Source organism: Diorhabda carinulata, chromosome 7, assembly GCF_026250575.1.
Source record: "Diorhabda carinulata isolate Delta chromosome 7, icDioCari1.1, whole genome shotgun sequence".
In the NCBI taxonomy this organism is placed as follows: domain Eukaryota; kingdom Metazoa; phylum Arthropoda; class Insecta; order Coleoptera; family Chrysomelidae; genus Diorhabda; species Diorhabda carinulata.
In genome coordinates, this window is record NC_079466.1 from 9,541,108 (window position 1) to 9,610,328 (window position 69,221).

At 32.1% G+C, this 69,221-nt stretch overlaps 1 protein-coding gene across 2 annotated transcripts; it reads left to right on the forward strand.

The window, feature by feature from the left end:
- Positions 1-18,739: 18,739 nt before the first annotated feature.
- Positions 18,740-49,366, forward strand: LOC130896666 (uncharacterized). 2 transcript variants are annotated; one of them, XR_009059598.1, is made up of 11 exons: positions 18,751-19,777; positions 20,070-20,596; positions 22,015-22,087; positions 25,820-25,987; positions 26,907-26,993; positions 41,877-42,221; positions 44,462-44,687; positions 44,848-44,916; positions 45,677-46,298; positions 46,355-46,523; positions 48,965-49,366. XR_009059598.1 is itself a non-coding variant. In XM_057804914.1 (9 exons), the coding sequence occupies exons 1-9, from the start codon at positions 18,836-18,838 to the stop codon at positions 48,988-48,990; spliced, it is 2,463 nt and encodes an 820-aa protein (XP_057660897.1). In that variant the 5' UTR covers positions 18,740-18,835; the 3' UTR covers positions 48,991-49,366. The 2 variants fall into 2 exon arrangements, 1 of the variants encoding a protein (XP_057660897.1); XM_057804914.1 differs by lacking the exons at positions 45,677-46,298; positions 46,355-46,523 and having other exon boundaries at positions 18,740-19,777.
- The last annotated feature ends 19,855 nt before the right edge of the window (positions 49,367-69,221 follow it).

The window sequence follows — 69,221 nt, forward strand, 5'->3', positions numbered from 1 at the left end:
AATCATGTTCTCTTTCGTCTTTACCAGCAATTATTAAGTCATCAAAATATATTGGGATATTTAAATCTCCGAAAATTCTTTCATTTACTCGTTGGAAAACTTCTGGACTACATGATAGACCAAAACATAACCTCTTAAAACGATATTTACCGAATGGTGTTATAAATGTGCATAATTTTTGGCTATCTTTGACCAATCCTATGTGATAGAAGGCATCTGACATATCTATCACACTGTAGATACTTTTCTCTCTTAATTTTAAGCCTATTTCTTCTGTTGTTGGTATAGGATGCCTATCTATACAAATATACTTATTTAAATGTATAGGGTCTAAACAGATTCTTAACTTGTCTGAATTAGGTTTTTCGACACAAACTATATTACTTACCCATTCTGAAGGTTCATCGACCTTCTCAATTATCTCTTTGTCTACTAACTCATCCAAAGTATTTTTTAGCTTTCCTTTAATTTTTTCACCGACTCTTCTGCAATTACTTGCAACTGGTTTGTAACCCTCTTTTAACAAAATCCTATATTTAAACGGAACTTTACCAGTACCTTCAAACAACTTTTTATTCTGATTAATGAAATTTTCTTTAGGATCTCTTTTATTATTTAAGTTAACTTCATCCAGCTTGCATATTATATTTAATTTTACACAGGTTTTTAATCCAAGAATAGGTTTGCCTCGTATATCTACAACCAAGAATTTTACATTTTGAATATTATTTTTAATTAAACATTTTAAGATTATACTTCTTACAACTCTGATTTTATTGTCACCATAGGCTATAATACTTTGCTCTGAATGTATTATGTCATTCTCCCTTTCTAATTTTTTTATATAACTTATTGAAAGTACATTACATTGAGCTCCAGAATCAACCTTAAACTTAATTACACTATTATCAATACATACATTTTCTGTCCAAATTTTTTCAAGTTCTGAACTATCATTCTCATAAATGTTGAATACAGTTAGATTGTTAATAACAAAATCTTCATCACTCGAATCATTTTCATCAACATTTACATGTTGATTACTATTTATATTTCTATTGTCTGTTAAAATATTTACCTTTGTTCTTATTTATCTTACTGTTACTAAAGTTATCTTTTTTATTGTATCCTGTTTTGCATCCTACAGCAAAATGTCCTTCCAGTCCACACTTAGCGCAGTTTTTTCCAAAAGCAAAACACTTGCCTTTGGTGTGTCTTCTGCCACATTTCAAGCAGCTTTACTCTCTTCCGTTATTATTGCCACTGTCGCTAGTACTAGGGTTACCTTGGCTAGTACTAGGGTTACCTTGACTGTATCCTCTTCTTCGAATTAAATTCACTTCTTCCTTGTTTAAATCTTTTGCTTGAAGCTTAGTAGCTTCTGTTGTTCTACAAGTGCTTTCTGCAGTTTCCAGATTTAAATTATTTATTCCCAACAGTTTTTCTTGCAAATTATGATCTTGGACCCCTAAAATTATTCTATCTCTTATAAGACTATCTTCTTGAGTTCCAAAATTGCACGGTTTAGCTAATAATTTCAAGTCTTTTATAAAATGATCCATGCTTTCTCCCTCTACCTGATTTCTTGAGAAAAATTTGAAACAATCAAACGTTTCATTATTGCGTGGTTTACAATAATTATCAAAAGCTGCTATGACTTCTTTGTAATTTCCTTTTTGATCTTCTGATAGACTTAATGTGCTGAATACTTCTATAGCCTCCTCACCAGCGGAGTTTAAAAACAAAGCAATTTTGCGTTCATCTGACTTTCCACTTAAATCGGTTGCTTTTAAGTAAATTTCGAAATGTTGTTTAAACTTCTCATAATTTTTATGAAGGTTTTGATCAAATACAAGATTTGATGGCGGTTTAAATCCGCTTGAATCCATATTAAAATCTTATTCTCAACTAAAGTTCTGTATTTTATATTTATTAAACTCACTCTTCTTATTAATTCACACCTGACACCATGTTTCATGTTAGCTTTGATATTATTATTTAAATAAAACACGATTAGTTTGAGAACACGTTTTACTTCGATCTTCTATATGTTCTAACCTAACTATCTAAGGCCCCCGCTTCCCAACTGTCACTTGCCAGATGACCATAGAACATTCAAGCTAGTACATGGCACTGTGAAGTGTCATATAGGTAACAATGGATGCAATTTTTCCCTCTTCAGTATTCTAAAAATATGTAGATGATTGGCTTATACCTGTTTGCAGACTTAATCGGCGAGTACTGATATCTGGTTTCTCCATAACACAAATTAAAATTTCATCTTCTTCATCGGCAGTGATTTTTTTGTAACACCGTGCTCAGTTTTAGAGAGTAAAGACCCCGTTTCACCTTAGCGGTTGTAAAGATTTCGGAACAGTTTATAATTGGGTTGCCTTCAATTTGGGTGTAATTGTGAATATCTTCGAGCCGCAGCTGGACCACTATAATTTGACTGAGCAAACACACAAATCATATCGCGCATCTCATTATTGGAAAAATCGTTATGCCTAGGCATTATTTGATAAATAACTATTACACTTGTTAATTACTAAATTGTTAATAAATGGTATACTAATGTATTACTTATTCTTATTATTATCCAATTTTTTATGAAAAAATTGAAATTTATTGAACTTTTTAGAAGCAAATAACTCGATAACCGATTGAGTTACACGAATCAAAGAGAGTAACTTTTTTGTAGAATTTAAGGCTTATATATATATATATATATATATATATATATATATATATATATATATATATATATATATATATATATTTATGTTTCTTTAATTTCTTATTTCTTAGACCTTTTGATATATTAATGCATCTAAATATTCTTGATTTTTTTTTTAATAATTTTCGAAGAAAGATAAAAATTGACTTGCGACTTTTTTTTAAGGATTTATCAAAATATGATATTGACACTGACAGTTTGTGTATTAATATCAATTAATAAATCACCTACATCATGAACACCAAAATAAGAATAAAATCAAAATAGAAATTTGTTCTAATAAGAAAAATTAATATTTCCTCAGTCCTTACATCTCAAATATGTAGCAGTACTTAATCAATCTAATTATTTGTAGTTATATTAGAATTTACAAAATAGAGCTTTGAATTTTACTTAAATTATTTAGGTCCTTTTTATAATTTATAGCTTTTTCGTTCTTATGAATGTGAAACATTTCTAAATGCTCTTGAATTTAGGTCTCTTCTAAAATAAGTTTTAAAGCTGATGGTATATTATGTTCATTCTTACCGATAGAAAATACATTAAAAACTCAAATTAGTTCTTGAAAGGACTAATGTTAACAATAAATCCATGTTCAAACTAAAAATGCGTTAATAACAACATAATAAACAAAGCTCACGTAAAATTCAACTTTAAAGTACGGTCATTTATTCACGTTCGTCAATTATGTCAATGCCTCTTTTGACGATTACTACTTACAATTTGAACAAACTCTTACATATGTCTTGTAGTAAGTCTTGTGAATGTAACAATTGATCTTATGTTGTTATGCTTGATTTCTATTGATAGAAGAAATAGTTTGAAGAGAATATATGTGGTCGATAAATTGTAGATTCAGTCACGTGGTGAAAGACATCCAAAGTTTCTACTTTATTGAAATTGGAAAACATTGAAGATATTTTATGTACTCTTTTGTCTCCGATTGAACAAATATTCTAAATAAAATTAATAATGATTATCACAAATATCTTTGATAATAAAAAAAATAAAATTTGCTTATCTCGCCTCGTTATACTGTAAAAGAAACTTTAAAATAATGTTCAGTAGAAACATAGAATAACATTATTTGTTAAAATGGACCAAAAATTATATTATTTAAAGTAGTTGTTCAAACATTAAATGAGCAGTAACATATGTGATCCAATAAGTATTGATCAAGTATTGCAAAATGAATACTTCTCAATATATTCATTGTTCAATTAGTGATAATGTGTAATTTTGAATGTTACTTGAATGGACAAACAAAGATTTTTATTGTGATATTGTTTAGATAAGTGATTAGTTCTTAAGATCTCTTTTGAGTGACTTATCGTTACTAATATATGTATTAATATATTTATTCATTTTATTTTGTTACTTGTGCTAATCTCACATCTATGGGAATAGTCTAAAAAAGGGATGATACTTCCCTCCATATTTATAACTTTAGATGCATTGTCATGTACATTGAAATTTACCAAAGGATCTCTTTCAAACTCTGTTACCTGCATATTTTATATCTGGTATGTTTTCATTCAATATAATTCATTCATTCAACCCTTCTTCTCAGATACTTATCGATTTGTATTGTATATATTATACCAAAAAAATGAAATGTATTCATGAAACAGGTGCAGGATGTTTGTGGAAAATTCATAAATGCTGTTATTACTAATTTATTAGATAACTAATTTAATTTTGGGTAAAACGTTCAAAAATGTACCGAAAAACAAACAACGTGTTGACGCTATTGAATGTGTTTATTAACTACTACTAAAAAGGAAAGAAAACAAAGGAAGACAATACATTCATAAGTTAAATGAACATAGATGTCGCCACAAGGCTCGTGAACTTTTGTTACTATTTCCAACACTCCCACTTAAAGGAAGTTCACAAACTATAATAATCTAATCAAAAAATAAATCATATACAATTTACCAGACCTAAATAATTTACAAATTTGCAATTTTTGTTACTTTGCAATGGTTTAGTTAATATATCAGCCACCATTTCATCACTTGACACATATTTTATATTAATTTTACCTTCTGATAAGGCATCTCTTACGAAATGGTACCTGATATCAATATGTTTTGATCTATCATGAAAAACTGGATTGCATGCCAGTATTTGAGCACTTTGATTGTCATTAAATATATTAATGCAATCCAATTCTCCTATAATCTCAAACAAAAGATTTCTTAAGTATATAGCTTTTTAGCTACCTCGCTTAAGGCCATTTACTCAGCTTCAGTTGTCGATAAAGCATCTGTCCGCTGCTTGCAGCTTTTCCATGAAACGGAACCCCCAGAAAGTTTGAATACATAGCCTGTAAAAGACATCCTGTCCTTCTTGTCCGCCCCCCAGTCAGCACCTGTGAATCCTGTAAATTTTGAATTATTTTTACTAAATTTCATGGAAACATCTGCAGTTCCTTTCAAATACCTAAGTGCACGTTTTGCATATTGCCAATGTAACTTTTATAAGAGTTGTTATACTGACTTAATAGACTAACAGCACGAGATATGTCAGGGCGAGTAATTACAGCTAAGTACATTAAGCTTCCAATAAGTTCCTGGTAAGGAATCTTCGGATCACAAGTCTCACCCTCAACATTACTCAAGTTGTTCAAATTTTGATTTTTTATATCCAACATTTGACAAAACCTCATCAACTTTTTGCACGGCTAGATTGCTTTAATCCATACACAGCCTTTTTTAACAGGTATAATTTATTTTCATTATTTTTTGAAACAAAACCCTCTGGTTGTTGCACGAATACAGTTTCTTTTAAAACCCCATATAAAAAAGCTGTCTTAACATCTAAATGTAGTATATTTAAATCTAACTTAACGGCTAGTGCTATTAACAGTCTAAAAGTTGAGTGTCTCACTACTGGAGCAAAGGTTTCGACATAATTAACACCCTCTTTTTGTGTGTACCCTTCTGCTACCAGTCGAGCCATATACCTATTTTTATTTTCACTGTCACTTTTTACTTTGTACACCCACTTACACTTCACAACTGTCCCCGTTTCTGGTGGATCGACGAGCTCCCATGTATCATTCTTATTGAATGAATTAATCTCTTCTAACATGGCCTGCTCCCATTCCTGCTTATCTGGCCTTGAAAGTGCTTCCTCTATGTTCCTTGGAACATCTTCGCTATCCTGTGCTTTATCACTTGTACTAGCACCATTGAAATATGTTATGTATTCATCAAAGACCCTCTTCTTCGGTTCTCTTTGAGTACAGTTGGCTCATTGGAAGGCTCAGCCAGAACATAGTCACTGTCATCATCAGAGCTGTGCTTGTCACTGTCTCCCACTGAACTGGAATTCTCACTCGGGACTTCTTGAAATGTGTGGCACTCCTTGACAGGTAATTGTGTATGCTGTTTCTCCATAATAGTCACGTCACGACTGACTATCACCTTTCTTGTTGCGGGGTTAAAGCATATATATCCCTTTGTTGTTTCATCGTAGCCAACAAGAATATGTCTGATTGATTTCTGATCCCACTTGTTCCTATTGACCTTAGGAACATGAACCATAGCCACACTGCCATAAATACGAAGGTGATTGACTTTTGGTTTGGTACCTGTCCACATTTCATATGGAGTTTTTGGAAGTTTTGAACATGCTGAACGATTTTTCAGGTAACAGGCTGTATTACAGCCCATAAACATTTGTTCAGACCTTCATCAAATAGCAGACATTTTGCTTTTTCAATTTCTGTGCTATTGAAACGCTCAGCTATTCCATTCTGCTGAGGCGTATGGCTATTTGATGTCTAGTGTATGATGCCAGCATTTTTTAAATATCTATCAAAATCACTCTCCTCCATTATCGGTTCTTAAAATTTTGATTTTAGCATCTTGCTGGTTTTCGGCTAAACATTTAAAGTCTTTAAACTTACCAAAGGTCTCGTCTTTTGTTTTGAGGAAGTAGATAAGGCATATTCTGCTGTAATCGTCTATAAATGTCAAGAAATATTTGGCTCCACTTATAGATGTTGTTTCCATGGGACCGCAGATATCACTATGGATTACTTCCAGTACTTTCTGAACTCGACTACCTTCCTTTGGAAACAGCAAACGGGCTTGCTTACCTTTACAGCACACTTCACAATTTTCTATTCTGGCATGACCATTACATACAAAACCATCTACCATCTTGGCTGTCTTGTTCAGGTAATTTTCATTTATGTGGCTCAAACGTTGATACCAAACATTAGTGCTCGGTGCTTGAAAACATACTGATGTGTCTTTACAAACATCCAGTTTATAAACATTGTTGTTCAGACTAGCTGATGCCACTAAAACATCATCTTGATTGAAAATATCACATCCATTATTATGAAAACATACCTTGTTTCCGTTTCTAATTAATTGACACACAGATAACAAATTTGTGGTCAAACCTAGAACATATTGGACTCCTTTTAACAATATTTTGTGTGCTCTTTGTGTGACTGTGTTAATTTCAACATCACCAGCACATTCCACATTAATTTTAGATTTGTTAGCCACCACAATCTCAGGCAAATCTGGATTCCTTTGATCTTTTAGCCATTGTTTAGATGCTGTTAAATGCACACTGGCGCCACTGTCAACATACCAGTCGGTGTCTCCTGTAGTAAACACAGCACTGAATCCACCTTCAGATCTATTAGTATTGGGGCATTTTGACATAAAATGTCCATTCTTTTTTCATTTGAAACATACAATGTTACTGAAATCCTTTTTGTTGTCACTACAATCAGCTGTTGCTGAATTTGATTGACGTTCTCTATTTGACATTCCAACATGGCTACCTCTGACAGAACCAGCTGATTTACCTGCCGGCGCCCTCTCTGAACTGCTTGCGGAAAACTGGTTTGAAATTTCTGTTCGCCGTAAACGCACCGTTGTTACCATTATTGTAGGTATCTGTTTGCATGTCAAGCAGTTTAGTTTTGATGGAATCTGTAGTGATAGAGATTCCGGAGGGCTCCACAGCCATAATCATAGGGGCGTATTTTTCAGGAAGACCTGCCAACAACAACGACCCCACCCACTCTTCATCTATGCTAAATCCGGTACGACGTAATTTTTGAGACGTTTCGACAATCTGGTTTATATAAGACTCCATACTGTCGTAATTTTCAAGTCTCGCAGAAATCAGAAATGGTTAAAACTAACTTAGCTTTTGCTTTGGCAATGGTGGTGGTATCGGTTTCCTTACCGTCAAGGCATTTGCTTAAGCCTTCGAGCACAAACACATTATCTACTGCAAATACCCATTCGTCATAGTTCTCGCAACCTAAAAGCCTTGGCACACTCGTCAAATAGTTGACGGCTATCTTGCTTTTCCGCGAAACACAAGCGCTCGCGACACGAAAATAAAAAACTGTTTTTCTCCACTTCCCGAACTACTGAGTACTCAAAACTTCGCGTTGGAAAAGATCTGGGCCCATAACCTACTACTAAAAAGGCAAGAAAACAAAGGAAGACAATACATTCATTAGGTTACAATAAATGAACTAATGAACATGGATGTCGCCACATGGATCGTGAACTTTTGTTACTATTTCCAACAATATATACCATTAAATGAAGGTTTTGTAAGATTACATTTAATTTTTCATTATTAGCCTGTAACTTTTTTGAGACCATATTCTAGAAGTTAAGTCCTGATCGATTACTTAGATTGTGGCCAGATCATCAACGCAGACATCTAACTCTTTTCTATTACTCCTTGTTTTATTCCTTAACGAAGCGGATGGAGGGCAATAGAAATGGAATCCTTTGAAAATAAAACATTTCTAGTAGGTTCTCTGTTCATTGAATACTTATTTTTTGAAGATCAGTTAACTAAAATCTCCGGTATATCTTTTCACTTAAAGGAAACTGTGATTAGTTGCAAAAATGACTTATGAATGGTTGCGTTCGAATAGGTTTGGTTTCCTAATTTCTAACACTTTCCATATTGAATAGATCCACCACTCTGTGAATGTGATTCAAAATGAAGAAGATAGAATTGTAATTTTGAAATATTTGTTCAGATTTTAGCTAATTAAATCTCAAATACATCAAATATATGGACGTTGCTGAAGAGTGTCAATGCTCCTATAACATTTACTGCTACAATGAATGACATCCATCTATTGTATATTTTCTACAAATTTGTAGCTGGTATTTTTTATTCTTTCATAATAATTATCATGTATTCAATGAATCAATTTAAAATAAAAATTGTTTATAACAAATTTCATTAAAACAGATAATGCTACATTTATATGTGTAAGGATACTAAATCAAGCGAATAATTTACATAGTTTTAGTTTTTTTGTTAAATTTAAAATGTTAACCATCAAAGTAATAAAATATTCTTTAAACGCATATCTTTGTATTATTGTAGTATAATTCTGTATAACACATCTGAAACTGACTTAAACATTGAACAAATATCATCTTCAAACGTCAATACCGACATTTCTATCTCACCTATTTATACAACACAATATTAAGATAGCGTATAGTCAAACCCTTAATCAATTTATTTTTACTAGAAAAAAAGATAAAAGACCATTCTATGAATTTCCTAACATAGTATATGAAATATCTTGTTTAAATTGGGACAAAAAGTGCATTGGCCATTCGGAGAGGTCACTCATAATTCGGATAACCTCCCACAGGAGTGATAGCAGATTATATCCTGATAGATGTTCAGTAGTAACTCATGTCTATCATGAAGGACACGATATGAATTATGAATCTGCCAAAATTTTGACAACTGAAAAAAACTACGAAAAATATTTATTTTTAGATACAATATATATTGCCCAAAATGATCAATGCATTAATAAGAAAACTGATTTAAATAACTTAGTGTAATTTATGCATATCTTATAGATTTTGAAAAAAAAATTCTCTAAAAATTCGTCATCTACAACCAACTAACCTCTAGTAACTCCTCGAGTAAAACTCATCTACTGTAATCCTTTGAACTTATAGTTAACATCAATTAACGTTCTTTAATATCCAATAAAAAAAGTATCATACATTTATCTTGTTTCATTTGGAACAAAACATCAATAATAGTTAACGAAACGCATCTAAAGAAAAACCTAGTTAAATACAGTCCGCTTATCGAACTAATTATACAGAAACATCTTTGGACCTCCCAAGTGGATTTCAAAGCAGAGTTTTTAAACACTTTCTCATATTCTACAAAAACAGAACAACGACACATAGTTTTAGCTATAAAATAAGATTTTAAGGGAGTGTTTACAAAAAAAAGAAAGGTTTTTATTTTATTATTTTGATCATTAATTTAATATAACTTTGAAATGGATTGAAATCAGCTGAAAATAAAAGCGTGTGTGGCGATAGTAATGGTAGTAATAATTCGGTGAGATCCGACAGTGGCGAAAGTTTGAACGTAACAGTAACGTAAAATTACCAGCGATAGAATTGCCTAAATTTGATGGTCACTATGATAATTGGTTCTAGTTTAGGGACTCATATGATTCTTCAATTCACCAAAATCAATCTATTAGTGATATACAAAAGTTCGTTATCTGCGGGCAAGCTTATTTTGCGGTCCTCTGGAAATTATTGCTAGCCTAGAGCTTTCTGACGCGATGTACGGAACCGCTTGGGATTTAATTTGCAAAATATATAATAATAATCGAATTTTAACATAAAACTATGTAAAAGCTTTGTTCAATTTAATAATAATTAACGAACAGTCATCTCAATCACTTAGACAGACAGACAGACAGACTCAGTGTAACAAAACATTTAAGAGCATTGAAAATTCTCAAAGAACCCACAGAGAAAGGCAGCCTATGACAAACCTGTACAAAATTTACAAGATTTTTAAATGATCGCGCTGACTTTCTAGAATCGATAGAGAAAAGTAGAAACATCAGAAAATTAGCAAGCAAATTAGATGTTAGATCCTATGAAGCCTGTATGAGAAACTGAAAATGCATCGAGTCCAGAAAGCATTGTTTGTTCGCGTATTTGGAAACAACAACAAATCTTAGCCCGAGTACTCTTGGATTTAGGAGTCAAAGTAAATTTATCACTCTCGACTTAGCAAACAAATCAATTTTGGCATTAAACTATCCTGTCTACTTGAGCCTAACTTTCCTGTGAATTGTAATTCTTTACAAATAACAACACATCTGAAACTAGCTGATCCGAATTTTCACTTGCCAGGTAAAGTTGATATTCTTATAGGTGCTGATCATTTTTGACATCTTATATGCATTTTGCAAAAAACTTAGCTTCCCTGAACAGTTATTAGAATGGTCCTGAATGGCTGAATAAATATCGCTGTCCAATTTTGTCCTATGTTCAGACGGAACTTCCAGAACTCCGGAAAAATGTATATTCATAAAGAAACTTCACTCTTGTCCTCTTCCCTCTTCGAAAAATACTCCAATATACCCAAACTAGAATGTATTATAGCGTACTGTTTAAGGTTTACAGATAATTGTTTGAAGAAAGACGTTGCTAAGCTTCGCTTTGGCCTCTTGTTGAATATTGAGATCACAAAGGCTTCATTACTACTCGTAAAAATTTCTCAAACTAAATAATTTCTGTAAATCTATATAAGCTTAAGGGTGCCATATCAAAGCTTTCCCCATTTCTGCACAATATTGGAATGATAGAATTGGTGGTAGGCAAAAACATGCAGCCATGCCTTATCATAAAAAATATCCTTTTCTTCTATCATCCAAACCCAAAACTTCTTTTTAAATAGGAGCAAAATATTGGAAACTTACCAAATAGTTGAGTGAGTCCCGTTCCTCCATTTTACACAATGCATTCATTGGTGTAGTGTATCTCAAGAAAAGATCTATAGATTATTTTACTATTTATTATGGTTAGTTGTAAATTTCACTTGATTTTCTAGAAAGGTGTTCTCTTTCAAAGCCGGGGGTATGTTGTATTGTATATGGGAAATTATTATATTATATTAATAGAAAACGCTCGTTATCATAGCCGACTGGGCACTAGTAATCATTTGACCGTTTAATTAACATCAATCAACGTTCTTTAATATCTAATAAAACGAAATCTTGTACATTTATCATATTTAATTTGGAAACGAAGCATCAATAGTTGAGGAAACGCAATTAAGAAAAAACCCAGGTAAATACAGTACATTATCGAACTAATCATACAAAAACAACAGTAGCTCTGGGGGAAACACTCATTGCAAATGACTGTGATGTGTTCCAAACAAGTACATGTGTTACATTTACAACAGGCAAATGAAGTTTGTTTACTTCCACAATAATCATATATTTTCTGATTAGCATTCTGATTAGGAATTGCTTATTCGGCACGTTTCTTCAAATCTATATATTTATAACACTACTTGGAAGTTTTGTTAGCTACAACCGACTATACAAGCGGGGTTCAAATAGCCGTTTTATAATTTCACAAAGAAAATTTATGTTTTATTAGGATATTATCTAGAGCATTTGAGTTGTTGACTAATTATGAGTATACACTAGTAATATTGAATAATAGATGAAACATCACTACTGCCACCTTCTGGTGTTGCTAGCACAATTGTAGCTAGAGTATAACTGATCTAATGTTTTGACGCCACTTTTCGGTTATAATGTGTGATTATCAAGTTTCTGCAATTCTTTTGTATAAAAATTAATCTCATACTTGATTATAAAAGCATATTCTCGTCTTTTTTGAAATATATGACACCAAAGTATATTCTTTCTCAATTATGCGAACATATTTGTTGTTTACGATTTAGATGATAGTTATGTAATTATAAAAGGAGGTCGCCACTGTTTTTCCACATTCCACCGTTAGTTCATATTCTTCCAGTGATATAGTTAGCAACCGAAACCGAAATGAAGCAGTTATCCATAGGATTACTCTTCTATATTAATGGATCCTAACAGAGCCATGAATATTAATTTGAGAACACTATCTGCTGACGCGTTGTTCATTTTATATGGTCATATTGTAGCGTAGGCACATGAAAAAAATTTTTATTGCGACATGACTTAATGAAAAAATTCATTTCCATAACCTTTCCTGATACAGATAACATCCCTATTAATATGATTAGCATGATACTTATTACATAGGTACAATAAGCCAAAAAAATATCTGTACTTTTGTTAGTTTATTGACCGATTAGAATCTCTTTCACGGCTGTATATTGCACTTGTAGGTAGTTCTAAGTAACAATTACGTTAATAATTCATCATTTATGAAATTGTGCCATGTATTATATCTATGGATCTTTTCAAGACTATGTAGCTAAAGAAAAAGATAGAAGATGTTCTGTCTGGCTTTCTTACCTACTTTTCACTGTTTTCACGCTAGGGAGTGTCTTTCTTCCAGAGGTTAACTTTATCCTCACATAAAAGAAAAAGACTGTATATATGTACCGAGTGGAAAACTAACGAGTGCCGTCGGTCACATCTTAGGAAAGAATTATATTACAGCTTCAGGGAAAAAATGTAACAAAAGGTCTACTACTTTAGGCCGTATCTCAAAATATAGAATTGAAAAAGCCAAAGTTTTAAAAATTTACCCTTTACATACGTTTATCGAATTCTTCAACAAATTGTTCGCATTTTCAAGTTTAAGTCTATCTCTTCAAATAAGAGGTAGAGGGAGTGGAAACTTTGTAATGGAAAAATGCCTATTAGTTTAAATCAAATATTTTACTTTTCCTTGACAAATTTAAATAGAAGCAAAAAGTTCAGTGGAGAAAGATATCTAGAGTGCTTAAAGAAATGAATTGCCACTTCTTTCAGAAGAAGAAGTTCCCCGTTCTATAAATATTGGGAATTTTTTAGATAAAAAATATCCTGATAGGTGAATAGAACGTGGAAGTGTATTTATTTGACAACCTAGATCTTTAGCCCTAGCTTGCTTAGATTTATATACGCGATGCCGATTAAAAGATTTCGTTTACACCAAAATGCCCACGACAAGAGATGATATTGAAAGAATACGACAGGCAATCCGCATTATTTCAATTGCATAAATTGAAACTCCTGTCTTATCCACTTGTTAGCGACTCATATATAGAAAATGATGGACGACATTTTGAATACGTAGGGCGCTACTAATTACGTAGTTAGTTAGTTAGTTATTATTTAGTAAGTAATTAATCTGGCAGCAATAATAAGATTATTATGGGATCAGTACAACAGGTAGATGTAAAACTTTAAAAATTCGTCAAGAACACTCACAATATCTAAAAATATATGAAACAACGCGGCTTAGAATATTTACATTTTGTATTGCCGGACCGAAACCCTTTCAATCAACAAATGTTTTTTATACTAAGGCCCCCAATAGCTGAGTAGCCATAATTATTTAACTTTGAATTTTACACGACAATAGAATTTTGTCATGGAAAACTGTCATTCATTGATAGTTATGACGTTGAGTCAATAATAATAACATTTCTAAAACGTTGTTATTTGTTAATTAGATATTGTTAATGAAAATGTACTCAAATTTTGAATGCACTGACATGTTATTAATATAGTGTTTAGGAAAAAACACTAGTGCAGCTGTTACGCGTTATGCAGAAAAGTTTCCTCGAAAAAGGTTTACTGAGCAAGCCTCACATATTTTTTAGTTTTCTATCTAAAATAGAGACGGGATCACCATTTTTTGAAATATATATATAATTATAAAAATAATCCGTACCTGAGATACGGCCGACGTCCATCTGATGATTAATCATAATTTTCTTATTGATCTGTGACACTATTGGTTGCGTCAGACTCAGTTATTGAATACTTGGAATTTGGTGGAGCCAGTATGAAAGACCGTTTTGTGCGCCTGTATAGCTGCGCTATTAATATTAGAAATCACAACATCTTCTTCAGAGCAAAGTGCAGCCACTGGAGAGTTAATCACATTGATGATAAACACAATCTTGCCAGCGAAATGTTAAGCAGAAGATGTTTAAGAAATTAGCTTTTAAAGCTTCGCGATAATCGACAGAAGAATTGGTTTGCGTAAGGTACAAAATAATTTTTACTTTCCGGAACTTGTTTTCTCTTGAGGACAGCATATAGAACAGTTTTGTGTCGCCAACCGAATCGTACTTGAGCTTCGTCTATTTTACACAAGCACTCCTGTCAATTTTAACGATTTACCGAGACTCTATTATTAGAATTAAATTATCTAACTTCTCATATTTACATTCATGACAAAGCAATAGATACCGCTTGAATGAACCGTTCATATTTATATTCGGGGACATCCTGTCAGTTAACATGGTTTACTTTTAAAATTGATAATAATTTTTTTTCGTTAAACTCGTAAATATTATTCATTTGGTCGTTTTTAAAGAAAGATGAGAAACACTGATCAATTCAATTACTTTAAAAATCGTCGTCTATCTGATTTTTTTCCAATTCGTCGTGATAATCATCAGTAGCATTTATTATTGATTCATTTAACCGCGTCACCAGAACAAAATTTTCCTGAGATAAAATGCGATTTTATAGTAATCAAAAGACTAATTAATTAATAATGTAGTACAGTGCTTTTCAGATAAAAGTATCCACCTTTAATAAGTTTTGTAATACTGGTATTTAGAAAAAATCCAAAAACACGTCAATTTATGTTGGAAGGGGCAAGCATTATGGCTTATTTAAACTTACTGGAAAAGCCACCCCCTCACCCCTAGCAGCATCCCCTTTATTTTTTTAAATTACTTTTCACATTTTTTATGTAAAATTTGGATACTCCTCTTTGAGCTGATTTCAAAAATGTATAATACTTGTAGGTTAAAGTGGTTAGTTTATGAGATAAACAATTTTTCTTTTAAGAGCACAAATTTTACTTATTATTTACTTTCACCTTATTTGCCTGTACTAAAATGGGTTGTACAACAGTTCAAACTCTTTTTAACTGTGCTATTTATTATGAAGTTACAATAAGTGTTCAAAATGAGTACCATTCACTTCCATACAATGGTATAATCTATTTTGAAATGCCTCTCTGACATTGCTTAATACGGCTGGATTTAATTGTCGACATTCATTTTCTATCCTCTCTCGTAAATCATCCAGAGATTCTGGTTGGGTAGCATAAACTTTTGTTTTTAAATACCCCCATAAAAAGAAGTCTAGGGGTGTTAAATCCGGTGACCTAGGTGGCCACTCCATCATTTGCCCCCTTCTACCTATCCAACGAGCGGGGAATGTTTCGTTTAAAAATTGTTGGACAGGCATAGCATAGTGTGGGGGAGCTCCGTCTTGTTGAAATACCAGTAAATCTTCGGAAAGGTTATCATCATTTTCTATTATTGTTGTAATACGTGGGTCAACCCCTTCCCTGAGTAACTCAAGATATGATTCACCATTTAAATTTCCGTTGATGAAGAAAGGTCCGACAATGTGGTCACCTAGGATACCACACCAAACGTTTAACTTTTGGGGATGTTGTGTATGGAATTCACGCATAATATGTGGATCACTTTCAGCCCAATATCTACAATTATGCCTACTTACTAAGCCATTTAATGACCATGAGCATTCATCAGAAAAGCAAATATTGTTTAACAATTGTGGATTGTTATTGATAATTTGCGTCATTGATTCGCAAAACTCTAGACGACGATCAAAATCATCTCCATTCAACTCGTGCACCAACTTAACTTTGTATGGGTGGTACTTGAATTTATGTAGAACTCGGAAAACTGTAGAAGATGAAACACCGATCGCTCTACTTATTGTTGACAACGATTGGGGTTGTTGAGCCTCTAAGCTGACTTGCCCTAAAATTGCCACTTGGATTGCTTCGTTATTTACGAGTCCCTCTCGCTTATGCACTTTATTGCAAACAGACCCTGTTGTGGTAAATTTCTCCATCAGTTGAATTACATACTTATGAGTTGCATGTCTTCCGTCATGTAATTCGTTAAATATTCTAGCAGCAGCTCTTGCACAATTATTATTTTGGTAGTATAAACCTACAATTTCAATTCTTTCTTGCAAAGAGTAAACCATTTCAGAGAAACAAAATAAATAATGTATCAAATTACACTATCAATAGTGACTACAAATTCTAGTTGACAATGTCAAACTTTAATAAAAAGTAGAGTTTTTTGTTGTTTGGATTTTTTAAGTAGAATAAATAGCACAGTTAAAAAGATTAAAGAGTTTGAACTGTTGTACAACCCATTTTAGAACAGGCAAATAAGGTGAAAGTAAATAATAAGTAAAATTTGTGCTCTTAAAAGAAAAATTGTTTATCTCATAAACTAACCACTTTAACCGACAAGTATTAAACATTTTTGAAATCAGCTCAAAGAGGAGTATCCAAATTTTACATAAAAAATATGAAAAGTAATTTAAAAAAATAAAGGGGATGCTGCTAGGGGTGAGGGGGTGGCTTTCCAGTAAGTTTAAATAAGCCATAATGCTTGCCCCTTCCAACATAAATTGACGTGTTTTTGGATTTTTTCTAAATACCAGTATTACAAAAGTTATTAAAGGTGGATACTTTTATCTGAAAAGCACTGTATATAAAACTCACTCGTCATTCAGTGAATAGTTATAAAACCAATCTAGAATTACATCTAAAAAACTCCAGACGACTTTAAAAACTAAAATGTGAAATGATTATATTTCATAACTACTTAATCAGCATTTATTTCAATATAAATAGAAATTATTGTGAATAGTATTTTTAGGTGTTTTATTGTTTAAATCTTTCGAAATTAATGTAATTCATTCAAAAGTTGTGAAATTGTAACGTGTTTTTTGTTGTTTTCAAAAATAAAGTTTTGAAAATGAAGAAGATAAAAACAGTTGTGACATTAATACATCAAAAACAGAGTCATTAGAAGTATGGACGATCTTAATTATAAGAGTTATAATAAAATGAATATAATATCAGATATTCTAATGAAACCAAAATTATCTTGTATGTGATATCGACCTGGTTATCACATAAAAGATAATTTTGGTCTATTCAATCTTCTCTAGAAAATCCAATTATAGAATGACCAATCACACACAGAGGTCTAAATACTAAAAATCAAATATTATTAACATGTGGTGGAGTGAATTGCATAAGAACAAAAAGAGAAAAATATTTCGATAATAAACGTTTATTTGTAGAGATTTAGAATAAAATATAATTCAATTTATGAGAGACATAGAAAATTTTGTAAATAATTGTGAAGTTTGTCAAAAGAACAAATATGATAGAAATTCTCCAGTAAATAAATTTAACTGAACCCCAACAGGCAATAAACCATTCGATCATATACATACTGATGTTTTTAAAATAGCGAATCATTCATATTCAACAATAATAGATGTATTGTCCCATTACGGTTAAGCATATCTTATTTCAAGTATAAATGGTGTTTCTGTTCGATACAGTGAACCGCATAAATAATTAGCAATGTTGGTTGGCGCCATGCAAAATATTCAGATCACTTCGTTCATTGCAATAGCATGTTGCCATCTCTTTAAAATTGTCTTATGTGCAGTAATTCACACCAAGTTGCTCCAATTCATTATTGTTCAAGCAATTTTACTCGCCTTTTTGCTATCTTGTTGAAAATGCATGCCAGTAACAGTTTTACAAGATTTTCCATCTTCCTTTAAATATATTAATACACTATTGCCCACTATAGACTCTGCTTATTGATCCTGCGTATTGATCTTTGTTATTATAGGTTTTATTCAGAAAACAAAATATAAAAAAAACTTTTATTATTCTGTCTATCACTGAGATAAAATTGACACTTTTATTGTTCTGATCTTGTGATTCCTGATAACAACCAGTCGACCAAAAGAAAACTTGAACGACTCACAGCCGCTTATGTTATAATTTATTTTATAAAGGTTTTTACTATGAAGAATTGGTTGAGAAATAATCCCACTATTTATTATGATCTCTTACGAAACGTCCTGATTCGTTATCTGTATCTGCTTATCTTATCTCTCTGCATTCATTAAAGGCGATCAACACTTTTTATAGAGGAATGCAAATATTAGAGAGTAAAGCAGATAAGTTGAACAAACTAAAAATTAGTGAGATCAATACTATAAAATACAAATGATGTTATTTAAATATTATGGAATCCAGTAGTGATAAAAAAATACATAAAGACAGTGCAAGTTTTCTGAAAAACTTCTTAGAAATAAAGAGGCCTGTGAAACAACAGAGTACTACTTTACCAAAATTGATCAGCAATATGGAGAAAGATAATGACAAAACCAACAAGGATAGATTATTTGTAAGACACCAAAGTTATAGAAGAACTACAAGAAAAAATAAATATAAAAAAGATACAGCTAAAACATTCACACAGAAACATTCAGATGAAGCAGAATATTCTGTTAAATCTCTGTGTCAACAGTTTGAAGACTCGCATGTCGCAATACAAAATAGCAGCTCATCATCCAGTGCAACTACAAGGGAAGCTAGCTCTAGTGATAAAATAATAATCAACACAGAAATGCTTCTAAGCTCTCTTAGAGATGCTAATAAAAATGTTGAAGTGATAAAGAGAACTCGTGATAACAATAAAAACCAAGAAAATCACACGAAAACGAAGAGCTTTGTAGAAGCCGAAAATGAAGAAGAAACAGAAAAATTGAGGCAAAGTTTCATACTCGAAATGGATTTGGAAATGGCTAAGATGAAAGAAGATGGATTTATAGATTATACTGAAACAATAGATATTTCCACTTCATCAGAAAATAGTATTAATAACGATGGAATTGACAAATATTTAGTACACAGAGTTTTAGATTGTAATGATGAACAAAGAAATATAGTTCAGAGGCACGGCCATACTAATGATTGTGATACAATTATTAATGAAAATAAAATCAAATTAGATGGTCAAATCGATTTCAAGTGTGAAGAAGCAATAAATAAAAAGGCAAGAGAATTCGAGAAATTCATCAGTAAAACAGAAGAATTCAATGAAAGTTTCAGTGATGAGATAGAAAACGACATGGTTATTGTTGAAGCGTACAATGACGATGGCAAAGAATTGATTGAAGTGCAGGTGAAATGATTTCTTAAAACATATGAATAATTATTAATCCAAACATTTTTTGTCACAGAGTGACTGTCAAAGAAGAGAAATATAACTTTTCTAAGCATTTAAGCATTGTATTTCATAGGAAGTACACGATTATTATTTCTATATGAAGAAAAACTTTGTCTGAATTCAATGTTAAAATTATAGCAGTATAAAAGTGACAACTAGGCATTATCGTCATGTAAATTTCATAAAATGTGGCAGTAATTAACAGAGATTCGAAATTAGAGGAAATAATCGATGTGTAAATTTGTAGGTAACGATAGAGAGAAAAGTAGTGACCATTGGAAAAGAAAGCTTACAAGATGTTCTTAAACATTCGAAAAATTCTGATATGATATTTTTTAAAGAAGATGGCAATACGTTCAACTTGATGAAGAATAATATAGAACCTAATGTAGACGATAACATAATACATGAAGATTTATGCATATTGCCATCGACTAGCACAAAAAATGGTGTATATGAGTACATTGAAATTCCTAATAAAGATAACCATGAGCTACCGTTTTTAATGTTTGCTCCATTATCAAATAGATCAACAATATACTCGACTACATCTCAAGAAAGCTCAATTTTTGATGAAGATGATGAAGGAATTTCTTTGGGAAGAAACAAAGATAATCAAGAGGAGCTTTACAGTAATGTGAGAAGGGAAACATTTTGTGACAATAAGGGAATTGTGAGGATTGAAAGAGTTGGAGTACCTGATAATTCACTATTTGTGAAAGGAAATAATTCTGCAACTGTCAGCAGAAGTAATTCAACAACTTCCTGTAAAAAGTAAGTTATTTTCTCATTCTAATTTATCCACTCCCTTGTTATTTATGCCCATTTCAAACCGAAAGTTCAAGCTAGTATGTATGTATAATGTACTTGCTCCTCGATTTTTGTTACTTAATGTATCAGTTAAAGAGGTATCAAGTGAAAAAATGGTCATAACCAAGTATCAAAGGAGATAATAGCAATTATTTAACGATGAGATCTAGTGATCTTCAAAATATTTCTGAATTGAAAGACAATTTGAAAAAAGCTAATGGCAAATTTTTGATGAAATGAAATATGTACCGAAAATGTTTTAGCAGATGGAATTTTTAGGTTATTAGATATATATTAAATGCTGTTTTATCACTTGCTATGGTGTAGCTTCTATAAGTGGAAAGAATCGTTGCAAAGTGAAATTATGATACGTTGAGAGACTCTGTATATTGGAATTATTATCAGAATCGGATGCGTGTTGCACAAGGATTTGTGAAAGATATATTCTAAAGAATAATCTATTGTTTGTTCTATTTCAACTTCATTGTTGAATTCAATAATAATATCAAATTTGAGTAAGGTTAAGGAGGGTATGGACAAACAGCTTAACAGCCAAAAAATAGCGAATAAAATGAATAAAGGGCGACTTCAGGCCCATTTCTTCTGTGAGATCCTGTGGGAGACTTGGGAGTAATGCACATTTTTGATATATGCTGAAACTAAGGATTAGTCACGAAAACTACCAACAGAGTTAAAATATTTTGATGGTTTCACTAATATAAATTCATAGGTATGCTAATACTACTAAAATAAGCTACCGATGAGAAGTTTGTACAAAGGACATGAATAACAAAAGCCGATAGCGATGTATTTACAACAAAGTCATTGAGAAGCTTCGGAAAATTTTCAGAAGTGAGGCTTCAGATGTAATTAGCACCGAAATTTAGGTATTAAAAACCATTTGCAAGATTGATTGTATTTTTTAGGATAGCAGATAGGTATCTTGTACTTGAAAATAATTTTTTGGACTTTATTTTATTTCCTTTTATTATTCCAAATGAGCAACATTCTCAAAATTATACATAAATGTAGAATTTACCACACATCCTTACTTTTCGAGTGCACGCAAGAGCGTTCATATGGGTGTTAATCTCGCTTTTCTAACCTAACCTAACCTAATCTACAGTGTAACTCTTTGAAAGGGACGAGTGCCACGTACTTCCAGGATTGCAGTTGAGAAGGTGTTTTCAACAAACTTGCCATTTGTTTCCGAGATGAAGCACCATTTTCAAAGAAAGCCAAAATACTTTGGTTAAAATCGGTTTTTAAGGCGAAAATACTGTATAATTATCGTATAAACTTGCATAAGTCAAGTAGAAGAAAGTTATTAATAATAAAAATCGTTAATTTTTTTCATATTTTAACGGTAATTGTGCTTTTAGGTTAGAATGTATAGTTGAAGAAATTCTATCAACGGAGAAAAAATATGTTGAGGATCTGGCCAAAGTAGTGAAGGTATGTATATATGTAAATAAGAGGGAGTCATATACATTGCAATTCGAAGATCTATTATGTCCCCCTTCCTTGCTGCGACCTTGGGGAACCCAGTGCTTACAGCTTATCTGTTATCCCACTCTTCTTAGAAAGTTTAGAATGTGGGATGGCTCTAGCTCCAGGAGATATTCGTCTTCTATTTCATACACTGCCAGGTGTAATGCTCTGGAGTTCCGTAGCGTTTCATACTTCGAGTGTGGATAGAGATTTTGTCCTTTGTGCAACAAAATTTGCACGCCGCATTATCTGCTAAGTCTAGCATCTTCAAATGTTCATTGAGGCGACAGTGCCCCGAATGGACTAGTATTCATAGATTATTATTACTTAAATTGATACATCTAGCAGATCTTCTCTGGTTATCTGGTTATCTCTTATCTACCTCCTTTTCCAATGGTTTTTGTATTGTTCTGTAGCTGATACCACAGGCTTGTCTGCCCCCGCTTTAGCGAGCTTATTAGCAATTTCATTTCTCTTTTCTCCGGAATGTCCCGAATCCTCTTTTAATTTTTTTAGGCAATACAAGTTTGGATTTTAATATATTGGAGCTTAAAGCTCTAATGGCTGCTTGGCGATCTTGTTTGCGATAGTTCCTTTATAGGTTGAACTGGACACATTTTTCAATTGCATAAATTTTTGCTTCAAAAATGCTTGGTGTGTGCCCAGGCTTTCAGAGTATTTGGTTCTGGGCCTGTATGCTGTATGCTTCAGCTTTAGATTCTTCTGTATACCATTTAATTGCGTTTATGTTCATTTCTTGTATACTGTTTTGATCCCATTTACTTCTACAGATCAGTTTTCAGGTAAAATTTTATCATAAAGCTAAGCTTTTTTGATGCATTATCATGAGGTATATCCCAGGTGTAGTCATTATTTAGCGACGGTTTTTCTTTGTTGATTCCGTCTCTGAACATTGTGGGAGATTTTGATCACTTGCAGATGTTGGGCATGGTTTCATGGCTTCGGTTACACATATGCAAGCAAGTTTTTGTAACTTCGAGAGATTGTTCCTCTTGGTATTCAGACTATTTCTGGTACCCTAAATCCCTGCCACCTATGTGATGATTGGTCTCAGAATTGACGTGGAGATCCACAGTAGGATCTTTGGGTTACAACCCCAATTACTCCCTACGAGGTAAAAGTAATGTTTTTTTCTCTCCGAAACAAGGTCCAAATTATGTGTTGTAATTTAATTTGTGAAATTATCAATAATCGATTGATGGCAAGCTGATTAGATAAGTTACAATTTCGACATTTATATTAGCAGAGGTAATAAAAATAATCATAACGAAAAAAAATAGTAACATGTTGGTTGGATGAATCATAAGCTTTGTATTTATTTAATACCAAATATTAAATTTATCAAAAATATAGAAACACTCTTAAATATCTTTGAAGATCTTAATATAATAGATGTTCCAGGGACTATATTATTATGAACTGAAAAATTGAGACCCATGGTAATCTAGCTGTTTAGTCAACCAAGTGCGTTGAAGATGAATTACCTTCGGAGTTAAGTAATAAAAGAAAGGGTAACTTTAGTCCCAGTCACAGACGTTATTCCATTTCAAACATTAACGTGAACTTTCTCACAAATTATTAAAAATATTTCTTTATAATTATCATTAGGGCTAACAGGACTATTTCCTACTTTGCATTATTTGCGAGGACAATCGTTATAATGAAGTTTGTATAAGTTGAGCCAACAACAGCCAGAATAAAAAAAATGTCTTTGTTAACTGTAATACTCCTCAACTTTCTATGTAGTTTTGTGATTTTAGATGAATATTCTTGTTTAATTTTTCCATTCACTTCTTTCGCAAATAACCCTTCCCATACGGTCGACGATCAGAAAAAATGTTGCAAAACTACACTATTAAGAAAATGTTTTTACCTGGAGTGGAGAGGTAACGATACTTATATACAGCTATTACATTTTGGTCAGTTGATAGTTTACCTCAAATTCTACATTTCAGAGGTGCTGTTTTTCATATAATTATACGAAATGTGCCATAATTTATAATACTGAATTCAGGACAACTGTTACCAGCCATAGTATCGGAGTTATGAACATTGTTATGTGAAGGGGTCTTCCCATTGAGAAAAAAGTGTTTTTTGTTTAAAATTAGTGACGAATAATATTGTGAATAAATTCAAGAGAAAACGGTATAGGAACATGGTGGTGACGCAAATTGACAGGATCACAGAAGGTTTTGTTGTGTCAGTCACATTCGGATAGAAAATCAGTGGTTCCAGTAGAACGAAGCGATCAGGCACATCATATGTACAATGATAATATTGCAACAGAAAACTTTTGAAGTGCGCTTCATTAACCGAGGTTCTAATTTCAACTATTCATCTCATTCTCTTTATCTTACATCCCATTCGGTATATTGGAAGAGAAAGTTTTCAGTACAGACCTACCAAGAACTGTTAATAAGTTACAAGAGAAGATAGTCGCGTTTTTTGGGAATATACAGCAACCGGTGCCGTAATACAACTAGGATTCGAAACATTGGAAATGAGAAGACTGATGAACAAGATATTGCACGTGATGAGCACTGCGTTAGTTTGGATCGCAGCATGTTGGTAATGCGAAATGGTCTAGCAAACTTCAGAGATCAACAACTAAATAATTTTCGACGCACAATAAGAATTTATGAAGTGCTGATTGAATCGAGCAGCGTTTCGATACGATTACAGAACTGATTACTGCGTTCACATTGAGTCAATGGACGCCATTATGGTGGAGGAAAAGTGAAATTGCAATTATTAACTCCGTAACATGAACCATTGCATTCATTGCTTGGTGTCAATGAATTTATTTAGCAAACACTCAAAAATACAATGGTTGTTTCTAAATGTCCTAATTTGGGGCAAATATTATGGAAGAACGAGGGTTTATTTTAACATTCAAGGAACTCATTGATTTGAATATGCCTGGATTACCAGCGCATTATTTGAGACCAAAGGTTGACTTCGTAGTTATCATGTTTCTATACATAAACCAACGGAACGCATTTGGTGATATATAAATTGGTGAACAAGTTGATTTACGCAACGATAGTCGAAGGAAAATTCAAAGGTGAAGAAGTTCTCGTTATAAAGACATCAATTCTTGATTCGTCATGAATTCCTCATGCCCATTAACAAATTGCAAAGCCAATCTTTGAAAGTTTGTAGTTTGAACCTAGAAAACATATGTTTTTCCCTTGGCCAATTATATGTGCCATGTTCACGGGTCGGAAGACCATCTGCATTATTTAGTCTTGCGCCTGATAATAAAACAAAAAATGTCGTCAATCACAAGGTGCTCCAATGAAGAGTGCACCCAAATACCTAGTCAAAAAAGAATCATCAAAATATTCGATTTTTTATTTGTATTTATTATCCTAAAAAAATTTAACTCAATATTCTCAGATTGTATACTTTGGCGCATATTCTATATTGAGCATAGAACGTATTTCATATTAAAATAAACAGAAGCTTCGCGTAAAACGAAATGTTTTATATAAGTAATGAAATATTGTTTAGAAAAATTTCTTGTTGCGCTCAAAGAAAGTTTTATCTAAGAATTTGAATGGAATAAATTGTTTTACTTTCTGCTTATGATTGAGTGGAATTTGTTGGTAAATAAAGTAGAATTTTATTATTAACTTTCAAGTGGCATCAAGTCTATTAACAATTATGTTTCAGTTATATAAACCATTTATTGAACGACATGTACCTCCACACTTGGAACATTATCAAGGTTATCTTTTTGGAAATCTTGAAAAAATATATAGAAGGCAACGGAAATTCTTGCAAGCAATGGAAAAGAGTGATTCAAATGTAGATCAAATTATTCATTGTTTCTTAGATCATGTAAGTATTATTTCTAATCTTAACAGGACTATGATTAAAAATTCACAATTTCAAATTATATTATTGAAATACAATTAATTGATTTGGTCTCTTTAAGAATCACAAAACTTGCGTAAATATTTGAAGGTGGGTATAATTGTAAATCGTAAAACGCTGACAGCATTTTCAATGATATATGACAAACAATTACTTAGCTACAAAAAAGAGGATGTTACACGTTTGGGAAAAAGTAATAGTAATAACAGTAAGTTGAAAAGAACGCAGTACTACAGTAATCACTAGGTACATTATAATTGAGAAAAAACCTCAAGACATAGGGAAGTAATAACAAATAATACTCGTAATTGGGAGTTGGTAATGTATCTAGAACATAGTTATTTGGTTAAGTCGGTTTCAAAGGACCAAAAACTAACCCTTTTCTCATAGCCAAATATAATTAATAGCAAACTTTCGTATATTATATAACTATTTCTTCGTCTATTACAAGTTTATTCAGAGGTAAGATAGAATAAAAGATCTATTTTCTATGTAAAATAATTACTTCTAAATCAAATACGTTTTTCACCGAATCTCTTACAATTTTCCCAAGTTCTGCAAAAAGAAGATAAACCAAATATTTCTTAGTAATCCTATTTAGTGATGAAATATTAACACGACAACACATCTCACTATTAAATACACATTTGTATTAATTCCATTCACTAACAACGACATACCACTCAAAAATTCGATCACGATTATGATTATTTCAAGAAATATACTTCACGAATCTTTTCATTTCAAAAGAAAATCGAGTTCAGTTGCTAAAGTTATAGAGCTGAACTACTTATTTGAAAGAGCCAACCGCGGATAGTTGATTTGTGTGTCTACATCTATTAAATATTGAATGTGCAGTTTGTCATTTTTTGTTTTGTTTTAGGAATTTCTCTTCGAAATGTATCCTCATTATTTCAGAAATAAACCACGAGCAGACAATTTACTGAAAGAGTTTAATCCAATTATAAAGGTAAATTTTAAATTGAAACTCTTCTCGAATACGAATATTATCGGTAGTAATACATGTTTTCTATCGATACATTCATCAATTCATATTACAAGCCATATTACGATTTGAAGTAGCTTGTATAAATTCATAATGTTTCTCTTTTAAAAATATTTTCAAAGTATTTCCCTACTGAATTTTAGTTATTTCTGGTATTTTTTAAAATAGTTTCTAAAGATTTTTGTTCAAGCTTCGACATTTTGAAATTACGTTCTATTATACATGTTAATTAGCGATAATATAGCTTTTTATCAATTAATCACTAATAGTAAAATACTCTTTCTGTCTATAAATAAAAAAGTAATTGGACTGTATTGTTCATGCAGAATTAACTTTTTCATATAAAAATGGGAGTTCAATTATTCAATAATCAATATTATTTCATTCGTTCCTATACTTTCTGTATTACAATTATGAAAGGAGAATAGAACAATACCTACTTTAAATTTCTTTTTAGAAATGAATAATCGACCTCGCTTCAACGAAAATAGTTATTCTGATTCTACTAAAACAATTAAAATTGTTTTCAAATCCATAAAAAGAATCGAAAACATTTTCTAACCATAAAAGCATTGAAAACGTTTTTGAATCTTTTGTCATTAAAGTCATTAAAAGCAGCTAAGGGAATAAAGAATCATGTGTAGTCATGCAAGGTTTGACGTTGTTCCTTTTAGATGTTTTTCCACTTTCATGATATTGGAGTTTAAAGCTCTAATGGCTGCTTGGCTATCGGATAGGATGATGATCTCCCGTTTGCGATAGTTCCTTTCTAGATTGACCTGAGCACACAAGTGATGTTTTTTTTCCACGCTTGCCAGTAGTATGTGTAGAGGTGAGAGATTCAGAATCACTTCTAGTGCAGTTGTTGAGCATGATTTCATGGCCCTTGTTGCATATAAGCCAGTCTTTGTACCTTTGACACATTGTTTCTCATGGTATTCAGACTAGTTCTAGTACCCCAAAACCACTGCACCATATGTGATGATTGGTCTCACAATTGCCTTGTACATCTACCGTAGGATCTTTGGGTTACTTTACATTTTCAACGTAGTATTCGTTTTGATAAATTAAGTATTTGTTAATTTTCAGAAAATATTTTTATTCTATTTACTTGATTTCTATGTTGCAAATACGTAAAAATGTTATTGAGATGAAGTTGCTTAGAATCAATATTTGGGTCCCTATACTAAATTACAAAATCATGGGACACTTATAACTTTAAATGTTTCTATATTTATTTTGCAAACCAGTATTTGTAAACCATAGAAAAACAGAGCTGTATCCTTAACAATGACAATCTGTTGAAATAATGTATGAAAAAGGGGAAAAATCGTGAGAAATATATGAAAAACTGGGCTGGAATTACAGAAACGAATACTGAAGAATTGAACTAGATTGGAAGTAGTAAAGCATAAAACAATTATGGTGTGTATGGTCCAAATGAACATGCAAAGTGGAAAAAGTAGAATTTTGGATCAATGTATATTTAAGTGCTTCTAAATGTTCTTGATTTTAGGTCTCTTATTGTTTTAAAATTAGTTTTTTATGATAATCTTCGACAGATTGATAAAAAATTGGCGTTTCGACTAACTTCAGTCGTCATCGAAATGAAGAAATTCATATACATGTTAGGTTATATATATATATATATATATATATATATATATATATATATATATATATATATATATATATATATTTTAATTGAAATATTGATTCTGCTTTAATTAATTTTAGATTATGAATGACGTTAAATTTTTATAGACTAGATGAGGATAAGTTTTAGTTAATGATGTTTAATGTTGATTGGTAAAGTTAGGGATAACATTAACTTTCAATATATTAGGTCGTTAGGAATGTTGTTGAATATTTATTTGCTAGAATATAAATGACAATAAATTTTATAGGTTTGGTCTTTAAAAGTGAAGTTGAAATTTATAGGTTAAGTGAAATTAGTTGGTTGTTAATGGCGTTGAATTTTTGTAGAACATGTTTTTTCATAACCTAAAAGATACCCATAAATCACACAGGTTATTTAAATCAGTTTTCTTATTAATGCATTGATCATTTTAGGCGATATGTTGTTTCTAAAAATAAACGTTTCTTGTAGTTTTTTTCAGTTGTCAAAACTATGGTAGATTCATAATTCATATTGTGTCCTTCATGATAAATATGAGTCATTAATGAACATCTATCGGGATATAATCTGCTATCACTCTTGTGAGAAGTTATCAGTGACCTTTTCGACTGATCAATGTACTTTTTGTCACAATTTTTCAAGGTATTCCATATACTATGTCAGGCAATTTATTGATTGGTGTTTTACCTTTCACCCTAGTAAAAATGGATATTAAGTCTTCAACTGTATGTTATTTTATTATTGTGTTGCTTAGAGATTCCAGAAAGTTTGGGAGTAACTGATTTTATATATGGTAAATGTGTATGAATAGATGGAATAGAAATGTTAGAAATGACGTTTGAAAATAATGATTCAATGCTCGTGTCAATGTCAAATGAACTATACAAAATTCGTTTCAAAAGATATTGAGGATATGAGTTTTCTTAAAAAAATTGTAAAGTATTTTAATGTGATTTTTATGATAAATTGGATCAGAAATTTTGAGGACTCCAGTTTTCATCTGTTTGATTAATTTTAGTGTTACGTGGGTAATATGAATGATAATTGATATATCTTACAGAACTTATTGGTTTCCTATACTAGTTAATTATTTATAATTTTATTATCTTAGTTTCTTCTAAATTAAATATAAACAAAAGGTAACGATTTTTCAGTATTCTCCTTTTCTATAGTAAATTGTATATAGGGATCGAAACTATTAAAGTAAAATAATAAATAAATAAAAAACCTTTTTTTGTGAAATTTTGTCCCCTATCTTAATCTACAGTTTTTTTTTTGGTAAGATAATAATTTTCCGGGATATTCTGAAATTACCTCAAAAAACAAGTTTGACGTGTATTTTGGGAGGCTCTCCCCCCTTTAGGGGGTGATAAGATTCTTCATAATTGATGGGTACGTTACAACCTACAATTTAAAAAAAATATCGCAGGAGCAATTTGAATTGAAGTTCCTAGCCCTTTTTACTGGCCTATACAGTCAAACACTTAATATTCAATCTATTTTTACTAAAGTGAAAGATAAAACACCAAACAATAAATTGCCTAAAATAGTATATGAAATACATTGTTTAAACTGTGACAAAAAGTACATTGGTCAGTCGAAAAGGTCGCTGATCAGTCGGATAACTTCCCACAACAGTGATAGCAGATTATATCCTGATATATGTTCATTACCGACTAATGTCTATCATGAAGGTCACAGTATGAATTATGAATCTGCCAAAGTTTTGACAACTGAAAAAAAACTACAATAAACGTTTATTTTTAGAAACAACTTATATTGCTCAAAATGATCAACACATTAATAAGAAAACTGAGTTAATTAACCTTAGTGTAATTTATGCATATCTTTTAGATTTTGAATAAACAAATTCTACAAAAATTCAACGCCATTAACAACCAACTAATTTCACTTAACCTATAAATTTCAACTTCACTTATAACGACCTAACTTATAAAATTTATTGTCATTTATATTCTACTGAATATACTGTTTATGTTACATGTTTTATAACTTGTTAAATTATAGTCAGAACTTATTGAATACTATTTTATTAAGGAAACATATATGTTTTACAATATCTCTCATAAGCGCAGGAGTACCACTGACGTTTCTACTTGACGTCCGTTCTGCTGCCACCTAGTGGTCATGTGTAGTTGATATAGGAGACCATACACTAGCCATCTAATGCTATCTTATGTAACATCTCCCCTTTTATAAAAGCAACTTAACACTTATAAATAAATGAAAATTCGAACTAAAAGAAAACGACTATATACCAGACATTATTAGAACAGAAAACATATAACTTAAACTTTAACTGTTATTATTAATGAGACAAATTATTGTCAGTAGAATCAAAACAAGAGTGCCTAAGAGATACTGGATTAGGGTTATTCTTTAAAAATGATGAATTTCTTCGTACCACTCTGTCTAGATTTTCCTTAACTAAGTATGAACGTGGAGTAGAATGTTTGTCTACTACTTCACCCGGTACCCAGTAACCATCCATTCTTTATCATTATACTTTGACCCTTTTCAAATGAATCTCGATGTTTTGCTCCCCTGTCATGATATTTGTTAGGTCTAGATCTTTTCTCACAATTTTTTTTTTTTGATTAACGTATGGTAACTCTGTTAGCAGTTTTTTAGAAACGGGTAATGTTGTTCTTAGTAAACGATTGTCTAGAAGTTCAGATGGTGAAACACCAAGACCTATCAATGGAGAAGTTCTGTACTCAAGTAGTGCTTGATAAATATCATTTCCAGAATTACTACATTTTTTAAGAATGTCTTTACAGATGGCAACAGATCTCTTAGCAAGTCCGTTGGACTTGGGATATCGTGGACTTGTGGTGATTGAAGTAAACTCCCATCTTTTGGCAAATTCTTTGAACTCTTTGCTGTTAAATGGAATGTTGTCTGAGATGATACTAGAAGGAATGCCATGGGTAGCAAAGATACACTTTAATTTCAAAATGATTTCTGACGCAGTCTTACTATCCAAGGGAACTAATTCAAGCCAGTTACTGTAATAATCCATTACTGATAAAAAATCTTTACCTACATAAGTTAAGATATCTGCTGCTACTTTAAGAAATGGGACATTTGGTCTTTCATGTTGCATTAGTGGCTCTTTTACTACACTTTTACTGTATTTCAAACAAGTTTTACATTTTGAAACAAAATCCTGAACATCTCGAGACCAACAGGCCAATAGAAAAGTTTTCTTGCCCTAGCTTTAGACTTGTCAATACCAAAATGGCCTACGTGTAATTTTGATAGCATTTTGTGACGTAACGTTTGTGGAACAACAAGTCGATAATCATGAAAAATTAATCCTTGATGAACATACAAATTATCTTTAGATTGAAAAATGCTTTTATGTCTGGATTTGTGATAGATTTTTTATCCTCTGGCCAACCATCACCACAGAAATCAATGATTTTAGATAAAACCAAATCTTTAGAAGAAGCATTTCTTAATTCAAGGAGTCGTTCCTTAGAGATAGGTAAGTCAAGTTCAAGAGAATGTACAATCTCTTCCATTTCAGGATCATCTTTGACATTAGATTTGATAAATGATCTAGATAAAAGATCAGCAATAAACATAAACTTTCTTGGAAGGTATTCTACAGTGAAGTTATACTTTAGCAGATTTAGCTTCAGTCTTTGAAGCCTAGAAGACACTTTGTAAATATCCTTATTATGGATAGCTACTAACGGTTTATGATCACTTTTTACAACAATACGCCTCCCAAATACAAAATGATGAAATTTTGATAAGCTGTATGATATAGCTAAATATTCTTTCTCAATCTGAGCCCAACGAGACTCAGTTTCTGTGAGACTTCTGGAACAAAATGCAACTGGTTTGCCTTGCTGCATAAGACAAGCACCAATGCCATTTTGACTAGCATCGGTTTGTATTTCTAAAGACAACTTAGTTATTTTCGTTACTAAATTCTTGATTCTTGAAAATATAAGAGACAGATCTTTAGTCCAGTTAAACTCTACATTATTTTTAATAAGGCTTTTTAATGGAAATAGTAGCTCAGACAACTTAGGTAAAAATTTTGAGAGATAATTTAACATACCCAGTATCCTTAGGAGCTCTTTTTTGTTAGTTGGATCTTCAAGCTCCAAAATGGCTTTTACATAATCTGGATCTGGCCGAACTCCTTCAGCAGAAAATATTTGACCTACATAAGCGACTTCTGAAACTTTAAATTGTACTTTTGATCTGTTGAACTTTATACCAAATTTTTTGGCTCTACTAATAACTTCCTTGAGGATTTCATCATGTTCTTTCTCATCTACTCCCCCAATTATAATATCATCAAAATATATTCCTATTGGCAAATCACCAAAAATTTTCTCATTAATCCTTTGGAAAACTTCTGGACTAACATTAAGGCCAAATGGTAATCGATTGAAAACATATTTTCCAAAAGGAGTAATGAATGTACACAACTTTCTACTCTCCTTATCAAGAGGAACATGATAAAACCCTTCTTTTAAATCTAGCACAGTAAAAATATTTTTATCTCTTAACTTTAAACTAAGTTCCTCAACAGTAGGGATCGGATGTTGATCTAAGCAGACATATTTGTTTAAATGTAATGGATCTAGGTATATCCTTAATGCTCCTGTTGGTTTTTGTATAATCACAATATTATTGACCCATTCTGTTGGTTGTTCTATCTTGGAAATTATATCCCTGTTTTCAAGATCATCTAGTGCCTTCTTTAATTTTGGTTTTAATGTTTCTGGCACCCTTCTGCAGTTACTAGAATATGGAACTGCATTTTGTTTTAGTACTATCTTATATTTATATGGTATTTTTCCAGTACCCTCAAAAACCTCAGAATTTTTTGTTAAAAAATTATTTTTATTATTAACTTCACTAACTTGTTTTATTAATTCAAGTTTGAAACTGGTGTTTAATCCCAAGATAGGCATACTGTCACAATCAACAACAATAAATTTAATTTTAGAAAATTTTCTTTTTACCATACAGTCTAATATTACATACCCCTTAGCTTTTATTTTATTATTACCATATGTGTTCAACGATAGTCTATTTTTTACTATTTTATTCTCTGCTCCTATCTTCCTAACAAACTTTATGGGCAAACAGTTACAATTCGCACCCGTATCTATCTTAAAAGTGATGTACTCGTTATCTATTAATACATTCTCAGTCCAAATATCTGTATTCTTATTCTTAAACTTCACCTGGTCAAGTGTCACTGAATCTAAATATGGTGTGTCTGATTCTCCCTCGTTACTGCTATTCTCTGACCCACTCTTCTCAACATCAAGCGTTTTCTTCTTACTTCTAATGTTTTCCTTACCTTTAAATTGCTGCCTACTTTTGCAGCCCACTGCGAAATGATTTGGCTTTTTACATACTGAACAGGTCTTCCCGAAGGCAGGACAGTTTCTGGGACCATGTTTTGTCTTGCATTTAAAGCACTCATTTGCACTGCTACTGCTATAAGATTGATGATGCTTCTTAACTGCATCCACTTGTGTTGCATTCCCTCTTATATTCAGAACTTGCTTTTTACTTGCTTCTGAGGATCTACATATGTTTTCTGCCTGACTAAGAGTCAAATTTTTCACTCTGAAGAGCCTTTCTTGTACCTCTGCATCTAATATACCAGCTACTATTCTATCTCTTACCAGAGAATCATGCAATGTTGCGAACTTGCATGGCTTTGCTAATTTTTTTATTGCCGTAAGAAAGTTATCAAAGTCTTCCCCTTCTTGCTGACAGCGCGTGTTAAACTTGAATCTATCAAATGTCTCATTTTCAAAGGGCATGCAGTGATTTTCAAACTTTTCTATGACCTTATCATATTTTTTTTCATCTCCAACAATATCAAATTTAAAGGTTTGAAAAACCTCTTGAGCATCTTCACCAGCAATATTCAAGAATATAGCGATCTTCATTTCATCATCTTTACTGTCATAGCCAGATGCTTTCATGTATATTTTGAAACTTCATGAATTTTGTAAAGTTTTGACTTGTATTTTGATCAAACACTAAAGCTTTTGGTGGCTTAAATGTTGACATTTTCTTTTTATAATATTAAATTACTGCTCTACGTGAAATCTTCGCGTTTCTACTCGGTCTCGGCAAGCTTCTATCAGGGTGTGGCAGAGTTCATTAACCTCTAGCTACTGTTATTCATTTGTGTCTTATTTCAGTATAGTCTTATTTCCACCTTTTATCTTCTAGGCGTGATTTCACCTCACACCATGTTACATGTTTTATAACTTGTTAAATTATAGTCAGAACTTATTGAATACTATTTTATTAAGGAAACATATATGTTTTACAATATCTCTCATAAGCGCAGGAGTACCACTGACGTTTCTACTTAACGTCCGTTCTGCTGCCACCTAGTGGTCAAGTGTAGTTGATATAGGAGACCATACACTAGCCATCTAATGCTATCTTATGTAACAGTTTACACCACCACTACACCAACACTAACAATTACACTGTCTGACCCGCGTTTCAATAACCAAGTTATCTTCTTCAGAGACTGAAGGTAAAATGAAATCCAATAACTTGACTCACCTGTTTTATACTAAATTTTCCCACCAATAAGCCACCTCCTGCGAAAATTAATTCCAGTAGGAAAAAACTCCTTGACGGAAATATTCAAGTTTATTATCTGACTACTAAACTAAAGAGTGAGCTGTAAGGAATTGGCCCTTTATCCCTATTTAAGCTACTCTTACATCTAGCAATCTCAATGCTCTCAAATTTATCCAATAATTTGTTATTGTATACATTTTTCAACAATTTTCCATTATTAATATTTATGCAATGATCGTGACTGGCAGCGTGATCGGCAGTACCTGATTTTCCGGTCCGTCCATATTTCATAGCTATGGGTTCTTTAAACCGGACAGTAACGGATCTTTTAGCTACATCCTCAAATGTTGGATACAATGAAAGGAATCAGAAATACATCAAATTCTAGCCTAATTACTAAAGTGTCTAAAAATGGTAACTGTCCATTTCATAGGTGAACTTCATAGAGGGATATATTAAGTTGGTTTCTGAAATGAATTTGCTTACGTTTGCCTTCTTCTTATTTAATATGGCGAAAATATCATCCACATACCTGTACCATACCCTGGGAAAATAAAGAAAATCTTTACTGATTTGCTTTTCAAAATGACTTATGAATAGTTCAGCCATGAACGGTGATAGGCTTGAAAAATAAATCTACTAAGAATAAAAAACCATTAGTCAGTAAATGAGATCTGAATACTGTCAGGAGTTTGAAGAGGAAAGATTGTCTCTACTTGAAAGCAGATAAAGAAAAGAAAGTCCTTTATTGAGGATGTAGTTGTACTCAACGGTTATGAAAAAAGAATTGTAAATAGGTTAATCAATCGTCATAGGTTTAAAAAATCTCTATGTGAAACCACTTTTTTCCAAACTCAAATTAAAAAACAAGAAAAATTTGCTCTGATACTTTTCAGTCCTCTTTACACGAGAGGATGGAAAGAATATTCAGCAGAGTGGGTTTAAAATTGGTTTATAAATCCAATAACACATTAAAACAATTATTGGGCATTCCTGAGGATGAAATATCAAGTTCGGAAAAGAGTGAAATGAGCTGTGGTCATTGTGACCGAAAGTATATCGGTATATTGGACTAAGAGATCCGTTACTGTCCGTCAATTTGAATATTGAGTTTTGAATATATATATATATATATATATATATATATATATATATATATATATATATATATATATATATATATATATATATATATTTGGAAATTGGAACCAGTTGTTCTTAATAATAAAGTCAGTTTTTAAAAAACGTCTTCAGCGAAATAAAATAGGTGGCGCAGTCAGAAGGATAGTCAAACAGGCGTTAATGAAAATAACATTCGGTTTGTTTCCCCGATTAGTTTCTTAAGCTCTTAAGCTAGAGCTCTTAGCTAGGCGAATTAAGTAACCCAACTAGAAGATGTGTGTTGTGCTGGAACCTGGAAGAAGTAAGAGGATACTGTACGTTCTTGGAATGGAAAGGATCTTTCTTCTCATACTATATATGTTATATGTCTTATAGAGGAAATTCTGACACACAATATACTAAATTATACTAAAATTAAATTAAAATTAGCTCCATCAAAACTTTTTACCTTTGAGTAATTTGAATAATAAAATGTCTACTCTACAAATTCCAATTTTAGAAAAGAATGCTTGGATATGATTCCAGAATTCGATGACAATAACGCATTGCTTCCTAGATTTACCGAAATTTGTGAAAAATTAGTTAGCAAATTTCTCAATGTTATAGACGTAAGGGATTTTCAAAATGAATATTTAATTTTTTTAACAAAAAATTAAAGGTGAAGCAGCTATAATGTACAATAAGTACTTGTGAAAACTTAAAGACGTATTTTTGAATACTTATGCTGAAAAAGTGATTTTTACATACATATTAAATATAAGGGCTATCAGAAATGAAACAAGATAACGAAACACCTTTTGATTATCATAATAGAAATCAACATGTCTTGAATCTTCAAATTTCTTATCTCATCACACATTCCAATGTTAATGAACATAGCAATATGTGAACATGTAACAGAATTTATTGCATCTTTTCATTATTTGTTGTTTTATTATTAAAATTCAAAATGTGAGTGTCATTATGAGTACAGTCTATAGTGTAATCATAATATCATCTATTTACATCTATTATTTCGAATTTCATGATTCTAAATGTTGGCTTGCCGTTCCTTAGAGGAGAAAACAACAACTTTTTTTGGCTAATAGCACGAAGAATACTGAATACATCTCCCCCCGCCGATATTGTACTATTTCTAATATACTACGAGCTTTCGAGTGGAGTGGAGAGGAGAGGAGGAAAGGCTGTAATAACGTCGAAACTAGTAGTCGATGCTTTAGCAGGGAAAGTAGATGTTTTATCCTTTGAAGAACGGCAGAATACATTTTCGAAGCCATTGGGGATGTTAATATCGACGGTTAGTAGTAATATTACAAGTATTATTATATTATTGTTATATTATCAGTATTTTGAAAAATAGATCAAGAAAGAAGAAGATTAAAGTAATTTGAGTATTCTACAAATTTTAATGCAACTATGAATAATTTAACAATTATGAATAATTTAAGTGATGATTGCATATTTTTGAAATATAACAACAAAAGTAAAATTGATTTTTCTAATTGAAACAAATTTTCATCTCGATTTTATTTTTATTTTTTCTTTACTATATTCATAAAAATTCTAAATGTCAATCAATATATTATTGTTTTATTGAAAGGAAGTAATTTGAAAGTGGAACTTTAGTAGCAATTGGAAATATTATAAACAGCACCCGAAATTATTAGAATAGGATAGATAGTGAATCAAATTCTCATTTGAAGTCATAAATAAAATATAAAATCGACCACGTGTTGATATCTTATCACTATCAATGTTTTTTTGAAGAATTTTGAAGATTATTTGATTATTAAATTATTTCGTCTACGTAAGTAGTGGAGATCTAGCTCACTTCACTCTGTTTATAACTGTTTAATTTATATCATTTCCACTTGCTAAAGCGCTATTTTGGTGGTTCTTTTTCAGCTTTTCTCTCCGGTTCTCATTACCTCTATACTCGATAGAGTGAAGAATCATTTAAAAAATTATCACAACTAACAAATCTGCAAATGAAGAGGGGTCAGTATAGATAATGAAGCGAAACTAATTGTTTAATCAGATACATTGCCAAAAAAGTCAGTTTCCAAATTTTTGGTTAGTACTTATATTATCCGAATTTGGTTTGACACCTTCTGGGTTAACAATATTTCCCAAATAAGCTAGATCCCTCCTCCAACAATTATGATTAATAAACTTTTTTTTATTTTAAATCTTTTTCAAGTTGAATAACTATACAATAATTTTGTTGACATTTACGTTACTTTGATTGGTTTTTCACAGATGATTTTGAAAACTATTTCTTTGCAATAGCAGGTGTTACAAAGGATTTTGTGCTACCTGTATCAATCATAACTTTCAAATTTTGTTCAGGATATGTACGATAATTCCTTCTATTACCTACACAGTGTTAGGTTTGTTCTTTTTTTTCTATTTAGATTATATGTAGTGGAAGTAGATATTCTCATTATTTCTAATCAGTATGTACTTGTCAACTTTTACTCGGTATGTTTTCATCCCACTATTAAAATTCCAAAAATTGTGATCGATAATTTTGTTGTAAGTTTGGTCCGTTAACGCATTGATTATAATCAATATATGATAATGAATATTCAATGAATTTTTTGGGGTTGTATTATCATGCGGAAGACTTTTGTACTACTCAGTTCAGAGCTGGTATCATTCCCAATATCACAGCCTTCTGGCGTTGGCAAAGGTGTTTTTTGGTAATCCCAGTTTGGTGATGCCATCAGGATCTTAGGCATGACGCTGGTTGTTGACATAATAACTGTTCAATCTCAATTGCGAGATTCGCTTACTTGGCCAGCTTCCCCTGGTATTTGTTGAAAATATTCAGAGTGTACGGTATAGCGTTGTTGACAAGAAGGATTGAATTAACTCTTCTATCAACCACCACGATGTTAGGTCTGTTTTTTGTTACCTGTCTATTGGTGGTGTCCGCTGCTTGTATTTGTAGTAAGAATTGAAAAGACTGAACTTATTGCCCAATTTTTGGTGAATTATGTTATACACTTGATTATGCTGGTGTAGATGTCAGTATAAGCTAACACACTAGAAGCAGCTGTTTTGTGCTGGGTAGTCTCTTAGTGTTGGTCCTTGATAGCGACAATGAAGCCTTTGGTCTCTGGAATGAGAGTTCCGCTAGTGAACCATCTGTTGGTTGAGGTTTTTGGTGATTTCGACAGAGTAAACCTTGTTCCAGTTTAGGGGTGAGTAATATTTATCTGCATTGGATATGACATAATCCAATTAATAGTTGAGATTTCTGATTTCTTATGGAAGAAGTCACGTAGTTCCATTACAATTCGAGAGTGTAGGTTAACAAGTTCAACGAAGCCTTTTTCATCCTCTTTTCGGGTTAATATTGTTCTAATAGTGGACGACTTTGGGTGGTAGCTGTTGTTCTTCGTCATCATTGTTCATGTTAATCTCTGAATACCTTCCGTATTTCGTATCATTGAGCACGGTAGATAAAAAGTTCATTGCAAGGCTAAACCTCAACATAGTCGAGGAGTTAACCTGGTATATTCCCGTACGAATGGATATTTCGTTAGTATTGATAGAGTTTGAATCGAAATGCAGATATAGGTTTGTTCGCCATATTTTCATCGTTGTTTGAATGACAATAGTTGGTCAGATTCTGTAAATTTACATGACCTCCACAAGCCAGGAATGAAATACACTATCAAATAATTTCTTGTAATCGACGAAAGTATCACAGAGTCCACAATAATTTACTCTTTACACCTTAGGTGATCTCTTGCAACCTTTCTGTTTCTCCGCCAAGTTATTATTTTCCTCGATGTGCCTATAGATTTTGTTAGTGATTAGGTATCTTAAAAAAATGAAAGGGCACGTGATGGATCTGTACTGGATGGTGTCATCTGTCTGAGAGCTCTTTTGGAAGCATATGAGTGGAACCCAGTACTAAAAACGTTAGAATGTCTTCAAGGCTCTGTAGTAGGTGGGTAAATTGTTTGGCCAACTCTTCATGTATGCTTTCGTACGTTTCTTATACCATGTATGCAAATTTAGAATATAAAAATCATCATCATTTCCTTTCTTAAGTCAGGAAATTTCTATACTCAATGTGTAAATGTATTGCAATGTATTCAATGAAGCATCTTCCAAATTTTACTAGTAATTCACACTTCATGCCGAAATATTTACTGGCTCTTAGCTTTAAATTTCAGGTGAAGTACTGAACATCAAATATTTGTTTTGGAAGTCTCCTAGGTCTACTGTGCTATGAAATTTATTCACTAATTTTCAGAGGTTTCTATGAATTTAGGTAGTAAAGCATTTTCACCGTGGAATTCTGATCTGTAGCCATTTTGTGGATATTATTTTTACTGGCGGAAGTTTTGATAATTTGATATTTATTTTTTGGTTAATGTCACTTTTCGAGCCATAATCTTAATCAGAATCAGAGATATTAGAACTTTCTAAATAAATAAAGCAATTATTATCTCTATACGAGAGGTAGGTAAGGCAGGCACACTTAAATCATGAAAAGGACTGCTTTTACCATCAAGTTGAACTTAAAACTGGAATTATCAGTATCCTCTCAAAATTATTCTTCTTACGAGCTAACAACTTTCGATTTAAGTTACTAAGGTTCCCCAGACATTTTAATCATCGATTTAGTGAAGGAACATTGAATCAATATACTTATAGATTCCGCAAAATTTCACTGACATTTCTTTCTACATGACGGCTGCCCTGATCATTGTACATGAAGGATTACTGATTGGAAGAATGAGTGCTAGCACCCTGCTATATCCTCTTATAGGGAAGGATAACAAATATGGTTTATCAAAAATACTGTTGGAATGATAGTGGAATAATAATACATTTAATATAAATAATAAGTAAAATAACTCGCACACTACGATTAATCACCAGAGAACAAGTAATCAGCTTTTTGACAATCTCGAAAACTTACTGAAAAATATGTAGATATGAATTTTCCAAATTACTTCTATTTAATTACAACTAATCAGTGTTAAGTCAGTAATAATAAACCAAGTGTGTAAAATAGAAAGTCAGAATTATAGTTGATTATAGATTTCGAAAATTTGTGGGGCTTCTTATATGTTGATTTTAAACAACTTTTTTCAATTACTTTTTCCGTATTTGTCACATAAACGATATTCTAATGAAAAACATTTTTTTCAAACTGGAAGGCATAAAAGGCACTAAAGGCATAAATTTTTCAAGCAGGGATGAACTTCAAAAAATGAAAATTGAATTCGAGATTTTTTTATCTCTTACAAGAGTCATCCCATCTAACCGAGGACACATTCAATGCGCATTCAAAAAATTAAAGGAAAGCTCCATTTGATACTGTAGAGATGATATATACAAATCGGTTTTTTTGTAATTTTCATTTAGTTTTCACAAGTTATCATTTTATAAATCACAATCAACATTGTAATTTAATCGATTTGTGAAGAAAACCTACAATTTAATTTTAGGAAATGCAAGAAACCTTTGAGGAACGATTGGATTTCTCAGCTTATTTATTGACTCCAGTTCAAAGACTAGGAAGATATATTTTATTCTTGGAGAATATAGAAAAACAATTGAAAAAATTGAATTTACCTGTAGAACATGCTCAGAGTGCCATAGCTATACTCAAAGATGAAATGTCGAAAGGAAACGACTCTGTGGCGATTGAGTCTATTGAAAACAGTCCTATCAGTAAAATGGATTACGGATCATTCAAAATGAGAGAAAAATTCAGCATTAACAAGCCTAGAAAAGTGGATGCTATGGTTTTTTTATTTTCCCATGTGGTAGTTTTTACAACTTGTGATTCGGTAAGTAAATACTTATAAATGAAATTATGGAGATTTTATAGATTTCTATTTCATCAATAACATCACATTGCTTCATAGAGTCTTTAAGACAGCAAATTTTTCTTGAAAGTACGCTAAAAACACGGTCAATGAAACTGCAGTAGCAGTCTTTATTTGGCACCATTTCTTAAAGTTCGACTAATCATGGATCTATGCATACGAATCCAAAACTAAATAACAATCGAGTGTATGGGTCTTTCAAGACAAGCCAAATTCGACAGAAGTTGTTCGCTCACGAAACACTTCTAAGTAAATTGTCGCCTGTTTTTTCAGAATAACTGGACATGTAGCTACCGTTCCATTAGACCAACGTAGAACGGTCAATGCTGAATGGTACAACATAATTTGTTTGTTCGAAACAATCAGGGAAACCAATCGCAGAAGACGAATCATTCTCCACCACGACAATGCAAGCTCTCACACATCAGGTCAAACAAAAAAGTTTTTCAACAGTGAAAACATTGAATTGATGAGTCCACCCCCCGTACAGTCCTCGTTTGGAATCCAATGATTTCTTTTTATTCCGGCAGGTTAAAAATAAATTGCGAGTTCAACGGTTTTCTACACCTGAAGAAGTTGTTGATGCGAATATATTCATTATTTGTCTATCACAAAACTTAAGTAGCAACCATCGCCATCGTATTGATACCGCTCTGAATCATCAGCACGTTGTAGTTTTGGATCTACTGTGAGTAGTCGCAGTACCCACTTTGAAAAAAGCTGTCTCATGGTCGATTAAATATAACCAATTTGTGCACTTTTCATTTTTTTCTGGAATAAACACCTCAATTGGACCACCAGAACGTTCAACATCATCGGTGTCAGTACGACCACATTTAATTTCAGTAAGCGAATAACAAATAGTTCTTTTCGATGGAGCAGAGTACGGATAACAGTTTTGAAGCCACTGCTGAGCTTGTACAGTATTTTTAGCATGAAGAAGCAATGATAAATTGATACACGAAATTGTTTTGTATCTTTTGTTTTAAAAATAACAAAAGTAGTTCCACTTACATGACTGTCACTTTTTTAAACTAATCGAAATGTCATGAAATTTTACCCATACTCTTTTTAAAACTGGTACTTCATAAACGTCTTATGAAATTAACGATGTGTGTCAGTCACACGACTTATTGAGTGATATTAATATATTGAGCATACTGGTAGTATATATTATAAAAAAAATTGTGGCCTTGGGATTATATTTATTTTATTCGCCAGATCAGAATGTGACAATAACTGGCGACACAATTCGACTAATTTTTTTTACGAATGAAAAGCTGGTAATCGTGATAGAACACAGTATTTTTCTTCATCATATGCAGATGTTCTTCCGATATTAAAATGAACGTCGGATTACGTTTGAAGATATCCAAACATTCATTTAAATTTTCAATATGGACTATCTTCTGATCAGTCAGTATTAAGTAATGCGGCACCCACCTTACCGACAGTTTCTGTATATGTAACCTTTCATGCATAATATTCCATACCCATTTTTTGAAATATTCAATTTGTTCATTTTCTCACATACTCCTACTTCACGATCGCTAATCGCAAGTGGCACGTATTCTCTTAACCACGTTCGAAATAGTTACAATAAATGATGCTACCGGGAGTCCGATCATGCATTTGTAGCGTAATATTTATGTAACTTGACCTCGCTTTCTTTGATTGTTTCTCCTCGTAAAAAATTATGCTCATTTAATACTCAACATTATTTTCTCTTGATATTTACTTAATAACGAAAATTATTTTCTCGTCAAACCGTCATCGAATATCTCAAAAAATTGTGTTTCGAATTATTTTCATTGTTAAATTAAAAAGTTGAAATAGGTGTTATTTTCATCTTGCGCGTAATATACAAATTTTAAGTAAATTTTAGGTTTCAACAGTCAGATATTTTCTATGATATTTTTAGTTACAGAAACAGTTTTTTTTAAACTAAAAAGTGGTTGAACACCTTCCAATTTTATAATCCTTATATTTTATAAGCTATCTCACAAAAATTGATAGTATGAAAACCTATTCTCATTTTTTCTTTCGAAGTACATTATAAACCAATCATAACCTAGAAATGAAACATTTTGTATTATTGATTCAGCACTTCTGGGTTAAATTGTATGATTTCTGATTTTGAAATTGGAAAAATATGCTTCTTATTTCAAAAGACTTCCATGTTAATCAACAAATTTTTTCAGACTAAATTAGAAACATTTTATTATTACGATAGCATAAAAATGAATGACCTACGGATAGCCACTTTTGATGATCTCACTATCCACTTAACAGATTTCACCAAAAGTAAGAAGAAACAAAATTCATCGAAATATACATATGTATTAGAGACAAAAACAGAAAAAGTTTGGAAAACGTGGACGGAAGCAATCGAAAAAATGTTATGGGATCAATTGGTTAAAGTAAAAGGTATTATGGTTAAAAACCATGCAATCAAACTTTTGTTTTAGAGCACTAATTCATTTTGTATTTCTATATATAGTATAATATTGAGTGTTATGTTTACATTTACTACTATTGATAAACAAAGATGGTTGATTTGATGTAATAAAAAAAGTTTCATTTACAGAGAACTCAATATCCCAATATACTCCTAGAAAACAGAAAAATGTTGAAAAAGCTAGAACAAGATCTGTAGGTAAGTGGTGACATTGCATACGTACATAACAGTCTATACAGTTATTCGTCTCACCTGTCTGTGTGTTCAGGACAAATTCAAAAACATGCCATACTTCAGTTTTATCTTTTTATATCTGCCGTTTGTAGCAAATAAGGAAAACCAATCAATCTGACTTTTTGGGATATATAGGACTAGAAGTTTTTTCATCTTTCACTAAGTAAATATTCAATTTATTCTTCAATTTGAAAAATATAATCAGATAAATAAACACGTGAATAGAGAAAAAGAACTTATTACTAACTTCTCTGATGGAGTTACCTGTTGCCTCACACGATTGTAGGGATTAATCGTAAGATCATCTTATATCAGCTCCAACATTGAATACAATTGACAGGTTTCTTCTAGCGTCGTTGTGTCATCAAGCAGAGGCGAATATTAAAATTTTAGTTGCGCTACTACATGGTAATAGTCGACGACCAATTAGCTATTTATTTTATATCGAAGGTTTTTCTCAAAATAAAGTTTTATGGAATTAATTATAATTTGAGATCCTTGTTTCATTGATAAATATTTCTTATTCTTTTTTCCACAAGCCAATAGCTGCAGAGAAAAAATAAATAAACACCATAATTTAATTTTTTTTTTTAATTGAGTGGAAAACAGTAGAAATGTAAAATTTAAAATGATTCATTATAAATGCTGGAAGTGACCACCTTAGTCCTTTGCGGGTGCATGAACTTTTAAGGACGATAGGTGGTCTGAGGAAATTTTGTTATAGGTAAGACCCATCTCAGTTTCATTCGAGGAATCAACTTCTGAATTTTGTCGTATGAATATAGAAACAAAGAGGAATTCAATAAGTGAATCCACCGAACCACCGAACATATTTGAACTGTGCTATTTACACGTTCTAGTTCTGAAGAAAAATATGAGTCACCACTTTTAGAGAAAAGAAAAAACAAAAACATATGGATAAAATTAAGATCCAATGTGGCCAAGGTCAAAGGAAGGCTACCGAAAAGCGTGAAGGAGTCTACTTATTGTTATTACAAAGCATACAAGAAAGACTTTGTATATGGTAAGTCGGCAATTGAAAAAGACACAAATGATAAAAAACAAATTTCACCAGCAAACGCTAACTGAAATGCCGACATTAGAACAGAGAAGCACCTTGCAGAAAAAAGTCAAGCAACCAGAAATTGGATTAGCAGATTTTACAGTAGAACCATGGTGAGATAGCTATAAATATTACTTGTGGGAGAACTAATACCATCACAATTGCGAATAGCGTAACAGGAACATGATGTTTTGAAAAAGTTTATTGTAGAAAACACATTTTTCTTTTATTGTTTATGAATCGACCAATAGGTGAGACATCAACATTTACTTATGGTTGCTAGGTAATTTAATCATAGGGTGAACAAGAATTGTAGATTTATTGTTAGGTATATTGCAGGTACCTTCAGCAACCACCGAAGCCCTCTATAATAACATCTTAGGGCATAACACTCCATTTAAAGATAAAATTATATTTTTGCGGCTGATGAAGCAAGTGTAATGATAAGGGTTCACCATTCCCTATTACTTTTGTTGAAGTATGATATTCGAGATCTCTGTTTGATGAGGTACGCTTTATTAGAATTGTTAGAAATTTTTAGACTTTGTCTCACCTTTCTTTCCATAAATTAATGGTAAAAATGCAAACAGAAACTAAAAATATAAGTGCTTTATCAAAGGGTAGTAACAATCATTGAAACCATGATGGGATGCTACTTAAAAAGGGAATACATATTCTCTACCATTAAAAACATCGACGTAAAAAACCTCATAATTTTCAGAAAATATATGAAATTAACTCAGCGGTAATTGTTTCTGGGAGAAAATTTTTTATTGAGGAATTATCGTTAAGAGCATTTTGCTCTTATTGAGTCGCATCTCCGATATGCCCTTCCCTTCGGGGGGACGTGTGGTGTGACTCAATTTGAACGAATTTTCAAACTACAAAAGAGAGCTGTTAGATATTTACTTGGACTAAACAGCAGGGCTCATTGCAGGGACTTCTTTAAAAGATTAATATTCCTTTCTTATTCATTTTTGAATCCGCTTGCCTGATTCGCAAGCACGCTTTTCCAATTTCAGAAAGATCTTGCACGACTATCCACTTAGGAATGCGGAGTACGACCTTTACCCACTTACCCCACGTTCCTAATTAGTTGAGTGCTCAATATTTTACAATGCAAAAAAATGTACAATCACTTGCCAATTGAAATCAAATCGATATCATCCTTTCACGCATTCCCCAATAGTTTGGGGGCATATTTACTGGAAACTGCCTTCTACTATATAAACGACTTCTATTCTAATAATAATAATCAATTCCGGACATGCTGCATACTGGTTTAATTTTTGCTATGATCTCATATACGACTTATCTAATAATTATTACCTACTACTATTACCTATAAGTTTGTTACTCATTGTGGTTGGTTTTCTTTTGTATATTGAAATTTTATTTTATTTGTATCTTTATTTAGTTATTTTTATGTTTGATTTCAAGTTTTTCCAAGCTTTTGTCTACAAATTGTAACAATTTTTTGACAATGAAGCATTTCTCTCTCTATCTCGGAAAAATAGCCTTCAATTGCTCATTTATTTTCATTGTTCCGGAAGTAGCGAGAGTTTCAAAATATCAATCTCAATATGAATATTTGATCACTATACTTACCCCATCCCAGCGACATTATGAAAAAATATTTTCTCGGGTTAATTGGAATAGAACTAAATTAGAAATTTGGTTACAATTCAAAATTATAGACGGCATACTATATACTACAAAATTTACAACTGTAACTGTTATGATTTTCAAATTGATACAGGCTAAGTGGCTAAGTAAAATAAAAAAAAATGAGAATTAGTAGTTCTCCGTAAATTTATGATTATTTTTATAGATGAATTCCTATTTCAAATTCAAATATTTGTGTTATGATCCTATATATTTTATTTACTTCCGGTATATTAGGATAAATTAGTTGACAGGTATAGTTAAGGTTTAGATTTTTTATTGGATGTTTTTAATAATTTGTTCTCCTGTTTTTTCTACAAGCATCTCGATTAAATTCTGAAATGAAATTAAAAATTTAGTGATTTTTTAAAAAATACGAAAATAAAAATTTCACACCTACTGCAATGTACACGGACGGAAACGTAAGTTTATAGATCAATCCTTAATCCTTATCAACACAATAGTGCGTGAGTTACCAAAAGCATTTTATCTAGATTAGTTTAATAATTTTCATTCCTTAATTCAATTATTTTGAATAAAATATAAATTTTAACCTATAATAATTATAATAAAAATCCAGACACTAACCTATGCAATCTAAGTCTACGTCTAGCAAAAATGGATTTTGCTTGTAAAAGTTTTGTTTTAAAAGATTTATAGAGACAGATATAATTACGTGTATATATACATGTATAGATTTATGGCTGAGTTACAATTTCATTTGTTGCCTCTAGCATTGATATTAAAGAAAACTGCCAACCAATAATGTATACCGAAGTGCTAATATAACATAACTTATTCAGAATTGTAAAGAACTAAATAAATAAAAACAGTTTGATAAAATTTTCAGCCGCACACCGCAAAAATCAAGCAAAATCTTACTTCCTGACGGCAAAAACTGTCAAATTTCAACTTCTTTCTCCTTCTCTTTCGATTAGAAAAAGAGGAATATAGAAGTCATCGAAAAGGAGTGAAATTGTAGATTAGGCGTTAGTAATATTGTTATCGTTTGTGAAGTGTAACAAACACTCAACTTTTGTTCGTAAATATAATCAATTAAGTTTGTTGTTTGTTTGTTGCGATGTACATAGTAAACAGAGTTTTTCCTTCTTATTATTTAGATCAAAAAAACTACCTGGAACAGTAAAGCAATGGAAACATTAAAAATATACAAGTATTAAATGAAGCATCCACAATTTGTTCAAGAATCACTTCAATTCAATTATAAAATTAAAAATATACACTACATTTGATGCACTTAATCAACTATACTTTCTTTTTCAGGTGGATCAGTGTTTTATTGTAATTGAGGTGACTCTGGGGATTATGTTGTGCCAAATTAACATTAGTTAGGACTTGATCAATCTATTATTTATTTTATTTTGTGATGATTATATAATTTATATTTATTTGGAATACGTTAATATGCTATGATTATTTTACTTTCATGAAAATTGAATTATGTATTTTATCTAATCTAGTTTTTACTAAGGCCTTTATTGATACAAGTAGAACAATTATTATTTGTATGATTTCAAATCGTCTTGATTTTAGGTGTCTTCTGTTATAAACTTGGTTTTTTAATAATTTTTGTAAAAATAGATAAAAATTCTGACGTTTCGACTACTTTCAGTCTTTATCAAATGGCCATTTTGTGAATAAAGTAGTCTTGTATAAATTCGTAAACGTAGTTTCTTTTCTCCAATACAACAGATTATGGGACTAGGTAAGTGGCGTGATTGAAAATTTCTGATGTCTTTTGACGTCAATTGGAGACGAATCAATTCTTATTTATTTGAAAGTATGAGCGTTTACTCTTGTCAGATATTGACGATTTACATCCATTGGAGCCGATTGAGGTCGATTGTCACTTTATATTGATTCAAAATTTCTTATGTCTATTTTTTTCCAGTTGGCGCTTACCTTAATTGAGACTTCTACAGATTTTAACTCAATCCAACCATAAGGTTGGTAGATATGATTTGTTAAATATTGGTGTGTTTCATTTCGTTATTTGTGCATACGTATTTCCGATAATGGTTGAGCTAGCATATTGTTGATTTTATTTCAGTTGAACCTCATCTTAATCAAAACTCATCTAGAGTTTCAACTCAATCCAAAAATTAGTTTGGTAGATATGATTTCGTTACTATTTTTGTGTTTCATAACGATATTTGTGCATACGTATTTCCGATAATGGTTGAGCTAGCAACTTGTTGGTTTTTTTCCAGTTAGATATTACCTTGATTAAATATCCTCTAGAATTCCAACTCAATTCGATCATTAGTTTGGTAGATATAATTTCGTGAATACTTGTGCGTTTCATATCGATATTTTCACATACGTGTTTCCGATAATGGTTGAGTTAACAACTTGTTGATATTTTTCCAGCTGGACCCCACCCTATTTAAACCCCTTCAGAATTTCATCTCAATTCAATCAATAGTTTGGTAGATATGATTTTTTGAATATTTTTGTGTTTCATATATATATTAGTGCATACGTATTTCCGGTAATGGTTGAGCTAGCAACTTGATGGTTTTTTTTTTCTATTAGAACTTACTTCAATCTGAACTCCTCTAGGATTTCAACTCAATCCAATCATTACTTTGGTAGATATGATTTCTTGAAAATGTGTGTGTTTCATATAGATATTTGTGCATACGTAATTCAAATAATGGTTGAGCTAGCGACTTGATGATTATTTCCCAGTCAAATCTTATATCAGTTCAAACTTCTTCATAATTTCAAACCAAACCAGTTGATAGTTTGGTAGATATGATTCTTAGAATATTTGTATGTTCCATATCGTATGTTGTGCATACGTATTTCCGATAATGGTTGAGCTAGCAACTTGATGATTTTTCACAGTTGAATCTTATATAATTTAGACTTCCTCAGAATTTCAACTCAATCTAATCGTTAGCTCCTTTTCCGGTTGGAATTTACCTTAATCATGACACCTCTAGAATTTTAACTCTATCCATACATTAGTTTGGTAAATATGATTTCTTTAATATTTGTGTGTTTCATATCGATATTTGTGCATACGTATCTCCGATATTTCCTTTTCCAGTCGAAGCTTACCTTAATTGAGAGTCCTTTAGAATCTCAACTCAATTCAACCACCAGTTTGGTAGATATGATATCCTGAATATTTGTTTGTTTTATATCGATATTTTTGCATAATCGTTGAGCTAGAAGCTTGTTGATTTTTTTCCAGATTGATCCTACCTTAAAATAAAACCAACAACCTAACCAACTACACAAATATTCAAAAAATCATATATCCCCAACTATCGAATGTATCGAATTGGAATTTCTAAGAAGTCTTAATTGATGTGAGATTCATCTGTAGAAAAATCAACAATTCGCTAGCTCAACTATTATCGGAAATACGTATGCACAATTATACGATATGGAAAATCCAAATATTCAAAAAATCATATATACCAATATATAGAATTCACCTGGAGAAAACTCAACAATTCGCTAGCACAATCACTATCAGAAATACGTATGCACAAATATACGATATGGAACTACACAAATATACAAAAAATCATATCTCCCCAACTTTCGAATGTATCGAGTTTAAATTTCCAATAAGTCTTATTCGATATAAAATATTCATTGGATTGAGTTGAAATTCTGAAGTAAAGTTGTTTGATGGAAGATTCACCCAGAGAAAAATCAACAATTCGCTTGCTCAACTATTATCAGAAATACGTATGGACAAATATACGATATGGAATAACGCAAATATCCAAAAAATCATATCTCCCCAACTATCGAATGTATCTAGTTAAAATTTCTAAGAAGTCAGACTTGATGTAAAATTCACCTGGAGAAAACTAAACAATTCGCTAGCTTAACCATTATCGGATATACGTATGGACAAATATACGATATGGAACTACACAAATATTCGAAAAATCATATCTCCCCAACTATCAAATGTATCGAATTGAAATTTCTAAGAAGTCTTATTTAATGTAAGATACACCTGAAAAAAACTCAACAATTCGCTAGCTCAACCATTAGCGGAAATACGTATACACAAATACACCATATAGAACTACACAAATATTCAAAAAATCATATCTCCCCAACTATCAAATGTATCGAGTTAAAATTCCTAAGAAATCTGATTTGATGTAAGATTCACCTGGAAAAATATCAACAATTCGCTAGCTTAACCATTATCGGATATACGTATGGACAAATATACGATATGGAAATACACAAATATCCAAAAAATCATATCTCCCCAACTATCTAATGTATCTAGTTAAAATTTCTAAGAAATCTGATTTGATGTAAGATTCACCTGGAGAAATATCAACAATTAACTAGCTTAACCATTATCGGATATACGTATGGACAAATATACGATATGCAAATACACAAATATCCAAAAAATCATATCTCCCCAACTACCGAAAGTATCGAGTTAAAATTTCTAAGAAATTTGATTTGATATAAGATTCACCTGGAGGGATATCAACAATTCGCTAGCGCAACTATTACCGGAAATACGTATACACAAATATACGATATGGAGATACACAAATATCCAAAAAAATCATATCTCCCCAACTACCGAATGTATCGAGTTAAAATTTCTAAGAAATCTGATTTGATGTAAGATTCACCTGGAGAAATATCAACAATTAACTAGCTTAACCATTATCGGATATACGTATGGACAAATATACGATATGGAACTACACAAATATTCAAAAAATCATATCTCCCCAACTTTCGGATGTATCGAATTGAAATTTCTGAGATGTCTGATTTGATGTAAGATTCACCTGGAGAAGAACCAACAAGTCACTAGCCCAACTATTATCGGAAATACGTATGCACAAATATACGATATGGAACATCCAAATATTCAAAAAAGCATATATACCAAAATATTTATTGGATTGAGTTGAAATTCTGAAAAAAAGTTGTTTGATGTAAGATTCACGCAGAGAAAAATCAACAATTCGCTAACGCAACTATTACCGGAAATACGTATACACTAATATACGATATGGAACCACACAAATATACAAAAAATCATATCTCCCTAACTATCGAATGTATCGAGTTGAAATTTCTGAGATGTCTGATTTGATGTAAGATTCACCTGGAGAAGAATCAACAAGTCGCTTGCTCAACTATTATCGGAAATACGTATGCACAAATATACGATATGGAACAACCAAATATTCAAAAAAGCATAAATACCAAAATATTTATTGGATTGAGTTGAAATTCTGAAGAAAAGTTGTTTGATGTAAGATTCACGCAGAGAAAAATCAACAATTCGCTATCGCAACTATTACCGGAAATACGTATACACAAATATACGATATGGAACCACACAAATATACAAAAAATCATATCTCCCCAACTATCGAATGTATCGAGTTAAAATTTCTGAGATGTCTGATTTGATGTAAGATTCACCTGGAGAAGAATCAACAAGTCACTAGCTCAACTATTATCGGAAATACGTATGCCCAAATATACGATATGAAACTACACAAATATTCGATAAATCACATCTCACCAACTATCGAATGTATCGAGTTGAAATTTTTACGAAGTCTTAATTGATGTGAGATTTACCTGTAAAAAAAAACAATACTTCACTAGCTCAATCATTATCGGAAATACGTATGCACAAATATACGATATGGAACATCCAAATATTTAAAAAAGCATATATACCAAAATATTTATTGGATTGAGTTGAAATTCTGAAAAAAAGTTGTTTGATGTAAGATTCACGCAGAGAAAAATCAACAATTCGCTAACGCAACTATTACCGGAAATACGTATACACTAATATACGATATGGAACCACACAAATATACAAAAAATCATATCTCCCTAACTATCGAATGTATCGAGTTGAAATTTCTGAGATGTCTGATTTGATGTAAGATTCACCTGGAGAAGAATCAACAAGTCGCTTGCTCAACTATTATCGGAAATACGTATGCACAAATATACGATATGGAACAACCAAATATTCAAAAAAGCATAAATACCAAAATATTTATTGAATTGAGTTGAAATTCTGAAGAAAAGTTGTTTGATGTAATATTCACGCAGAGAAAAATCAACAATTCGCTAACGCAACTATTACCGGAAATACGTATACACTAATATACGATATGGAACCACACAAATATACAAAAAATCATATCTCCCCAACTATCGAATGTATCGAGTTGAAATTACTAAGATGTCTGATTTGATGTAAGATTCACCTGGAGAAGAATCAACAAGTCACTAGCTCAACTATTATCGGAAATACGTATGCCCAAATATACGATATGAAAGTACACAAATATTCGATAAATCACATCACACCAACTATCGAATGTATCGAGTTGAAATTTTTACGAAGTCTTAATTGATGTGAGATTTACCTGTAAAAAAAATACTTCACTAGCTCAACCATTATCGGAAATACGTATGCACAAATATACGATATGGAACATCCAAATATTCGAAAAAGCATATATACCAAACTATTGAATGTATGGAGTTTAAATCAACAATTCGCTTGCTCAACTATTATCGGAAATACGTATGCACAAATATACGATATGGAACTAAACAAATATTCAAAAAATCACATCTTACCAACTATCGAATGTATCGAGTTGAAATTTTTAAGAAGTCTTAATTGATGTGAGATTCACCTTACTCAACTTGCCACGTCTTTTCTTCTGGATTGCACGACGCAGATTGTTCAATGTCTCACAATAAGACGATGCATTGATTGCCTCATTACGAGGCCGAAACTCCACTAGCAATACTCCTTTTCTGTCCCAAAAAAATGTGCACATGATTTTCCGGACAGAAATTGCTTAAACTTCACTTTTTTGGGTGATGATGAATGTCGCCATTCCATGGATTGTTGTTTCGATTCTGGTGTAACGTAGGCCACCCATCTTTCGACATCAGTAACAATTTGGTGTAAAAAATCTTCACCTTCATTGTGGTATCGCTCAAGGAAAGTCAATGTATTGTGTAAACGTTGGATTTTGTGCAAATCCGTCAATATTTTTGTAACCCAACGTGAACACAATTTCCGGTATTTCAAGTTCTCGGTCACAATGCGATACAAAACACTACGAGAATATTAAGGAAAGTAGTAGCACAATGATGAAATTGTAAAGCGTCTATTTTCTCGTTCCTTTTCGTCCATTTTCTGCACCAAATCTTCATTAACGACCAAAGGACGCCCACTCCGTTCTTCATCATGCACATTTGTGCAGCCATCTTTGAATGCTCTCACCCATTCCTTACCATTCCATTACTCATAATGTTCTGTCCGTAAACTTCACAGATCTCACGATGGATATCAATCGGTTTTACGCCTTTAGCACTAAGAAATCGTATAACAGCCCGTACTTCACAATCAGCGGGACTCACGATTGTCGGAGGCATCTTAAACACTCAGTAAACAACGTACACAATGAAGAATCAGACTGTAATGGCGTCAGTGCGTAGACAAGAGATGTACGGTACTTACTTAAAAAATATGCCTCGTATCTGACAAAACTAAACGCTAATACACTCAAATATATAAGAATTGATGTGATTGGACTTCAATCGGCGACAAATACCCTTTAAAAATTTTCAATCAACATAAAGAAACAATTAACCTCAATTGACTTCGATTGATTTAAATCAAATGTTTACGACACAAATAAACGCTGAAACACCCCAATATATATGAACTGATGTGATTAGTCTTCAATCGGCGTCAACGGACTTCGAAAATTTTCAATTAACATAGGTAAAGGGAAAATCGACATCAATTGGCTTCGATTGATGTAAATCCAATATATCTGACACGACTTAATGCTTATACCACCCAATATATGAAAATTAATGTGATTCGACTAAATTCGGCGTCAATAGACTTCGAAATTTTTCAATTGACACACATTCGACCTCAATTGGCTTCGAATTGTGTAAATCGATTATATCTGACACAACTAGACGTTAATACATCCCAATATAAGTATTGATGTGATTCGACATCAATCGGCGTCTATAAACTTCGAAATTTTCAATAAACATTAAGTGACAATTGACTTGAATCGAATATATCTGACACAACTTAACGCTAATACACCCCAATAAATGAGAATTGATGTGATTTTGATGTGATTCGACTTCATTCGGTGTCAATAGACTTCGAAAATTTTCAATTGTCATGAAGTGACAATCGACCTCAATTGGCTTCGATTGATGCAAATCTATTATATGTGACACAACTAAACGCTAATACACCTAAATATAATAGATTTGATGTGATTGGATTTCCATCGCCGTCAATAGACTTCGAAAATCTTCAATCAACATAAAGTGACTTTCGACATAATTACGCTTGGATTGATGTAAATCAAATGTATCCGATACAACTAAACGCTAATACACCCTAATATATGAGAATTCATGTGACTGGACTTCAATCGGTATCAATAGACATCGAAAATCTTCAATCAACTCAAAGTGACTTCAATTAATGTCGCTGTTACACTCAAATATAGAAGAATTGATGTGATTCGACATCAATCGGCGTCAATAGACTTCGAAAGTTTTGAATTGTCACAAAGTTACATTCGACATTAATAGGCTTCGATTGATGTAAATCGAATATATCTGACACAACCAAACGCTAATATATTCAAATATATAAGAATTAATGTGATTCCACATCAATCCGCGTCAATAGAGTTTTAGCGACTAGAATTTGTTTCAAATAATTAAGTCTTAAATATTCTCAGTGGGTTTTTGTTTCCGAATCAATTCATTTTATTTTATTTCCTTGGATTTCTTATGTAATAGAAATTCATCCGAGTGTTTATTTATGTTATCATTTTAATGATAATAATACAATTTATTTTCCTATCTATTATTTTATATTAGCTAGATCAACGAAAAATCACACTGTGTGGCTACATGATTGAAAATTAATCTGAAAGTTTTATACACTTATCAAAACCTTTGCGATATCGTCCATCATTGAGTGAAAAGTCTCTAACAATTACCAACGTACAATAGTTATCAACCCAACATTTTGAGCACATTATTTCGAATTCTTCTAGTGACATATATAGAGAAACATGTTCATCGAATATGTGTTTATTCCATCTTGCTTGAAAAGCACTATCATATTACAGTTGTCTCGTATTAACTGTTTCGGAATTTTAGAATATGTTTGACAAAGATATGTAGCGTCGATATCTTTATATCGACACATAGAATAATAGAATAGCAGAATTAAATAGCAGTGATAGTTTTACGTTCATTTTCCCACATCCGCTTGGACCGCAAATAATAGCACGAAATGAGTATGTTAACAGTTTACCGTGTTTGCTATTGCATGATTCTGACGTGAAGTCCAAACTTTCAATCAGTAACGTCTGATCTTGTTGAACGACCTTCATCATAAGGGATCTGGAGCATTAATGTTGACTAATAAATTGCTATAACGTTATTATCGTTAATCAGTATCGATGTTCGTGTTTCAGGGTGAAGGTATTCTAAATTTGCTAATTGATAAGCTCCCCTTTGAGCTGCATTTACCGACTTTTCACTACTGTGGACGTAAGAAAACTCAATTATAATGAACCATTTCCTAAAACTATACTATTTTTCTATGTCTAGCTGGGACCAAACTACAAAAGCGACTGGCTCGTGAAGACCCTGGTATGAATAAGTTAGGAATGGGAGTTAAATAACGTCCTGCTGTTTCTTTTCAGCGTGGAATCGTTAAGAAAATTGCAAAATATTTTAAACCTGCATCAACATTAACGAAGTCTGCTTCTAATGTATTGAAAGCTGCAAGACTTGTTGTGAAGAAAGCAGGTGAGAGTAGCGTGTCAAAGTACCTAGAATAATTCCAATTGCTAAATCTGCAGGTATTTTACCATTGCTGCCAATTTTTGAAGCTCTTGATGCTCTTGGCTCTTTAGCTGGAGAAGCAAGCGCTGACGCTAAGACAGTTATTGATGCTAAATATTCTCAACAGAAACTAGAAGAAGACAAACGTCATAACAAAGCAATGGAGGCTGTTTGTAAAGGATTATATCTGAGAAAGAACGCTCGAGGAGGAATCGGTCTGTTTTTAAAAAATCAAAAAAAAAACTCTCAATAAAGCTACCCAATAGACATTGTACAACAATGACATTATACATTACGCAAAATTGGGTAGCATACGGAAAAATAAATAACGATGTGGAGTATTTCGATTCATTTGGAAAATTGAAGCCGATGAAAGAACTTATTTAGGAAAAAATCTTAAAATTTTCTATAACAATAACCAATACCAAACGTACAATCAGATTAATCGTGGACATTGAAATTCAAGCAATGACTGACGTAAGGGTACAATTACAATTTCTAACTGAATTGATTCTTCACAAGCGATTATTGAGAAGTTTCACTGCTGGAGAACTAAAGCATATTCCGATTATACATTTAATAGATTGTGCAAAACCTTCCGAACTATTGGATATATGGCATAAGCTTCCTACAGAATATAAATCGAATTTTCATTTACAAGTACGTCTTCCTTGTTTTGTTCACTACAACCGCCCCGACTGGGATGGTTCACCTAGCTCTTAAGAAACTTGTTCTTTATATAAGAATGCATTAAACAAATTGATTATATTTCATCTCATTGTATTATTTAAGGTTATCCATATGTTGAAATGCATCAGTTGCCATGTCGCAGCTATTGCGTGTGAACAACAATGACCACATATTTTCTTTTAAGCGACAAACGCATATAATACTTGATCCAAAAAAGGATTATGAATCGGCACTACGATCTTTTCATTCATATAATTCAATACCAAACATTGAAGTGGGGTAAAATTTTTACTATTATGATGCACATAACAAGTTGAACGTAATACTTTCCAAGTGGATGTAATGAAATTGGTGATATTGAGAAATTTATACGTTAGCAAATGAGGTTAGAAAATCAAATTAGTCCAGAATTGTTTTTCTCTTTGAAGCCCACGCTTAAATGTGAAATTTTTAGTAAATATATATATAAATATATAAAGTATCATTCGAAGAACCAAATAACATTGGATATATCTTAGGATTCTCTCAAAAGATACTCAACTCGGATCAGACACATTCTTCAGATCTACCGGCCAAAATAATAAAAGTGACAACCATTCACTTTGATGCTAACATTACATCGGGAGCCTTTGATGGTGATCACACAATTTACGAGTTTGCTATAAGAGTGGATCCTGGATACGCTATAAGCGAAACTCCTTCAAATATATTGTAGTTTCCAGTAATTGCAACATTACAGTGTTAGCTTTAGATCAAGACGGAAATCCTGTCAATTTTCGAGGTGAAGAAAGCATTCTTGTTTTGGAATTAAAAACTCGAATCAAATGGGATTAGATATAAAAAACACAACGACTGCATCCAAGACTTCAGTCTTATCATCAGCTACCAAGCTACAACACCTAACTGTTGCAAACGTATTGTTTCTTCGTTCTCTTGGATATCATGTCAACAACAATAATGTACAAAAAAAGAAATTCTGAAGACGTGCATACGTCTTCTATGTTTGATCTATATCGCTCCCCGACAATTGATAATTCTATTCGTAAAGCTGAATACAGGTCCTATACACCGTTTATCAAAGCATTTAATAATAATGATGTAGTAGAATTTATCATCAATCAAGTGGGTTCATTCTTTGCTATGCACTCTTATTTGCTGGCTATTAGAGGGAAATTGGAAGTTACTGGAGATGGTGATGAATCTCTATCTCAAAACTTTGGTGCTTTTCTCTTTGATTCGTATACTTATAGTGAGAGCGTCCGTGAAATCGAAACAGTAAGAGAACCAGGTATTGTTAGTGCAATTAGAGCTTATCTTTGTTACGGTAAAAGTGATTTGAATCATATGGTATTGGGTGGATGGAACTACCCATCAGCACCTATTTTGGCTTCACACAACAATACCTTTAGCTTGCTTATGCCTCTTAAGCATATTTTCAATGTTTTTCACGATTACCCCATGATAATATGCGGTAGACAGACATTAATGATTACAAATGATAATTTGTCTTAGGTTTCGTTAGTTGAGCAAAGTTTTTGATAAATTTTCTGTAATAACCAATGAGACCTAGGAATGATTTGATTTCCAGATTATTTTCTTTGAGTCTTTTAAACACTTGCTTAAGATTGTCAATATGTTCTTGTTAGGAATATTATTATGTCCTCCATATAAACAAGACATATTTTGTTTTGTATATCAGTACGTTATCCATTACACGTTGGAAAGTCGCGGGAATTATATATTAAAACTTCGAAATTGGATTTAAAAAAAAAATTACAATATATGTTTATTAAGCAACGTTAGAACAAAGAATGAATTATGAAAGGAAATACAGTTTTTATTATCTTCTGTGTTTCCGCGTCATCACATTTGTTATATGCTGTCTGCTGTTATTTCATATATAACTCCTCCCCTCTAAGACGAGAACATAACGGAGTGGTGTTCGATTTTGAACTTTTCTGGGTATTCTTCTATTGAATTATCTTTCTTATCTTGGTTTTTGCAACATTTTTGTGCTTTTCTTGATTTTCCTCTTAAAAATCCATTCCAGTATTAATAAAATTATGGCTAGTAAAGATAAGCTACCAGAAATTTTGGGATAGTGGTTGGATATTGGAATTTTTAGTGGTATAAATTGATTCGTCATTCTGCTAATTTTGTGAATATATTCTAAATTGATTTTCTCCATTTTGGGTGTTTCGTATTCTAGAGTCATATCGTATTTTTCCGTAATTGGTTTGGGAAGAAGTAGTGGTTTTCCTCGTTGCATTTTGAAGAATTTTTTTGTGTTGATTTCTATTTGGCATGACTTTGGTATTTTTAATGTAGGTTTTTCACTTCTAGGTATTTGTCTGCGTGGCATTTGACATTATGTGGCATATGAATTGAGTTTTTATTCCCGAGTATGGCCCGTTTTATCAATTGATCTGATGTGAGACTTCGATTCGCAAAAGTTTTCAAGATCTTTATTTTTAAATTCCGTATCCGAATCTGCAGTTATTTTTATGGGCAATCCATGATATGTTATAACATTCAATAAGCATTCTACTATAGATATTCCGTTTACACCTGATAGAGGGTAGGCTTGGCCGTATCGAGAAAATGTATCTATTACGGTTAAGTAAGTGTTTCCTGAAATTTGAAAACAGTCAATATGAATATGTTGAAAAGGATGTGAAGTAGTTGGTGTGAGGTTGAATTTTATTACTGGTGAGTTTCGATCATATTTGTTTTTTTAACAAATTTCGAAAATATTCACGTACTCTCCAATGTCAAGGGACATTTTCGGCCAATAAAATCGTTTACCAAGTGTTATTTTCATATCGTTTATACCGCGGAGGCAAGTTTTCGTTTAATGATAAAATTTAAGTTTCCCTACTTCTATAGTTTGTAAATCTTCTAAAACTGTGTTACTTTGTATAATTTTGAAAGCAGAATTTTTGAAGTAAGATTGCATCTTAGTCGTGAAGATTCTAGGTAAATCGCGTAAATGTTTAAAATAAATAGGCTACCTTTTGTTTGGGGCGATATGTTCTTTTACAAAATTTATTATTTAGATGGAATAAATGTTTGAAGGTAGTGTAACATATAATCTAGTATTTTAGCAGTTTTACATTTGATCGATTCTATTTCTCCAATTGTTATGAATAATTGGTTCTTGTTTGTGTTTAATACTGTTTTTATAAGATCAATAAACTTCGCCGCTTTCATTGAAATTATAATCCGCTAAATCAAATTCGAGAATATAACTACATTTTTATCATAAGACGTCAATGGTAGTTTTTCGGTTTTGTAGGCAAAACTAAACAATCGATATTGGCTTCATAGTCATAAAAACATGATTTTAATGTAATAATTATTTGTTTATTTACGTATGAAGAATTATGGTAAAATAGAAAAGTCACACCGCTATTTATTTAGAATATTGTATTGATAAGAGATAAATTTAACGAAAAATCATCAACGATAATCAAATTAGGAAAGGATGCAGTGTATATTCGATGCGATGGTTTGTCAAAGGCTACCAAATTTTCTGCGGAGTTCTGAAAGATATGAGCATCGGAGTTGATTTTAGTTCTTTTGGAACTAAGGTATTGAAGGTATCCTCATGTTATACAGATCAAATTTCCATAAACATTCATTATATCCTACGTTTTAATGATGTAAAATATGACTGCAGTCATATATTATATTGATAGTAGTTGTTTTTCAATATCTCATACACTCAGAAAAGTCGAAAATGTGAATCTTCATGTATTGAAATAAATATATAAAAAAAAGAAACCTCATAGATATTTTCAATTATTTATTAAAAAATAAAATTACATAGGTAAAATAGTATCAGTAAGCCAATGATATAACTGAACTACATCACGCTTTGTACACATATATTTTCCAGTAGCGTGGTTCGGACATTGTAAAACAATTGCTTCAAACTTTTAAGTGGTACAGGTTGTCTGATCAAATTTGGTGACATCAGTAATTTGAGGAAAGACTCCAAATATATGACATTTATTTAGTAAAAATGCTGCTTTTTGTTCTCCTCAAACATAAATGAAATCTGCAGAATATAGTAAATATTTTTCAAAAATTGAATTCAGTTCAGAGTATTCGATGTTTCCAGACTCGTACTGTATTCTATGTACAAATTTCTCTAAATATCGAGCAGTTTTCATATCGCATGTGCAGCGTGGGATGTTGGAGACTTTAATAAAAATTTGGACTGCTGATTACCAATTTGAATGGTTAATTCTTTTGGGTGACAAGTACCATCAATCCTTGAATGTTAACGAGTGAGATCCTCATGATGGTTGATTTGAAACTGAGGATTGCGTTGTTTACGAAATATTTTTAACAACTTCGGTGGGGGGGGGGAAGTACTCCATCATACAATCATGAATAATAATACAGCCTTGGTGTTATTAGGGAAACCGACATCTGATTCAACATCTAATTTCTCATTAATCGTTGATTATATTATTGTTTCTTCTTGTTTGGAACAATCGATAAGAAATAAGGCACGAGTTTTAAATGCAACGTAATCCAAAAGAGGATTTTTTCTGGACAATGAGAGTAGCTCATTTGGAATTCAGTGTAATTAAAGAGCTTCAGTAAAATGATTGTTCGCAAAATCCAGTTGCATGCGCTCATTGGGATAATATTCACCATTCAAAGATAATGTGATGCTAGCAATATAAATATGATCAAACAATGTAGGATCAGCTCCTTCTTTATCACATTTAGCAGTCTGAAAACATAATGATGAAATTTGGTCAAATGCTGTGCTTGTTTTCACGGACCAAATTTGTCATCTATCACCAGAAGTAATCGCAGGTAACTAGTTACGATCCCATTTTCTGGATGGAATGATAGGATCATTGTGTAAATGGAATCGGCGTTTCGTTTGTTTTTGAACGTTTGAAGCTTATTAACTCTCCATCTATAGTTAATACTTATGAACATCGTAATTTACAAGTTACTGAGGCCTGCAGATTTTGTACATTTTGCTTTATTATATAAAATTAGACTGTTATGATTAAAATTTGAAGGTTGTGTTGGAAAATTGCTAATAACTACTTTAAGGAACAAAACAAAAGTAATAAAAATAAATGGTTTTGGTAGGTTGAGTTACAAATGTCCATTTTTATCTAGAAATATTTCATATTTTTATATCCAAATTTCTTTTTTTATATATATTTCTTAGACCTTTGATATGTTTGTTTCCAACTCTTCTTGATTTTAGGTCTCTTGTGTTTCAAAATTAGCTTTTTTAAATAATTTTTGAAAGATGAATAAAATTGATGTTTCGACTTTTCTTTAAGTCTTCATCAAAATATGATATTGACACTGACTATTTGCTATTTGCATATTTATATTAATCAATAGATCACCTACATCATGAACATTGTTGTATCGTATATCGTTTTTTAATTGATTGTAGTATTGTTTATCCTTTCCTTGAATGTTATTTATCATTTCTTCCAGATAATTGTTTTTATTTCATTGCATTTCTAAATAGCTAAGCATCTAAATTCAGAATCTGATAATTGGATAGAACTATCATCCAAACTTGTTATTACTCATCTTTTTTGAATTGAATGAATTGAAGTTTAAATATCTCGAGGACCATGTTGGTTTCGTTACCATTCGGCACTTATTTTATTGTTAATTTTATATAATGCGACATCAAGAATATTGATTGTATTATTTTGCTCGACCTCAATTGTGAATTGAAATATTTATAAGATTTGAATTTTTTATTTATGTGTTCAAGTTATTTCTTTGGTGCGGCAGTAATGCAATCATCTACATATCGAAAGAAGAATTGAAGATTTATAAGTTTGCTATGCAGAAATACTTCAGAACGAAATTATAAAAAGTATAGAGACCACACTTACAACAATGTACTTTAAATATTAAAATGAAATATAAAAATTGATGGTTGTGCTATGGGTGCTTCGATTTCAAGTGTTATACTCGTAGAACAATTGGTAATGAAAGATCTCGAGGAAACTGTCCTTAGCAACTTGTTATAAGTATTCCAATCTTTTTCTGATATGTAGATGATTGCTGCCGTACCAAAGAATCAAATTGAAAACATAGTCAAAAAATTCAATTCTTATGATAAAAAATTCAATTCACAATCGAGGTCGATCAAAATAATAGAATCAATTTTCTTGCTGTCACATTATATAAACTTAGAATGATACCTTGGTCCTTGGTCCTCAAGATATTTAAACTTCAATTTGTGTCATCCTATGTCACAAAAAAGATGAGTGTTAATAAGTTTGGCTGATAGATCTATTCAACTATCAAATCCTGAATTTAGATGCTTAGCTATTCAAAGCACTGTAATGAAAGAAAATAATTATTCGGATAAAAGGATAAATAACTTATTTAATTAAAAAACAAAACAGAAACAAAACATAAAACATTTTTCTTTACCATATGTACAAGGACTTTCCCAACAATTGTCAAATTATTAAATAAATATAATATTAGTATGTCATAAAGAACAATACATTATCCGAATATTTAATAATAATAATAATATTTAATAATAATAATAATAATATATTTAACTAAATTAATATCAAAAATACCTATATATCAAGTACTGATTGTGACGCTGTGAATATCAAAAATTCAAGGTCTCAATCTGCCTACTCCTTAGAATTTCACCGAGGAAATGGAAAATATCAAGAAAACTCTTGACAGTAACACATCCACTGCTGGTCTTGAGATAACTGGGGAGATTGTCACCTGGACCTTATAATTATAGGGGACCTTTTGGCGGGTTTTAAGGTTTTGGTGCGCGTGGGAAGTATATTATTGGCGGGAGGGGTAATAAATGTACCGAGATTGGCTTCACGGGGGGTTTCAGAGGAAATGTTGTTGTTGACCGGAGTGGCATTGGAACGAAGTGGATGAAGAAGGTGTTTCCAAGTTGCCGACAATTTCTGGCTATCGTCCCTTATATTCAGACAGTTTGGACGTTTCTCTATTCGATAACTTCTCGAATAATACTGAACTTGAGCGGAGTGGGGCAATAGTTTTGGTTCTATTGAAATCGAATGTGTGTCGGTATGGACACGATATTGGGCAAGGGTGGAGAAAATATCGGAATTAGAGACAAACAACAGGTGCTCCTTGGCTCCGACGGAAATACGTCGATTTGTCTGGCCAATATAGGAACGAGAGCAATCTGAGCAGAGTATTTCATACACTCCATGGTGTTCATTGGGTATTTTGTCTTTGACGGATCTGATGGGAGAGTTTCTGATTGGGTTTGAAGATTGTGCGAATACCGTGGGGTTTGAAGATTCTGCAAATTTTGTCTGTTACACTTTTGATGTAAGGAAAGAACGTCAGTTGATCTTTCAAACCTGTAGAGATGGATGGGAGTTAGAAATGAATGGATGCTCCTAAAAAATTGATTTCAGATGGTCAATTGGATTTGTTACTTAACGAGATGGATCTTGATACGAGTGTATCAATCACAGAGTTAAGTTAGGCCGAATGATGATGGGATTGAGCGTTAAGGAAACGTTTGGTATGAATGGGTTTGCGATAGACGGAGAAACCGTGTGGAGAAAGTTTTGTGATTATGACGTCAAGGAACGACAGAGATAACTCCTCTTCTACATCCATCGTGAACTGTATAGCGGGAAGGAATCTAAAGTATCTCTTCCATGGGGCCAAATGACAAAAGTGTCATCAATTGCTTCCAATGTGGGAAGCTAACCAGATGTTAGTAACTGTTATTTTTTTGTGATGTGAGAGATTGGTAGGAGTTATGTATAGATTAGACAATAGAGTGATCGGTAAATATATTTTTAGTAGATGAAATTGTAGAGAGTGAGTCTGTGCATATTGCAATCTGCTTATAAGGAATGGAAATAAAATTGATCACTTGTAGATTGCTAAATAGTTCACCTGTATGAACGCTGGAAGTTGATGGAATTAGATGATTTGACTTGAAATTGTGACGTTGTAACTGCGCAACCTACTCCTGTTTCATTCTTGGAGACATCCGTATATAAAATTAGATCATAGTTGTTATTTCCTTAAAAGAATTCACTATTTTTTGTTTAGATGTTGAGTATTTGTCGTATCTCGTAAGGGATGTATTGAATTTAGGAAGGTAAAAGGTCCATGAAGGGGTAGTGAGTATAGGAAAAGGGCTTGTTTGTAAGAGGTCTGTGCCGTCGAGAAGCTGTAATAAAATAAATGGAACGGGCTTTATTGGTGGAATGATTGATGGTTGGTATAAATTTTTAGTGGTGTTTATGAATAAAGGGTAGACAGGGCTGAAGGGTTAGATGATATAGAGGCAGCATAGGAAAGAAGTAGTTGCCGTCGTTGGATCCAAAGTGTAGGCTCATTAGCTTTATACCTAAGGCTTTCTATAGGGCTAGATCAAAAAGCACAACAAAGACGTTAAGCTATATTATGCACCAAGTTTAAAAGGTCACGGTCAGATTTGGAGGCAGAGATATATAGGCAGAGAATTAGGGCTCTGTACATTTTGAGGAGAGAATTTTTATCAGCTCCCCAATGGTCATGTGAGAGAATTTTGACAATGTTTAATTAGTTTGTAGCATTTGCCTTTTATTTCCATTATATGCTATTTTCAAATAAGTCAAGAATCGAATATTAGGCCTAAAATTTTACAGTGATACACAACGGGAAGGGGGATGTTGTCAATAAAGACACGGGGGGATATTGTCGATGGTCGTCTGCTAAATTTAATAATTTTGGATTTTGTTGTGGATAGAATTATAATCCTAAGAGTCCTGTATTTTTGTTTAGAGTATTAACTGCTGACTAAATTCGACTAGTAGTAGTTGTGATGTAAGAGCCATGGCTAAAAATTAATAGATCGCCTGCATATAAACCATATTTAATCGGAGGAAGGAGACCAGAGCAGAGATCGTTAATAGCTAGATTAAATAGAGCGGGGATTAGCACGGACCCTTGGGGCACACCATCAAGTTGGATATAAGTCGACGATGGAGTCCCATTAGCAGAGACTTTAAAAAATCTAATAGCTAGGAAATTCTGAACAAAATGAGATATACGACCGTGGATATTGAGTAAGGATAGTTTATTTAAAATTGATTGTCTATTTATGGTATCAACAGCACCAACAATATCTAATACTGCTGCAATTACTTCTTGCTTATTTATAAGTGCCGCAGATATATGGGTTGTAGAACAAATAGATTGTCTTGAGGTGATCTAGTTCGTCGAAATCCGAATTGCTCTTTAGAGATTACATTATATTTTTAAAGAAACCAGAGGAGACGTTTATTGACCATTTTTCCAATAATTTGCCCATGGTACAAGTGAGTGATATAGAGCGAAAAGAGTTGGGAGAGGTTGCAGCTAGGTTAAGCTTCTCAATAGGAATTATCGTAGATATCAGCCATGGCTGGGAAATTAGTTGGTGGACCATATTTGATTATAGTATTCTAAAAGCATATGTAAGCAATCAATCGAAAGTTTTGTCAGAAATATATAAGGGATATCATCTGGTCCGTAGGCGGTATTTTTGTAGGTTGATAGAGCTGAGGATAGTTCTAAATAAAAGAAAGTGAAGTTAAGCGATGTAATATCTTGCGATTTTGTCAAAAGTTAAGGACAGAGAGAATCATTAGAGGCAAGAGGATACAGAAATGCTTTACTTTTATACTTAGATTCAAACGTTTTTGGTAATATATTGCATATTTCTGCGTTGTCCTTAATTACAGTATTGTTATACATGAGGTATGGAATTTTCATATTGGTATTGTTTCTTTGAATTTGCCTAATTTTGATTTAGAATTTATATCCACATTAATGGATGACACTGAAGATACTTTACTTTATTTTATAATATAATGGGTTTTGGCTCTGGTTCTTTTGAGATTAATAAGATTTTCAAGTGATTTGTTTCTACGGTATAAAATTAGTGCAATTGGCTGTTGGTGTTCCACTATGGTGCAGTTTTTCGATTTTGAGTAATAAGATTTTTACTGCTGTGCAGGTTGGCAGCTCATAGTATAGCATCTGTAATTTTGGTTGTTGTTCATATTGTCTAAAAAAGATATAGCAGATGAATCGTTTCTGTTTGGGAGGTAAAATTAGTCCAGTCGGCGTTGTTTAGGCGCCAATATAACTTGAGAGAAATGTCATTTTGACTGGGAGTATTAGAGAATATAATAATGGGATAATGATTAATGTGATAGAGATCATTGGCAATGTGCCAATTTAGTGAAGGAATCACTAAAACTGAGATCAATGGAATGAAAGGTGCCGGAGGAAAAATTTAAGTGTGTGTTAGAACCAGTATTCAGCAAGCAGGAACCTGTACAATTGATAACGTTCTCGGCAGTTTTTCCTCTGCTCATTGTGAAATTTGAACCCCACATTGTATTGTGAGTGTTGAAATCACCAACTATAATGTAAGGTTGAGAAAGTTGGTAAATTAGGTCGAGAAGTTCAGTTTTTTAAGGGTTAGTTGGAAGGGATATATAAGCTGCAGATAGTGAGTTTATATAGGTACCAGGTGGTAACAGCTATAGCTTCAATACCAGTGGTGAGATGGAGTGTGGAGGAGAATAATTCGTTTGAAAAGGAAATTGAAGTACCTCCTCTGGCTCTCGCACAGTTCGAACGGACATAATGATATCCCTCATAGTTTTTTAGAGTAGGAAGTTTATCTATTTTAGAGTTTGTTTCTTGTAAAACAGACAATTTCAGGACTTTTAACAAGCGTTAAAAAATCCATCACAATTCCATTGATTAAATTTGAATGGAGACTCAAGGATTTAGTTGAATTGTTCTTAAAAAGACTTGTGATAAAGGTAAGTGAGTTGGCAGAAAGCTTATGTTTTCCGGGATTTGAGTTCTAGGCCTTTGCTTTTGATGCTTAGATATA

Bases quoted from the DNA above. Each gene is read 5' to 3' on its own strand.
- LOC130896666 (XM_057804914.1), top strand. From the start codon at position 18,836: ATGGAATCCAGTAGTGATAAAAAAATACATAAAGACAGTGCAAGTTTT. The intron at 19,778-20,069 runs GTGAAATGATTT...GTAAATTTGTAG, and splicing joins AAGAATTGATTGAAGTGCAG to GTAACGATAGAGAGAAAAGT. The intron at 26,994-41,876 runs GTAAATTTTAAA...ATTTAATTTTAG, and splicing joins AGTTTAATCCAATTATAAAG to GAAATGCAAGAAACCTTTGA.